Raw genomic sequence first — 72,089 nt, forward strand, 5'->3', positions numbered from 1 at the left:
AAGTAGATTACCCTAAAGCTTTCTCTAGAGTGTTTTGGGTAACTGATAAGATTGAACGTGTAGAACTCTTCAAACCATAATAAAGAAGGCTCATTTTAGGGCAAGGTTACTAACCATCATAGAAAACCCATGAGGCATTTGTTCTTTGTTTTGTTTCTGGTTTTATGCTTTTGACTTCTCTACTGTATTTTTTTTAATTGAAGTATAATTGGCTTACAGTGTTATTTTAGTTTCAGGTGTACAAAATTGTGATATGTAAAGTTATTATAAAATATTGGCTATATTCTCTGTGCTGTATATTATGCCCTTGTGTCTAGGACAGAGATCTTCACTACCATGCTCACTGCAGCATTTTTCACAACAAGCAAAGAATGGAGACAACCTAAGTGTCTGTTGACAGATGGCTAGATAAAGAAATGTATACACAGTTGACCCTTGAACAACATGCATTTGAACTGTGCAGGTTCACTTATACAATGTTTTGTTTTGTTTTTCCAATTAATACCACAGTACAACAGCATCCATGGTTTGTGGAATCCACTGATGTGGAACCACAGATATGAAGGACTGGCAGTGATGTTACACTCTGATTTTCTACTGCATGGAGTTGGTGCCTCTATGCCAGAATTGTCCAACTGTCAATTGTATACACAATAAAATATTTTTAGCCTTAAAAAAGGAAGGAAATCCTGCCCTTTGCAACAACATGGATGAACCTGGGGCTTGCCTGGTGAGTTATATGTTAAAGACCCAGGTTCGATCCCTGGGTTGGGAAGATCCCCTGGACGAGGGCATGGCAACTCACTCCAGTATTCTTGCCTGAAGAATCTGCATGGACAGAAGAGTCTGGTGGGCTGTGGTCCATAGAGTCGCAGAGTCGGACACGACTGAAGGGCTAAGCACCGCACTGTGCTGCTCTGGATGAACCTGTAGAGCACTATGCTAACTCACATATGCCAGACAAAAGTGAATATTGCATGGTATCACTTACATGTGGAATCTAAAAAATAGTTGAACTATAAACAGTAGAATTATGGCTGCCAGGACCAGAAGGGAGATAGGGAGAGACTGGAAAAGGGCTTCAAGTTTCAGTTACAAGATAAATAAGGTCTGAGGCCTAACATATAGCACGGTGACTATAGTTGAGAATTTATTTTTGTTTAGTCCCTAAGTCATGTCTGACTCTTGTGACACCCAGGCTCCTCTGTACATGGGATTCTCTATGCAAGAATACTGGAGTGGATTGTCATTTCCTTCTCCAGGTGATTTTCCTGACCCACAGATAGAATCTGTGTCTCCTACATTGATTGGCAGGCAGATTCTTTACCACTGGGCCACCAGAGTAGCCTGTAACTGAGAATACTGTAGTTTAATTAAAACTTGCTGAAAGTAGAACTTAAGCGTTCTCACTAAAAGAAAAAAAATGTTAATTAACTCAATTCTAGGACTTCTTTCAGAACATATATAATATATCAAACGATAATGCTGTACACTTTAAGTATCTTACAATTCTATTGGTTATTTATACCTCAATAAAGCTGAAAAGAAAAACAGTTGGTTTAGAATCCTAAATGCTTTTTGGTAATCTGATTATTTAATCCTGAAAATACAATGTTTACAACAAAAAGACAACTTTTCCCTTGAAAATCATCTCCTTGTATTTAAGCTCAAAATGACATCTAAGTTGCATGTATACATACTTACTACATCAACAATTTTTAGTCATTTTTAATCATCAGTAACTGATCAATTTATATCAAATCAATGCTGCAATTAATGCAACAATCAGATAGATATTTTTATTCGTGATAAAATTGCTTTTAATGCAATGGAGTGCTTTTGTGTTTATTGTGTGTTGGCTAATTTTTTTGTATGGTTCATTTGTATAGCCTTAGACTTATTATTTAACCTTAGACTTACAATTTAAATTCACAACAGAAAAAAAGAGCTGAGGAAAATATTTCACCCAGGTGACTTGGTGACTAAAACTCAGTTCACGGAATGTTGGTTTGTGAATGGATACCTCAGATGCAAAACAGACATTGAGAGTAGGTTGAAGCACAAAAAGGAATCAATAAAAATGAGAGATTTTATTTCTAATTCCATACTTTCAACGATAGCAACTGTAGGGGATGATATTTGGTCAGCCATTATTTAACAGAAGAACTTCAATAAAATTGAGTATGACTTCCCAATTTTTTAAATTTATATTGTATCATGACTTTTTAATTGGCAAGCTTCACATTTATTTAAAGTCTGAATCAAGATGTTGACTAAATCTTAATTGCTCACTGGTTATTAGATCTTTAAGTTAACTTATATGCTGTCACCATTTAAATAATGATGTAGTAAACATCTTTATGGGTATAATTTTTTACTATCTTAGATTATTTTCTTTGGACGCTTGAATGGAGTTGTATGGGTGAAATGTAGGCATATATTTAAGACTCTTGATACATAATGCCAAATTATTTCCCCAAAAGTTTCTGGCAATCATAACTGAAATCTGTAAACTTGACAGCATTATAATGTTGATTTCCCTTTTTTGTTGTTTATCTTTTTCATTATTGTTAATTGAAACATAGTTGATGTACAGAAAAATTTTCTTTTTGTAGTTGTAGTTTGATGACTTTGACAAATGTATACTATGTATCCACCACAGCAATAAATTATATAATAGATATTTCTGTCACTCTATGAAGTTATGTTGTAAATCTCTGTAGGAAGGTAGGTTTCATCTATCTTCAGCCCCTACAAACCACTAATTTGATTTGTTGCTATAGTTTTGCTTTTTCCAGTATATCATATAAATGGAAATATAGGGTGTGTGACCTTTCTTGACTGACTTCTTTTACTGAGTTTAATCCTAAGAACATCATGTTTTGATGCGTCATTAGTCTGTTCCTTTTTTGCTTAGTACTGTTCTATTCTACGAGAGGATGAACCACAATTTGTGCATCCATTCACCAGTTAATAGGATTTAAATTGTTTGCAGTTTGGGGTAATTATTAACGTTCACATACAAGTCTTGTGTGGAGATATTTTCAACACACGTAAAAAATACCTTGGAATGGGACAGTTGGTTCAGATACTAAGTATATACGTAACTGTGTACCTCAGTGCCAAATTGTTTATTAAATGGGCTATACCGTTTTCCATTTCCTTTGCATCCTTACCAGTTATATATATATATAGTGGTGAGGTTGTTAGGGTGAAGATTTTAGCCAGTCTGGTAGTATGATGTAGCGATATCTTGTTGTGATTTTAATTTTCCCAATGATTAATAATACCAAACATCTTTTCATATGTTTAATATATAAAATTTCTTTGTGTGTGTATGAAGCTTCTCTTTAAAACTTTCATCCACTTATATTGAATTGTGTGCCATATGAATATTGTTCTTTAAGAATTCTTTTGAGAATAGAAAGTTTTCGTTTTGAAGTATAAATTCTCAACTTTTGTTTCATGGTTTGTACTTTTGTGTGCTAGATAAGAATATTTGCCTACCCCAGATCACAAAGATTTTCTCCTATATTTTTTCCTATGTTTATATTTCTGAGTTTCACATATAGGTTCCATGATCCATTTATGTTAATCTTTTCTTTGTTAACACATGCATGAAATGAAGAAATGAAATCTTTTTTCTCCCACTAGCACACAATTTGTTGAAAAGTGTAGACTTTCTAAAATTCACTTGGAACACTACATTTGTCAAAAATAAATTGACTATAGAAATACGGGTCTATTTTTAGACTCTTTATTTTGTTCCATCAGTCAATATCACTAAAACCACATTCTCTTGATTACTGAATATTTATAGTAAGCCTTTATATAAGGCTTACTATAACCTGATTTGTGTGTCTTTCAATTTGTTCTTCTTCCTTAAATTTTGTTGGACTATGTACGCCATTGCCTTTCCACATAAATTATAGAATCATTTTCCCAATTTCCAAAACTAAGTTTTCTTAGATTGTGATTAGTATTTTTTGAACCTATATATCAATTTAGGAGAAACTGACAACAATGTTGAGATTTCCAATCCAAAAACATATCTCTCAATTTATTGGATCATTTTGTTTCTCTTGTCAGTTTTTTTATGCTCAGCATAAAATTATTGCACATATTAGGTTAGTTGGCTCTAGATGTTTCATGTTTCCTTTTGTGTGCTATTATAAATAATGAAGTTTTTAAAAATGTGTATTATCAATATCCAAATTTTAAGTATTAGTATATAAAAATATAATTGATTCTTATAAGTTGACTGCGCATCCAGTGACATTTCTAAACTCATTTACAGATTCTATGAGGTATTTTGTAGATCCTTTGAAATTGTGTTCATAGATGACTGCAATTTTCTGAAGGTAATTATAGTCGTGTTTATTCCTTGCAAGTCTGTAATGCGCTGATTGTGACCTCCTCTACAATGTTGCATAGAAGTGGTGAGATTGGATGTCTTATTATTCATTACATTAGGGAAAAGGTACTATTATTGTTCATTTAAATATGCTGTCACTTATGAGTTTTGTTAAGTGTACTCTACCAAGTTAAGGAAGCTCCCTTCTATTGTTAGATTGCTGAGAGATTTTTTTATTTTAATTAGATGTGACTTTTTTAAGTAGATGTCACTGATTCTTATATCATTCTTTTTTGTTATTGTTTCTAAACTAGACTTGCTAGGAATTTCTTAAAGAATTTTGCATCTATTTTAAGATGAAAAGAATGGATAATGTTGTTTGTTTGTTTGTTTGTTTTTAATACTGTTTTTTTTATTGGTCTGTTTTTCCTTTTCTTGGGTTTTGGTACCAACAGGTCTCATAAAATGAGTTGGAAAATGTTCTCTCACTTCTGTATTCTAAAGGAATTTATTCTAAAAGAATAATTATTTAAATGTTTCATAAAACTTATACATGCTGCCACCTGGGCCTGAAATTTACTTTGGGGGAAGATTTTAAGTTCCAAATTAATATTACTGTATAGATACCAGGCTGTTTTAATTGTCTCCTTCTTCATGAGTGACATTCAATTGTTTATTTCCAGATAATTATCCACTTTATCTAAGTTTTAAAATGAATCAGCATAATGTTGTTCATAATATTCTATCATTATCCTTTTAAGATCTGTAGTTATGTTCTCTTTTATTCTTGATATTTGTAATTTTACATACTTTCTTTTTTCTTCAACACTCTGGGTAAAACTTTATCAATTTGATTGAACTTCTGAAAGAACCAGTTTTTAGATTCATCGATTTTATTTATTTTTAATGGAAATGTAGTTGCTGTTCAACACTAGACAAGTTACATGTATACAGCACAGTGATTCACGAACTATAGGTTATACTTCACTTATGCGTGCTGTGTATGCATGCTCATTCACTTCAGTTGTCAGATTGCAACCCCATGGACTGTAGCTCACCAGGCTCCCGTCTATGGGATTCTCCAGGAAGAATACTGGAGTGGATTGCTATGCCCTCCTTCAGGGGATGTTCCCCAACCGGGTATCGAACATGCGTCTCCTGCATTTCAGGTGGATTCTTTACCGCTGAGCCACCGGCTAAGCCCCATTTTGCTTATCCTTATTATAAAATATTGGCTATATTTCTTCTTGTTGTATAACACTTCCATGTAGCTTATTTATACATAGCAGTTTGTACCTCCTTCTTGGTAACCACCAGTTTGTTCTCCATATCTGTGAGTCTGTTTCTTTTTTCTTATATTCACTAGTTGTATCTTTGGACCAAGGAGCCTGGTAGGCTGCAGTCCATGGGGTCGCTAAGAGTCGGACACGACTGAGCGATTTTACTTTCACTTTTCACTTTCATGCATTGGAGAAGGAAATGGCAACCCACTCCAGTGTTCTTGTCTGGAGAATCCCAGGGACGGGGAAGCCTGGTGGGCTGCTGTCTATGGGGTCACACACAGTTGGACACGACTGAAGCGACTTAGCAGCAGCAGCAGCAGTTGTATCTTTAGCTTCCATGTGTAAGTGATGCCATACAGCATTTATCTTCCTTTGTCTGACTCATTTCACTCAGTACAATATCTTCTGGATCCTTCCATGTTGCTACAAATGGCAACATTTTATTCTTTTTTGTGGCTGAGTGCTATGCTATGCTAAGTCACTTCAGTCGTGTCCGACTCTGTGCGACCCCAGGGACGGCAGCCCACCAGGCTCCCCGGTCCCTGGGATTCTCCAGGCAAGAACACTGGAGTGGGTTGCCATTTCCTTCTCCAATGCACGAAAGTGAAAAGTGAAAGTGAAGTCGCTCAGTCGTGTCCGACTCTTAGCGACCCTATGGATTGCAGCCTAACAGGCTCCTCCGTCCATGGGATTTTCCAAGCAAGAGTACTGGAGTGGGGTGCCATTAAGTATTCCATTATGTAGGTATGCACCACATCTTCTTTACCTATTCTTCTGTTGATGGACACTTTGGGTGGCTTTCTTACCTTAGAAATTGTAAATAATGCTGCTGTGGATATTGGGATGCATGTATCTTTTTGAGTTAGTGTTTTTGGTTTTTTGTATATATACACAGCAGTGGAATTGCTGGGTCAAAGGGCAGTTCTATTTTTAGTTTTTTGAGAGACTTCTATGCCATTTTCCACAGTGGCTGTACAAATTTACATTCCCACCAACAATGTACAAGGATTCCCATTTCTCCACATTCTCACCAATGTTGTTATTTGTGTTCTTTTTGATGACAGCTATTTTGACATGTGTGAGCTGGTATCTCATTGTGGTTTTGGTTTTCATTTCCCTGATGATTAAGGATGTCGAGCGTCTTTTCATGTGCCTGTTGCCCTCCTGCATTTCCTGTCTCAAAAAGTCTATTGAGTTCCACTGCCTATTTTTTAATCAGGTTGTGTTTTTGATATTGATTTGTATGAGCAGTTTATGTATATTAAATATTATCAGTCATATCATTTGCAAATCTTTTCTCTTGTTCAGTAGCTTGCCTTTTCATTTTGTTGATAGTTTTATTTGCTCTGTTAAAGCTCTTAAGTTTATTTAGGTCTCATTTGTTTATTTTGTTTTTATTTCCTGTGCTATGGAAGATAGATCCCCAAAAATATTGCTGCAATTTATGTCAATGATTATTCTGCCTATGCTTCCCTCTAGGAATTTTATAGTACCTGGTCTTACATTTAGGTCTTTAGTTCATTTGATTTCATTTAGCTATATGATGTTAGAGAATGTTCTAATTTCATTCTTTTAAATGTAGTTGTCCAGTTTTCCCATCATGATTTTTTGAAGAGACTGTCCTATTCTCATGGTATATTCTTATCCCCTTTGTCGTAGACTAATTGACCATAAGTGTGTGGATTTATTTCTGGGCTTCCTGTCCTATTCTATTGATCTGTGATCTGTTTTTGTACCAGCACTATACTGTTTTGTAATACAGTCTGAAGTCAGGGAGCATGATTCCTTCAGCTCTGTTCTTTCTTGAGATTGTTTTGGCTATTCAGGGTCTTAAGTGTTTTCATACAAACTTAACTTTTTGTTCTAATTCATGAAAAATGCCATTGTTATTTTGGTAGGGATTGCATTAAATTTACTTATATTCTTTGCTATTTTCTTCTATTTGCATTGGTTTTAATTTTTCTCCTCTTTTTGTATTTTTTAAAGTAATGGCTTAATTTACTAATTTGAGATATTTTTACTGTAATTTTTGTTATAAGTGTTTCCAGGTACTCTTCAGCTTTGTCCCCAAAATTCAGTATATTGTATTTTCATTTTATTCCATTGCAAAGTATTTTATCATTCCCCACTTTGAATCACTAGTTATTTTGAATTATATTCTTTACATCTAAATATTTCAGGGTTTTCCACATTTTTTATACTATCAATATCTATTTTGACTCCATTGTACCCGGATAACTAATTTTGTTTGATTTATGTGCTTGTTTGTTTTATGAGTCATAGGATGATCTATATTGGTGAATATTCTCTGCATATATTAAAATACTGTATGTTCTGTTTCTTTGGGGTCCAATGTTCTGTAAATGAAATTAGAAAAAAGTGTTTGATAGTGCTTTTCTTTTACATCCTCTATACCCTTAATTGTTTTCTATCTTCTTGTTTTATTGTTAGAAAGAAATTTTATAGTCTCTAATTATGATGGTTGGTTTGTCTCCTTCTCCTTTTAGATCTGTCAGTTTCTGTTTCATGTGTGTGTATGTGTTTGCACTCTAAATCGCCTCAGTTCAGTTCAGTTCAGTCACTCAGTCATGTCCAACTCTTTGCAACCCCATGAACCGCAGCATGCCAGGCCTCCCTGTCCATCACCAACTCCTCAGTTGTCTCCAACTCTTTGCAATCCTGTGGACTGTAGACCACCATGTTCCTCTGTCCGTAGGATTCTCCAGGCAAGAATACTGGAATGGGTTGCCATGCCCTCCTCCAGGGGATCTTCCTGACCCAGGGATCAAACCCGCAACTCATGTCTCCTGCATTGGCAGGCACTTTACCACTAGTGCCACCTGGGAAGCTGTTCTATTTTATATATTTTGATAATCTGCAAGTGAATATATGGTTAGGATTGTGATATCTTCTTGATGAATTGGTTCCTTTATCAGTAGAAGACAGTAATTTCATAGATTCTGTCAGAAGACACAAGAATCAGAGATAAAACTTTTTATTATTCACAGCACAGGAAATAGTACGAACTCTTCCTTTCTCCTAACTCTTATGCGTGCAAGACAAAGTGTAAACCCAGGAAGATGCTGTAAGATGCTGTACCCACAATGGGTTTGTGTCCAGTTGAGAAACCCTGACCTTGAGAAATCCCAATCCTATAAAGAAGGCTGCTAGGAGACCTGTGCAACATTTTCCCTGGAGGACATTATCTTTATTATCCTAGACAGCAAACAAATCTTCCTTATGCCCTGGAGATGAAGGCAGACACAATTCTTAAAAGGATTATCCATAATAAATGAAACCACAAGATGTGAAGATATATTAGAGACACATGGAGAATTGTTCTCCAGCTATATCTCTTCTTATGCTTGAAGATCTTTCTATATTCTATTTTATAGTCACTTGCTTTCCTTTCAATCAGGTTTTGCTTGGGGTATATTTTTCCATATTATACTTTTAACCTATCAATATTTTTATATTTAAGATGGGCTTTATGTGGGAGGCATTTGATCTTAATTTTTTTATCCAATCTGACACTCTCTACCTTTTAGTTGAGGGGTTTAGGCCATATTTTAAACATAAATGCTAAATAAATTTAAACCTACTGACTTATTTTATATTTATACTATCTCTTCTGTTGCTTTTTCCTCTATTTGATTATTTTCTGTGGTTTAGGATATATTCTACCTTTAAATTATATTCTCTCACTGTGAATTATATTATTCCATTTCACTTTGTTTTACAACTGTATAGTTTCACATCTTTCCACTTCCTCACTTCCATCCATTTTGCTATTTTTGTGCTATATTTTGCTTCTATATATGTTAAACAACCCATAATATTTTGCTACTATTTTTTTCAGAGATATTTAGCTCTTTAATCTAATAAAATAAGAAAAAAAACTTATGCAATTTAGTTTATATGATTTCTAGGATTAATTATATAAGTTCAAATGTTCATATGTATTCTAATTTTCTTCTGCCTGATGTACATGCTTTAACATTTTTTGTAGTATAGGTATGTTGGCAATGAGTTCTGTAAGCTTTTGTTTGTTTGACAAAGTCTTTGTCTATATGATTGCTTTTCTTCTGCTTACCTTAAGTTTAATTTACTCTTCTCTTTACACACACACACATACACACACAAAACCCAAAACCTGTGTACAATACACTAGTGAAACACTTTTTAAACACTTCATACATAATGTGGTAGGAGCAGTGGGAGGCATAAAGTAGAAGTGTATAGCAGCATTCTGAAATTGAAATCAGCAGCAGAGTGATCCTAGGTAATTACAATGTGGTTTAAAAACCAAGCATCAGTAGTTTTAATTTCCATATAGACTCTGTTAAGAAATGCTGTACCAACATTCTTTTGGCATAGAGGATATCATGTGGGAAAACATGGACAATGATGGCTCTGTTCAGAAATTGATTAAAAAGGCAGATTTTGAATAGAAAGACATTTTAGGAATACTTTAATGAGTATCATTTTCTGATTTATTTTATGTAGATAAAAGATAAATAGGGTCACAATTATGTCTAAATGTCTAAAAACACTCTTTTATTACTTGAAGTTTAAAAGTCTAAGTGATAAGAAGGCATTGTGTCACTTGACTGGCTGAATTTTTTCTTTCTTTCATGTACAGAAAATAAGATGGCAATAATAAGCAATGGTATCACTAAAATATGATCATTGATAAATGTTTTGTTTATTTGAAATAATTTTAACAATTAGCTTTTAAACTCACTTCTAATTTTCTTTTGTGATTTCTTTTTCTTCTAAACTGTTTATTACAATTTAAAAATGTGTTAATTCCCTCATCATATAGATATTTATTTGAGTTTTTAAATATGTTTTTTAACCTATAATCATCTAGATATTTTGCCTATGTAACAAAACAAAATTCCTTCATTAACTCCAACAAACATTAAACAAATCAGTGATCAGCAAAGCAGGAAAAAAGAAAGAAAGAAAAAGACAGGCTGACATTTCCTCTTTAGAGCAGATTTCATTATTTTGACATTGCTATAGAAATTATATTTATCATTTATTCAAAACTTTGATATCAAGGTATAAAAATTATAAGAATAGATTATTATGGCTTTAACAGAAAAAGTAACTTCATAGATAAACTTCTGATGTGAGTATAATTGTGTTGTGCTCCCAAACTGTGATAAAGACTTTCATGGTCAAGATTAAAACTTTGGACATTATTTATTTTCATTTAGAAATTTGTTCCCTCTTTACCATTTTTTTTTTTAAGAAAAATATTTTTTTCTCTAACTTGTCACAGTTATTCTTTTGATTTTTTTTATTGCCACTCTTGTCCAGAACTTTGGAGGCAGAAAGGCAATATTGGAATGGCCTTGTCTCTGGAGCCAGAATTGGGAGTTTGTTTCTAATTTCTGTTGCTTACCAGCTGAGTGACCTTTGGTAATCACCTAACTTCTCTGTTTCTATTTCTTTAGGTGTAAGGTTGGCACCCCACTCCAGTACTCTTGCCTGGAAAATCCCATGGACGGAGGAGCCTGGAGGGCTGCAGTCCATGGGGTCGCTAAGAGTCGGACACAACTGAGCGACTTCACTTTCACTTTTCACTTTCATGCATTGGAGAAGGAAATGGCAACCCACTCCAGTGTTCTTGCCTGGAGAATCCCAGGGATGGGGGAGCTTGGTGAGCTGCCGTCTATGGGGTCGCACAGAGTCGGACATGACTGAAGCAACTTAGCAGCAGCAGCAGCAAGGGATTAAAATAATCATTATATCTATAGCTAACATTTATAGAATATTTCTTATTCAAGTAATTTATTAGGAACTTTATACATACCATTCCATATAATCTTCACAAGAAACCTCTGGAGAAGATATTATTATTATCTCCATTTTATACTAACAAGGCCACAATAGAGTAAAATGAAATAGTACTAAGTATGGAAAGTAGGCACTCAATACAGTATGACGATGATGATAATGTCAAAGATGATGACAAGTGGTAACTGTGACAACAATGACAAAGGTAACACTTCTATGTATTAGCATTATGCCATCATCTTAAATAAATATGCTTTTAACTATTGGAAATAGTATCACAGTTTATTTTATAAATATTTATTGACACCCTTTTATGGCCAGACCCTGAAAAATATAAAGGTATATAGTGCTATTTTCAAGGAGTCTCTAGATTAGCAGAAAAGGGGAAAATATGATCAAAAGAGGAAAATATTAAAGGAAGGAATGACGAGGGGCAAAGGAAAGAAAGACAAAAATAGGAGAAAGTGAAGGGATGATAAAATAAGAAAAGAAAGGAAGGCAGGGTAATCTTATAGGAAATGTAGTTTGCTTTATTTGGATTGCACAATAGGAGGTGTAGTCCAATCTCTAATACATGCCATGCACCAGCGCCCAAATTCAGAAATTAGCTGCTGGGAAGACACATGTAAACACAACAGAGCATTTTTCTTCAGGATGTGTGGTGATGCATACCGCCTGTCAAACTGGAATTTGGTTTTATGCAAAGACGGTGGTGGACCACTGGTCCTAATTCAGTGTGCCATCCATTAAAAAACACAAAAAAACACTGTAGCCCATGTCTGTACAATTGATATTACAAAATGATGTTAAATTATAAAAGCCTGTGTGGCTTTTTCATTCTTTCAGTGAAAAAGATGGATGTCGTTTTCATTCATGCTGTGATCAGCTTTTCTTTTTTTCAAGCACGCATATCTAAGGATTATGGAAAGGGTGGAGAAGGATATGGAGAGACAGACAAGTGGGAGGGGGAAAAGGGCAGAAACATTATAGTAGTTTCCAGCTGCTTCAAAACTCTTGGAAAGAGGTTTGGTATAAATTATATCAAGAAAATAGGTGCGTTCAATAGCTTTAGATACATTTTTTTCTGCCCATCCAGTTAATATGTCAAAATGTTCTGCTTTAAGCAAGAAGACAGAAAAGCTTTGCCACACCACAAAGGGGCATCTTAATCCCATCACTCCCTCGTCATCCTCCAAGAAAGGAGCATTATGTAAGCATCTGATTTGCATCAGGGGGGCAGCCTTAATTTCAGAGAAAGCTGTTTGCAATTCAATAAGCTTCATGCAGTATGCGGCCTTTTATATGATTCCTCACGGTGTGGTTGATCATGATCGTAATACTTTTTTTTCCCTTAATGTACAACACCGAGGCAGTGCTGCAAAATCACTCTTGGGCTCTGAAAGTCAGAGGATATATGAAGATTGAGAGAAATGAGCCTTCGTATTTTATAACCTCTGACCTGGATTAAGACAGTTTGCAAAAGGCACTAGGTTAGGTAGAAGAGAGGCTGAATTGATGGCCTAGAAATAAAGACTGGACAGCGTGAAAAGTGAGGGAGGGAGAAAAATAGAAAGATAGAAAGTGAGAGGAAGAGAGACAGAAAAAGAGACAGAGAAAGAGAGAGAATACAAAGAAAAAATGGAAGTTGCTGGGGAGACTGGATCACAGGGTAGGAAAGACATTTCGCAACCCTTGAAGAGGTCAAAAGTTCATATGAAATTCATCAAATGCTCTGCTCATTTCCCTAATTCATTCCTCTTAGCTTTTTGAGTGTTCTGGTTATGCCACAGCATCTTACAAAACTTAAGATTTTCTTTCCATTTCCCACTTTGAATAGTTAAATAACAACCGTCCTCTTTATTGTCTTTGAAATCTTAATTCTATTTTCAACAGAGCTGAGTTGTTAAACAGTTAATAATTCAGCGATATTTCCTGCTTTGCCTGAATTCTTCTTTGACAGAAAACATTTGAGATAACTGGTGTCTTAATGTGATAGACATGGCTATGGGTCACTAACTTGGACTTTCCAAATGAGATGGCCATGGTGTTGGAAGCAATCTTAATACATAGATATCCTGTGAATGTGATAAAAATGAGTTGAGATATTGCTCATATTGAGGGAGAATAAAGAAGCAGAAGTAGCAAAAATAATGACTGTCAATAACAAGGACCTCAGGAACAGGGTCCATGGATTTTGTAGCAACCACCAGAGAGTCTGGTACATAACATTGCACAGAAAAGATGCTCCATGTTATTGTTATTCATCCAAGACCGTGAACTGATTGCCCTGGTGCCTGTAATGAAAACAAGAACAGAACAAGTTTTCTAACCTCAAATTGCTTCAAGTCAAACAGGGGTGACACAAGGAAATCAGTAGAAGAAACATGAGTATCTCGAACACATTATCCTCACATAACTTCTATGTTCCCGATTTGTTCAAAATGGCATGCAATATTTTGAAGATACAAAGATTATTATATGAAGTGAAGTTTCTCAACTTGACATTGACATTTTGAGCCAGATAATTTTCTCTGTGATGTAGGCTGTTCTCTTATGTATTGTGGGATGATTCGTAGCATCCTTGACCTCTTATGTGCTAAATGCCAGTAGCAACCCACCTCCATTTGTAACAACTGAAAATATCCCTTGACATGTCAAATGTCCCCTGGGGAGACAAAATGTACTTAGTTTAGAAACACTGCCAGAGAACATTCAGGTTTTTTTCTTCTCAAATACTCTTTGGATTTTTTTCCATTTTATGTTGTATATGTAGTAAATGTGGCAAATTTATGGATTTACCCTGAAAACCATTCTATCCTTTCTCCATGGTAATGGAGTGTACACGGCCACTCCATTAGAGACTACATATACCAGATTCCCGGAGAAGGCAATGGCACCCCACTCCAGTACTCTTGCCTGGAAAATCCCATGGACAGAGGAGCCTGGTAGGCTGCAGTCCATGGGGTTGCTAAGAGTCAGACATGACTGAGTGACTTCACTTTCACTTTTCACTTTCATGCATTGGAGAAGGAAATGGCAACCCACTCCAGTGTTCTTGCCTGGAGAATCCCAGGGATGGGGGAGCCTGGTGGGCTGCCGTCTATGGGGTCGCACAGAGTTGGACACAACTGAAGCGACTTAGCAGCAGCAGCAGCATACCAGATTCCATTGCAGATTGATGTGCACTTGTGACAAAGCTTAGTAATGAACTTACTGGAGTAATGAATGGTACTTCAAAAGCACTGCATTAAAATAAAGAGCAGATTCTTTTGTATTTTTCCTTTGCATTTTACTGTGCGCTAGATCACAGAGATGACCTAGCTCCAGCAGTGCCAAGGAAGGCAACATCCTGCAGGACAGGAAAACAAGAGGATGGAATAACTTGGTCAGTGACAATTTCCCTGAATTTCTTTGTCTTTGTGGAACAAAACAATGTCAATGCACATTAATATTTTATACACATGCTCACACACATATGATCAATGTGCAACATTTTGGTCAGGCAAGACATTTATGAAGAGGGAATATATAAGTAGGTGCATGTACCTATGAGAATACAGGTATAAAAAGCTATAGGACCTTAATTAATGGTGTAATTAAGTTTGCCAATGTGGCTTCTGGGCCTTAAATGATGAATAAGAGTTTGTCAAAAGGATTAATGAACCAATGAAAGACTGTTCTCTAGTTTCACAACTTGAAAGGCTCCCTCCAGAAAGAGCTAGTGGTAGCTCTACAGAAAGCAGCAGTGATCAGCCACGTCATTGATAGATATTCTCTTTTAGTCAGATCACTTAGCTGCACTCCCACATCCCACCAGGAGGGCCACCAGACTTCTAGAATTGACAAGTACTTTAGCACAGACAACTGACTCACCTGTACACTCTATGTTTCAATTAAAAGAACTCTAGGTTTTGTGTTTTTTTTTTCTTTTCTGCATACAGAGTCTGTGAAAAAATACTTGAACAAAATTTGATGGTACTTTTAATGATTCATCTAACTGTTCTTCCTCTATTTTCTAATGACTGCAATTATATACCACATGGATTGCCCTCTCCTCTGAATTGAATGCTGCCTTCTAAAACTGCCAATCAGGAAACAAAGTTACATTTGGTTACATACTTCTGAAAAAGGGCATGATGATTCAGTTTTCTTAGGTTAAACTTGCACTGTCTCATGAAATCAATATGCATGATGTCAGCTTATTTGCATTACTGAAAAAATTAACTATTTGAAAAAACAATTGAATTGTCCTAACATTACTTTTTTTTTTTTTTTTGGAAATTTTTATTCCCTCTGTGAGAAAAAGCCATATCACATTTAAAAAAAATTTTATTGGAATATAATTGATTTAAAATGTTGTATTAGTTTCAGGTATACAGCAAAGTGGATCTGTTATACATACACATATATCCACTCTTTTTTAAATTCTTTTCTCATATAGGTCATTGCAGAATATTGAATAGAGTTCCTATGCTATACAATAGGTCCTTAATTAGTTATCTATTTTACATGTAGTAGTGATTTTATGTCAATCCCAATTGTCTGTCACAATTGTTCAGTTGCCCAGTCGTCTCCAACTTTACGACCCCATGGACTGCAGCACTCTAGGTCTCGGTGTCCCTCACCATCTCCTGAAGTTTGCCCAAGTTCACATTCATTGCATCGGTGATGCCATCCTCTGACGCCCTCTTCCCCTACTGCTGTCAATCTTACCCAGCATCAGGGACTTTTTCAATGAGCTGGTTCACATGAGATGACTAAAATACTGGAGCCTCAGCTGTCGCGATTACATCTCACTATAAATGAATTCCAACATTCTTTATGCTAAAGTAGTGAAATTTCTCACAAAGCCTTACCATGCTTACCTTTTACCAGATTTTTCAAATATAATTATGTTTTCCCAGTGAACTGTACTCTAAACTCCTCTCATACTTGACCTTATATAATATTCTGATGAACCTGGATATCAACTTTTCTTATTTATTTATTTCTTTATTTTACACTATTGGGTCTGTTTTTTTTTTTAAATTGTGAGAAGTTTGATTGCCCCCCTCTTTAAAAACATTATTAAAAACATTATTCTCTGTCCTTTTCTCTTGTTTGATAGTTGCAAAGATACCTCTTCATTTAATCTTCTTTTCTAGCAGCAATTCAATACTGTTCATTTTTTCTTTTCAAGAGGCTATGTACTTCTGTTGAATTCACATTTAACTCTTTCATGGATATTGTAATGAAGCATTTGCACTCCAGAGAGTTTAACTGTAAAAATATATCTAAATTTTTAAAAAATTAATTTAAAAATCTGCCAAAATATCCCATAAACCCTAATAATGCAATTTTGATGCTAACTATCCAAATCTAGCACAGAATTCTCAGATTAAAGAAACAGTCCCCACAGAACTCCTCTTACGTCAGATATCAGCCAAGTTTAGGGGGCCACCCAGGCCCTCTTCCCTGGTGGCTCAGACGGTAAAGCGTTTGCCTACAATGCAGAAGACCTGGGTTCAATCCCTGGGTCGGGAAGATCTCCTGGAGAAGGAAATGGCAACCCACTCCAGTATTCCTGCCTGGAAAATCCCATGGACAGAGGAACCTTGTTAGGCTACAGTCCATGGGGCCGCAAAGAGTCGGACACGACTGAGCGACTTCACTCACTCAGGCCCTTTTATACTTCTGATCAACTGGCTACCAATTTGGAGCTTTCCACTAACACCTCAGATTCAGTAATTCATTGAAATAATTCACAGAACTTAGGAAAATGCTGTGTATTTTTACATATGATTACACTTTTATCATAGCAAATGGATACAAATCTGCACCAGCCAAACAGAGAGACACATAGGGTGAAGCCTGAGAAGGTCTCACACGTGAAGCTTCTGTACTTAAAGTGGAAGACAAAGTGGTGATAAAGGTATAGATGGTTTATCTTCGTGATCGCACGGCTGACTGGGAGCTCCAGTTTGCTGCTACTGCCCAGCAACGTGAAAGAATATTGCACCACACACGGCTAGCCTGAGAAAAGATCAAAATTCAAAGTACAGTTTCTGTGGGATGTGTATTGCTTTCAAACTACCGTAAAATTGAAAAATCTAGGTCAAACCATCATAAGTCAGGGAGTTGAACATTTGAATATTAGACCTTGAAGGGATTTCAGATATTCTCTACTCCTATGTTACTTTTCTTTAGAAACAAACAGGTTAAGAGAATTAAGTGCTTTTCCCAAGGTAGAAAAGAAAATTAACTCTCAAATGGGAATGAAGAGTCAAATTTCCCAGCTTTTCCCATCATGCACCTTGAGTATTCCTTTGGAGCCTGCCCCAGCTCATCATTTGGGGCCCACTCCCTGGAGGTTCTCCAGCCTGCCCTCTTCCTTTCTCCATCGCTTGGGAGACTTCATGATATTAAACTCTTCTTTCCCAGCTGTTCCCCCTCTACCTCTCCCTCCTCATCACTGAAACTCCAGTGGGGCAAAAACTGAACTGCAAATTCTCTTCCTTACACATTCAGATCTCTGTGAACTGGCAGGGGCAGAAATGTGCTAATAATTCATTTTTGGCTCTTTGAGATATCATGATAGCTTAATTCTGTTTCTTAAAATTAACCTTCTTCGTTGGTATGAATGAAGGGGATTTCAGAAAGGAGACACTTGGTTATTCTGTGTACATAGGTAGATTTTTCTGCCACAGAGGGCAGAATCTGAACAAATACAAAGAAACTCTCCTTTGCAGATCAAATGTGCTCTTAATGTGATAGAAGAATCAGAATAACAGAAGTGCCTGCTGACTGATCCTCTTATGGTGTATCTCCTATTCTCCTCCCAGGATAACCTTGCTAAAACGCAAACCTTCCCTGAAACACAGGGCGGACAGTGCGTCAGTGCTCTCCACAGCCTTCAGTCCCCTTAGTCAGGTAATGGCTTCCTTCGTCTGGCTTCAGCCTGTCCTTCAGTCTAATTTCCAGCCTTTCAGCCAATATCCTATTGTACCTCCCCCACCATATGATGCCACTCCATGCTGCTGCATTCCTTCCACATGCTGTTCCCTCTGGCCAAAATGCACTCCTGCTAATCCTGCTGGACCTCTTTAATGCATATGGGTAAATCCTTGAAAAACCAGCCTAAAAATGACCTTTCTTTGAATATTTAATACTCAGATTTGATTAAAGTGCCCCTGTTCTAGTCTCTTTTAACAATCTTTAGAAAGCCCTGAGTTAGCACTTTTCATGCAGTAATCTTTATAATGAGTAATCTGTCTTTCTCTCAAATGGATTATGAATTCCCAAAAGGCAAGGGCTATGTGTGCTTGATTTTGTATCATCAGAATGTGGCACATAGCATGGGCTAAATTAAGGTTTGATGAATGAACGAATACATGAATGAACAATATATATCATTGTAATCCCTATCCACTTTCATCTTTCCTAGAGCACACTGGAAAAGGTTTTTAAAATGTGAAATAATATCCACATCAGGTTTTGGAAGAATCAGTATCTTCAGTAAAATTGGGTGTATGTGTGTGTGTGTGTGTGTGTGTGAACTCTCTCTCCCTTCCCTTCATCTTTGCTTTAAATTCCTCAGTGTTCACAGGATGCTATTTCAAAATTACATTTCACATCATGAATTTTTTTCCAAGAGAATATGTTATGATCTTTGTTTCCAATATAAATAGTAGCATTTCAGGGCTGTGGTGAAAGGTAAATGTTAGAAATCTTTATTCTTTGCAGTGCTAAATATTTCAAAAGAACTGAAAGAACGGTATCCCCAGCTGCATCCACAATTGCCACAGCCACTATTATATTTTGACAAAACACACATGGAATTTGGCAGTGTCTTTTACAAATATCACAAGATTATTTTTCCCAACTTAAAGGCCAGTGTTCTCTCCTGGCTTCTGCTGTCAGGGCATTGCCTTCTACCCATAACCCATTTCATAATTTACTCAATCTCATACAATTCACAGAATGTGTAAACAAAAGTCAAAGTTCATAACACAAAATCAAAGATAAGCATCTATCGATGAAACTTTGGGACAGCTTACAGGCCTCTTGTGTCCTAAAATTCACCATTATTACTTAGTCCTCACTTCCACAATTACAGAGCTCTTTGCTTGGAATTTTATTTAAAAAATATAAATAATGGATGAGTTAGTTGAAATGAGTAAGGTATTATGTAATATCTAGCTCTTCCAAAAGTGACATTTCAAAGGCAAGAGCTTATACTCAGAATTTTTCATGGCATAAAATATTTCTACATGTGCATGGATTGATTTTTAGAGTATAGATCATAAAACTTGACATTTAATAGTACAGCAGAATGCAATTATTTGTATCCACTATTCCTGTTTTGCTTACCAGATGTTGGCATCAACAAAGATTAATGCTTTTTAAATTGTGTATCTTTAGATTGATATTTATACTGTTTCTTTGAAAGTTTGGGCTTCCACTTTTGTATACACATATGTATGTTCTCTGGTTTTGCTTCTCTAGCAGACCTCTGGGGCTCCTATAATGCTGCTGACAAAATTTACTTAGGCTCTTGTAAAATTAGCACAATGGGAAAAATAAAGTAAGATGCAAATAAGTTGCATGAAACATTCCATGGAATTAATGAGAGCTGAGAAAGAGTGCTAGTTTCCCTCAGGTAGCTCTATGGATCTAAGACCTGTTCTATTTTCCTTGATTAATTAAGTAGAATTAAACCTTTCTGGGGGGTTGAGGGGAGGGAAGCAAGCTAAAAGTAGGCTCAGTACTACAATTTTTAGATAGTTAGAATATTAAGCTAAAACAACAATAAAAATATTTTCTCTGTTAAAATTAAGATCTCAAATTTTAAAATAGTGTACCTAATAGTCTTTTGGCTTAGATATATGTACAAGCATAATAGCTGAGCGGTAAATGTATCATGCTTATGTACAGTATCCTTGTTGTGGGAAAAGTTACCAAATCAAAATAGTATATATTTTTAGATTTATATTCTGTTTTGCTGTATGGCCTAAAAAAGATGATACAGTTTGCAAGGTCAATTCAAAGCTCACTATGAAAGTTTGCAAATTTTAATTAGAACCCTGACCCCTTACACTTGGGACTCAACTCTATAAATGGCTGGGGATTCATCATTTTCTATTAAATTCATTTTTTCTTGATAACTAAATCATTACTATTTACATAGTCTTTTTGAACAATTAAGTAATATAAGACCAAGTATGACAGCAATTTATTATTAACATTACTATTATTTTGCTGGAGGTAATGCATTCTTATTTTTTTCCTCATTAGGTCTTTTTGTTTTCTTTCATTCTTTAAACTCTACTCTGACAACTCAGTTGAATTAAAGGAAGGGAAGAGAATGTGTTCAAAGGATACTTGAACAAAGTCTTTTCCGGTGTATGTTTATTCCTAAAAGGCATTTAGAACAGGCGTTGGCTAATTTGCAGAATTTGCAGTAACTTAATTCAAATATCTTATTGATCCTAAGGGTGGACTCAAATGAGGTTATAAATGGCAATAAGCACTAAAACAAGCTCTGTAGTTTACTGTTAGTAGAGTGTTTTGGTAAAAAAAGTCTCCTCTTCTTGTGAATGTTCTGATGTAAAAGGTTACAGACCACAGTGAGACTGTAGAGGTCAATGAGGTTAGGAACACTGAGTTCTGCCAGTGATTTCCTGTGTGGTCTCTAGGAAAGATATTTAAGCTCTCAGGGCCTCCACCATTCCATGTATGGAAGAGAAATAATAACACTTAAATATTTCTTAGTGCATTACTATAATTAATTCTTCTGAAATGCTTTGAAATAAGCATCAAAGGGATTCACTTTTGTGCTTCAGCTTTGATTTTATTGTCTGTGAGGGAGAACACAGTTTGCATGGAAGGAAAAAAATTCTTGACAATAAACATGGCAAAATTTTATTCATTATATTAAGTTCATTCTACATGATTTCATTAAGATGATTACAGAAACTGGAAAGTTCTTTTCTGTTCCATGTGAACATCCACAGAAATGGGATCCTCCCTTCTGGAAGTGACAACTACCCCAAACTAAGCTTTTGGGCATTACAGACACAAGATTATATAATGATGTGTCTTTTGGAACTTTTCAGGCTAAAGGACTTTTCTGCTATCACAGAGAGTTAACAACATTATTCAATTGACTAAAATGGGTTTGTCAGTTAAGGTATTTTCAATACAGAACAACAGCAACAAAAAAACAACAACAAACCCATACTGGCTACAACAATGGAGGGCATGCATTGGCTTTTTCAATGGCAAAGATCAGACACGATCAGATCAGATCAGATCAGTCGCTCAGTCGTCGACTCTTTGCGACCCCATGAATCGCAGCACGCCAGGCCTCCCTGTCCCTCACCAACTCCCGGAGTTCACTCAGACTCACGTCCATCGAGTCAGTGATGCCATCCAGCCATCTCATCCTCTGTCGTCCCCTTCTCCTCCTGCCCCCAATCCCTCCCAGCATCACAGTCTTTTCCAATGGGTCAACTCTTCGCATGAGGTGGCCAAAGTACTGGAGTTTCAGCTTTAGCATCATTCCTTCCAAAGAAATCCCAGGGCTGATCTCCTTCAGAATGGACTGGTTGGATCTCCTTGCAGTCCAAGGGACTCTCAAGAGTCTTCTCCAACACCACAGTTCAAAAGCATCAATTCTTCGGCGCTCAGCCTTCTTCACAGTCCAACTCTCACATCCATACATGACCACAGGAAAAACCATAGCCTTGACTAGACGAACCTTTGTTGGCAAAGTAATGTCTCTGCTTTTGAATATGCTATCTAGGTTGGTCAGACATGATAGATAGTAGCAATCACTTTTCACCAGGTTATGCTATAGAAAGAATTCCAAAATCCCAGTAGTTTGTTGTAAATGTTTCTCTGAAGGAAGCTAGTGCTCTACAAAATTCTACTTTACCTTCATAAGCAGGCTGAAGGAGCAGCCCCTACCTAGGATATCTCATGGAATAATACAAAGAAATGGTGGAACTATCTATTGGCTTCTAAAGCTTCTTCTCAAAAATCACATGCTCTTTTCAACTCATAGAGAAGGTTGCATGGTAATGACTGATGTCAAGGCAGTGGTAAGTATAGTTCTTAGAGGGATAGGCAATGAATACTCTGAAATACTAATGCTACCTGCCACTTGGAATACAAGTCAGATACAGTTTAATCAAGGGCCAACTCCATTTCCCTGAGTCACTACCCTCCCTCATTTACTACCTCATGGTAGTAAACTGATGATCACTCTATGTCTCATGTCCAGAAATTATCCATCAAAACAAGAGAATGTCTTTTTTTCTAACCATCATAAAAAAAAGATTGGGGTTTCATTTTCATTGGGCCCACTTAAGTCATATGCTCAACCCAGAAGACATCACTGTGGCCAGGAAAGGCCAAATATTGATTGTCTGAGACCTAGGGTCGTGATGAGCCCTTGACTAACCTTAACCCTTAGAATAACAGACTGCTCCCTGAATCAGAGTTTAATGTTGATCCTAGTCAAACCACACTGTGGCAGTGGCAGAAGAAATGCAAGGAGCCAACCCTAGATCTACAGGTCCCAATCCATCTCTTTACTGGTTAACTTTCATGTCACTCCTTCATGACGTTCCATGGCCCTTTCTGCCCTTGAATTCTGTGATACAACCCCATATATGGTACTATTGTAACAACTTAAGTTTAATTTAGTTTGAAAAGGATTTCTGTTGCTTGCATCTCAAAATGGTTTACATGGTTAAAAAAAAAAAATTCACAAGAAGTTGTTACATAAAAGAGGATTCAATAAAACTTTTTATAAAATTAACTTTGGTTCTGACTCCAAATCTTTCACTTCCTAACTATGAGACTTTAAATAAGTTATTAAATTTGCTAGGCATATTTTCATATCTTTAAAAAGAGAATAATAGATATATAAGTCCTTGGGCAAAAATTCAGTGAATTCAGGTACATGTGTAAATGTCTTGCCTAGTGTAGAGTAATGACTAATTAATGTGAGTTGTTTTGTAAAGTGTTATAAGAATTTAGAGATGGTAGAGAGCGTAGCTTGAAGGATTAGAAAACCTCTGTGGGGCTTGTGGCATTTAAGCTTGATTTTAACATCTGTATAGTATTTCCACATGAGAAATCTTGGGAAGATAACTGATAAGCATCCAAGGCCCACTGACTTGTGTCCAGCAAAGCTGCAGAGGCAGGATATCCAAAGTGTGTTCAGAAAATGGGAAATAGGCAAGTAAAGTTCTCACTCCAAACTCACTCCTAATTTCACCTGTTTCCATCGCCAAACCTGAAACAGTCCTTTTGCCCATTTCAGCCAGGTTTTTACACCTGTGATCAGGTTCAGCTCCAGCATTCTCCTCCAGCGGTATTTCCTGTCTTTGTGTTCACACTATTCATAAATGGTTGCTTATTCAAGCAGGGCATTTTCAATAGTTTTATACATACTTTGATGCTGTTATTCATCTTACTTTTACATGAACATTTCATAATTTCTAACATACTCCAGGCATAAATAAATATATACCTTTATTTAAAATGTGCATAATTATACTTTCTGCTGACCTCAAGGGGGAAAAAAAACTTTCCAAATGGAAGTAATTTTATCCCAAAATGAGCAATTAATAATGTATATTATGTACATTACACAGAATAGTCCTCATTTAGAGAATGACACAAAATTCATTTTTTTCCTAATTAAATTGTGCTTTGTTCAAAAGTGTGTGCATTATTTATTGCTGGGCCTGATTTCAAGAAGGAAAAAATTATATACTCTCAGTACCACAGAACTAGTTTTGGTTTTCTTTACTAGGTTCTGTCCTTATGCTTAACATGGGCTGAAAACATTAGGGAGCTACCTAATTCCACAGGCCCCTTCATCATCAAAATATCAAAATTCAGTGCTTCTGAACTCCCCAATATAGAATATGTCATTTCAATTGCCTGTTTTCAGAGTCTCCTTTTTTCTGAACTTTATAATAATTTTTTTTATTTTTCTGTTTGAAATATTGAAATACTTTTCTCATGGCTTGCTAGTGATCTGAAAGGCTTTGAATAGTGACTAAAATATGTTGAGCTTCTAATAAGAAAAACTGGGTCAAAATTTTTGAAAATAGGCATGGTAATGACACATAAAAATAAGGGGAAATAGAGGCAAAACAAACGAAAGAGGTAAATTTCTTTGATTAAAAATATTGCATCTGACATTCTTAAGTTGGATTTTGTTGTCACCGTTCTTTGTTTGTGTGTTTGTGTGCTTACTGGCACTTTTTAACCATCATTAAGCATCATTTTGTTACAATTGCTACACCGGTCAGTGGAGAAAAAGAGAATTTCTGGTCCAATTCGAATAACATTGAGAGGAGGACTTTGAAAGGCAGTCCCCAGAGAGAGGGGTATATTTAAGTCTCATCTTTACATAGATGAATACTTCAGACATCCTTGTGTCCTGATACAAAAACATTCCTGGAGTTATTTTATGCCAAGGAATATCCATTTTTTGTCCTCAGAGTATGACAATTTTGAATAAAAATCAAAGGTTTTTAATCAGACTACTTAGTTCCACTATATCAATTTGATATAAAATAATGTCCTGAGACCATTTAAATCCAAATAAACAAGAAGCTCAGGCCACCTGCCCAGTCTTGGAAAATTCTGTTTTGCATTTCAGTGACCTCAAGGTTAAGTGGTTTTAATCTCAGTTTGGATCCCATCACTCGGAATCACCAAAAACAAAATATCAAAATGAATGGATGTGAAGAAAACTTTTAGTACTGGGCACGCTGAATGATCTTTGACTACATAAAGAAATGGAAGACCGCAGATGTATGGCATTTTATTTGTTTAGCTTAAGACTGGCATGGGAGAGGGTGATAACAATGTTTGGTTCCAAATACAAATTTCAGTCCCCTCCCAAGAAATAGCTGAAAAAATAAGTAATCATATGGGATTTTCCAGGCAAGAGTACTGGAGTGGAGTGCCATTGCCTTCTCCAAGTAATCATATACAATAAGCTATTTTGTATTTGTATTTAACAAACTAAAAGTAATTAAAATACCTACAGGAATCCCACAATGATATGGGCTTAGGAGAAAAATACTTTTTTTTAGTAAAGCCTTGTAAAATCACTGCTGCTGCTAAGTCACTTCAGTCGTGTCCGACTCTGTGCGACCCCACAGACGGCAGCCAACCAGGCTCCCCCGTCCCTGGGATTCTCCAGGCAAGAACACTGGAGTGGGTTGCCATTTCCTTCTCCAGTAAAATCACTAGAGGAATTCAAAGATTTATGTATAAAAAATATTTTCTTGTCTTAGAATCCTTTGTTCCTCCACAGAATATTACCGTTCTTGTTGCTGCTCCACACTATAAATGGCTGAGAATACACAGAATCCTCCCTGCCGGCCAGTTTTTCACCTCACCTGGAGCTCTTCTGAACTCTTTGGAAGACAAAATGGGGTAGCAGGCAAACAATTGCTTTGTGAATAGTCATGGGCTAGGATTATGTCAGTTGTTTTGCTGGTAGGTTACTGCCAGGTATTTCCTGAAAGCCATCTTGAAGCAAGTTCTGTTTATGCCATGATTTTGCCTCCAGACAGCTCTTGTGATGATTTTAAGAATTTCAGTTTTACAGTCAAGTAAATATCCCCTTAAGCACATAATTATTTTAGTAGTCAGTTTGTATCTGTTTGCCTATTTTTTTCCTTATTGGTCAGTTTGCAAATGGTCAGTTTTGCAAACAATGCCCTAGATGTAGATACACCATAGTTTTGAATATAGGTAAAAGTAAATTCTTCGGTTGGATGTCCAGAAAACTTATTGTGGATGTCTAACACTTGATTGTCAGCAGCATTGAAAACCCATTTCGTGGGAGAAACTCCCATTATAGCAACCTCTCCACTCCTGTTTTATGAGGGGTTGCTTAGAAGAATCATTTCTTGGACCTCCTATGGTGCATGTTTTTCCCTTTCAACAGGTTACCTTTTTCCCTGGAACTCATCCAAGCTCTTTTCTACCCACTCACAGTAATACTATGCATCCCCCTCCACCCCACTGTCTGGCATTTCACTACTCAGAGAAAGCTTAATGCCATCTGCAAACTGGGAAATTCAATTTAGAGAAGTTGAGAAAATGTGGAATATAATTGATTTTAGCATATTTTCAGTAGAATCCAGCTCTTAACCATTTTATATCTATTTGAATAAATGCTGTGGAAAACCAAATTAACACAGCTTTTATGTTTGCTTATTTGTTTTTTTCACATTACAGCATCAAGCTTTATGCATTTTGAATTGCTTAGTATTTCAAAATAATTTCAGTGCATTTGATTCTTTTATTCCATATGTTAAAGACTTATTATGGGCTAGGAACAATGTAAAATGTTCTATTTTAACCCTACAACAACCACGGAGGTGACTATTATTAACTATATTTTACTATTGAAGAGGTAGCTTAGAAATACTCTTGTCTCTTCCCCCGGTACACAAAGCTAATAAAAGAGATACAACAGCAATATGAATCAGTTGCCTGAGTATTTATCAACTACAAATTAGCATGACTGTAAGTACATTTTAAAATCAGTTCATCTAAAGTAGTCTTTTCAAATGTTTTAGCAGTGAAATATTTAAAAAAAAATAAATCTAATGCAAAAGAGACTGCATTTTATCATGTAATATTTATTCTTTTTTTGACAATAATAATGCATGTATATTGTAAACATTCAAATAGCATGGAAACACACAACATAGAAACAGTGAAGATTGTCTTTGACAACCATAAAACTTTTTGATAGTAATTTAGGTGATTGCTGAAGTCTGATTAGCCTTGACATTCAATTTACTTTTGAAATTTACTCAGTTGTTTAGGAATAGAACATCTTGACTCTTACAGACCAGGAGGGTATGACCTTGTATTTGTGTGTGTATGTGTGTGTGTGTGTGTGTATGCATGTGTGTGTATCCAGGCATACGTAGATATCAGTTACAAAAAAAAAAAAAAAACAGCACCACTATAACCATCTTAATCAAGGACACATGTCTACAAGTTCAAATATAGTCCCAGAGATGATAAGCAAGGTTTTATGTTAAGCATGCACAAAAATGAACTCACGTGGCAGCAAAAGTCAGTATGCTGGTGGTCTGCAATGTCTTGAAATTCAGTATATAACACATTTAATGTGTGTCTCAACAATTTATTACAGTCAAAATGTTAAATTGGAATCAAATGTCAATAAACCTTTCAAGACACCTTTAAGAACAAAGATTCAATAGAAAACAGTGTGAAAATCACCTCTCAAAACAGCACATCCACAACTAACCCCCTTTATTTAAGAACTGTAATCCTTTTGAAACTCTGCCTAAGCTGTAGATCTTCACATCAGATAGCTGGCAAGCATCAGGGAGTTAAATACACAAAAACACACTCTCACACTCACACTTCTCTAAATAATCTGTAGCCAATACATACCCTAAAGAATGTCTATGGGACACACATCAAAAATATTTTGATCCTGGATTTGTAGAGAAATAATGGAAATTCCTAAGCCAATGGCTCATACCAAAGGTAAAAATATCATTTGAAACAGACAATTTGTATGGGGAAAAAAAAAGAATATGGTTAGAACTGGAAGTAAATAACACATAACGCTTGTGGTGAGATTATAGTTGGTGTTCAACATTTTAATCCTTGGTTATGGTACCTAAGGATGTCAATCATTTAATTTTTCCTTGAATATATTTTCTTAGTGGAAGAGAATGTTCAATTAGCGATATTATCTTCAACCTTCATCCATATGCAAATTAGTCACTTTAAGGCAAGTCCAGTCATGAAAATCATAAACTTGGATTCGGTGGCAAGAAGATTTTCCTATAAATTTGATTGTTTGTTTTATTCCTCGTGTGGCTTGAATTCAAAACTATGACTAAGCCCTTGAACTAAGCCTCTAAGTCGTTTTGTCATTTGATTAAGTAAGTTCTGGCTAAGAAGCTACATTTGTGCAGATGATAGAAGAGGCATGCTAAAATATAAAAGAGAGACCAATTTCTTCATATTTTTTAATATTGGCCTTACAGCTGTTGAGGGATTTAATTATCTTCTCTTGAATCCTGTTGTGTTTTTTTTTCCTTGTTACACTTAGCTTTTATTATAAATTTCTATGACTGCACAAGATGAACTGAAAAACTAAAAAACACCAGGCACATAAGGAACTAATTTAACACGGGTCCCAGTTAAGACTGAAGGAAGGTCTTGGTTCTGTGCCACATACAAAATTGAGGGGCAGCAACACAAAATTGCTTTTGTACTATTTAATACACCATCTAAAATAGTCCCTTCCAATGGTGGTTTTCAATGTGGGTCCTCTGGCTCCATAAAAGTCCTCCATAGCGATCTGCATAACAATACCCAATACAAGTAACAAAGGGAAAAAAATGGGTGAAAAGAGGACTCTCACTATAGAAAAAGTAACATTAAAAAAAATTAAACATTTTAAAACACTATAATGAGGTTTTCTGTTTTCTGTGTATTTTTTTTTAGCATTATTAAGTTAGCTGTGTAGGAGGTCTGTAGATTCTTTACTGTTTAAAATTGTCTATAAAACAAAAGATGTGGGGTAAATGCTAAGAGTTTTATTTACACAGCTCATTTTACATCTCAAAATGTTTGATAACATTGGAAGAGGGAAATATAGATCCATAAACACTTAGATAAAATTTTCAATTTCAGATTGTTTCAGAATTGAGAATTGTTCATATTTTGATGAGGTAATAATAACAAGACATGTGACATAAATCATGTCAATCACTATGAGTCTTATCTGGGTTGCTGCTGCTGCTGCTAAGTCACGGCAGTCGTGTCTGACTCTGTGCGACCCCATAGACGGCAGCCCAACAGGCTCCCCCGTCCCTGGGATTCTCCAGGCAAGAACACTGGAGTGGGTTACCATTTCCTTCTCCAAAGCATGAAAGTGAAAAGTGAAAGTGAAGTCGCTCAGTCGTGTCCGACTCTTAGCGACCCCATGGACTATAGCCTACCAGGCTCCTCCTCCATGGGATTTTCCAGGCAAGAGTACTGGAGTGGGGTGCCATTGCCTTCTCCATTATCTGGGTTAATGCCCAGTAATTAAACATGTTAGCATCTACACAGCAAAATGTATGAACTTTCCTGTTAAATAGAATAAGATCATAAATAACTTAATTTCCATCATTTCAAGGCAAGTCTTGGCAGCAAATCTGGTTTTCAGTGTTATCTGCCTTTCAGAATTGTAGTTAAGGGATTATTCCTTGGAAGGAAAGTTATGACCAACCTAGATAGCATATTCAAAAGCAGAGACATTACTTTGCCAACAAAGGTTAGTCTAGTCAAGGCTATGGTTTTTCCTGTGGTCATGTATGGATGTGAGAGTTGGACTGTGAAGAAGGCTGAGCGCCGAAGAATTGATGCTTTTGAACTGTGGTGTTGGAGAAGACTCTTGAGAGTCCCTTGGCCTGCAAGGAGATCCAACCAGTCCATTCTGAAGGAGATTAGCCCTGGGATTTCTTTGGAAGGAATAATGCTGAAGCTGAAACTTCAGTACTTTGGCCACCTCATGAGAAGAGTTGACTCATTGGAAAAGACTGTGATGCTGGGAGGGATTGGAGGCAGGAGGAGAAGGGGACGACAGAGGATGAGATGGCTGGATGGCATAACCAACTCGATGGACATGAGTCTGAGTGAACCCTGGGAGTTGGTGATGGACAGGGAGGCCTGGCATGCTGCGATTCATGGGGTTGCAAAGAGTTGGACACAACTGAGTGACTGAACTGAACTGAACTGAGACAGCATATTAAAAAGCAAAGACATTAATTTGCCAAAAAAATTCCATCTAGTCAAAGCTATCGCTTTTCCAGTAGTCATGTATGGATATGAGAGTTGGACCATAGAGAAAGCTGAGTACCAAAGAATAGATGCTTTTGAACTGTGATGTTGGAGAAGACTCTTGAGAGTCCCATGGACATCAAGGAGACCCAATCTGTCAATTAAAAAAAAAATCAGTCCTGAATATTCATTGGAAGGACTGATGCTAAAGCTGAAACTCCAATACTTTGGCCATCTGATGAGAAGAACTGAATCTTCGGAAAAGACCCTGATGCTGGGAAAGATTGAAGGCTGGAGGAGAAGGGATGACAGAGAATGAGATGATTGGATGGCATCACTGACTCAATGGACCTGAGCTTGAGTAAGCTCCAGGAGTTGGTGCTGGACAGGGAGGTACACTGCAGTCCATGGGATAGGAAAGAGTCGGATATGACTGAGTGACTGAACTGAACTGAACTGATTGCCTAATAGCTCTAAGACGGCACGGCAGTTCACTCTCCCACCAGCATTTATCGACAATTTCTTGGCAGGTCTTAGTCATCCTTGAATTAGTGTCCAGCATGACATCTAACTCATAGTGAGTATTAATTTTTAAATTGAATTATTTAAGCAAAATATCACCTTCAAGAAGTAGAGAAAAATAACAATCTCTGGAGAATGTTCAGTGAGCAGTCATTTGGAAATAAATTGAAAAACTAAAAATATGAGGTTTCCTCACGTGCTGTAATTTGGTTTTGGTTTGAGTAGAAGGCTAAACTTAAGGAAGATCTGCATTTCTCAAGGCATTGGGACCCCCAAATATATAAATATTTAAATGACCAAGCTCTCTGCAATGAGTTATAGGTTAATCGTAGAGTTAGTCCAATTTAGGAGTTTAAAGAGCTAAAAAGAAAGCATTTTTCCTACCTTTACAGTGACCATGCTGGGAGCTTAGTGACAGTTCAGGGTACAGGATTCTTCTAGCAGAGAGCTTTGCAAAGTTTCACTATAAATATAAACCTCATCGGCTGAAATCTGGTTATTATTATTTTTCCTAAAGAATACAACAGTGTTTTTCCTATCCCATATCATCATTAAACAACAGCAACCCTTTTTAATTAGCTTTTAAAGGTATTTATCCAAACAGTATCAGATCTGAAACATGCCAAAAGTTGTCATAATATATAATACAGTTCCACCCAGAAAAAGTAATTCTTGGGACGCATCTTGGAGAGGAAGCCTTTCTTGGTCCAACACAAAACAGTTTAGACATCTAGAATATTCCCCAGTTACTTGTGAAAACCATTATGTTGCCTGCTCTTTGACTGACTCGAAAGATGCCCCTTTTGTTGGTTCTCGGCTGCCAGCACTCCTCAAACTCAATAGCTGCCAAAATTATTCCTTTAGAAAGTGATCTTCTAGAAATGCATTTATCAGCAGTTCTGGATCTAGAAAATGCTTCATGAATTTCCTCCAAACATCAAACCTCTTATATTTTAGAAATTATAAATATTGGGGACAGAAAATGTCAATTCAGAGATGTGCATTTTTGTTTGTCTCCTACTGTTTACCACTCCTTCCAGGCTACCTTTCACTCTACTATAGTAATGTGTCTAAGCTCTTCATCTGTTTAATCATGTTGGTCTTTTCCTTAGAAACCACCTTTAGTTCCCTTTTACCTTTAATGTGGAGAAGGAAATGGCAATCCACTCCAGTGCTCTTGCCTGGAAAATCACACAGACAGAGGAGAGTGGTAGGCTACAGTCCATGGGGTCGCAAAGAGTTGGACATGACTGAGCGACTTCGCTTTCACTTTTCACCTTTAATGTAAAGAAAGTTCCTTTGTTTGTTTTTACTATTATTCTGAAGCTACCTTTCTGGCTTCATGTGTCTTTCTTCCCCACCTGCTGCAATATACCACTGGTAAACCTTAGTTTATGAAGCTGGGCAAAGACTAATAAAGTTTTGCCAAGAAAATGCACTGCTCGTAGCAAACACCCTCTTCCAACAACACAAGAGAAGACTCTACACATGGACATCACCAGACAGTCAACACTGAAATCAGATTGATTATATTCTTTGCAGCCAAAGATGGAGAAGCTCTATACAGTCAACAAAAACAAGACCAGGAGCTGACTGTGGCTCAGATCATGAACTCCTTATTGCCAAATTCAGACTTAGATTGAAGAAAGTAGGGAAAACCACTAGGCTATTCAGGTATGACCTAAATCAAATCCCTTATGATTATACAGTGGAAGTGAGAAATAGACTTAAGGGACTAGATCTGATAGATAGAGTGCCTGATGAACTATGGACGGAGGTTCGTGACATTGTACAGGAGACAGGGATCAAGACCATCCCCATGGAAAAGAAATGCAAAAAAGCAAAATAGCTGTCTGAGGAGGCCTTACAAATAGCTGTGAAAAGAAGACAAGCGAAAAGCAAAGGAGAAAAGGAAAGATATAAGCATCTGAATGCAGAGTTCCAAAGAATAGCAAGAAGAGATAAGAAAGTCTTCCTCAGCGATCAATGCAAAGAAATAGAGGAAAACAACAGAATGAGAAAGACTAGAGATCTCTTCAAGAAAATGGGAGATACCAAGGGAACATTTCATGCAAAGATGAGCTTGATAAAGGACAGAAATGGTATGGACCTACCAGAAGCAGAAGATATTAAGAAGAGATGGCAAGAACACACAGAAGAACTATACAAAAAAGAGCTTCATGACCCAGATAATCACGATGGTGTGATCACTCACCTAGAGCCAGACATCCTGGAAAGTGAAGTCAAGTGGGCCTTAGAAAGCATCACTATGAACAAAGCTAGTGGAGGTGATGGAATTCCAGTTGAGCTATTCCAAATCCTGAAAGATGATGCTGTGAAAGTGCTGCACTCAATATGCCAGCAAATTTGGAAAACTCAGCAGTGGTCACAGGACTGGAAAAGGTCAGTTTTCATTCCAATCCCAAAGAAAGGCAATGCCAAAGAATGCTCAAACTACCGGACAATTGCACTCATCTCACACGCTAGTAAAGTAATGCTCAAAATTCTCCAAGCCAGGCTTCAGCAGTACATGAACCATGAACTTCCAGATGTTCAAGCTGGTTTTAGAAAAGGCAGAGGAACCAGAGATCAAATTGCCAACATCTGCTGGACCATCAAAAATGCAAGAGAGTTCCAGCAAAAACATCTATTTCTGTTTTATTAACTATGCCAAAGCCTTTGACTGTGTGGATCACAATAAACTGGAAAATTCTGAAAGAGATGGGAATACCAGACCACCTGACCTGCCTCTTGAGAAACCTATATGCAGATCAGGAAGCAACAGTTAGAACTGGACATGGAACAACAGACCGGTTCCAAATAGGAAAAGGAGTATGTCAAGGCTGTATATTGTCACCCTGCTTATTTAATTTCTATGCAGAGTATATCATGAGAAACACTGGCTGGAAGAAGCACAAACTGGAATCAAGATTGCCTGGAGAAATATCAATAACTTCAGATATGCACATGACACCACCCTTATGGCAGAAAGTGAAGAGGAACTCAAAAGCCTCTTGATGAAAGTGAAAGTGGAGAGTAAAAAGTTGGCTTAAAGCTCAACATTCAGAAAACGAAGATCATGGCATCTGGTCCCATCACTTCATGGGAAATAGATGGGGAAACAGTGGAAACAGTGTCAGACTTTATTTTTGGGGGCTCCATAATCACTGCAGATGGTGACTGCAGCCATGAAATTACAAGACGCTTACTCCTTGGAAGGAAAGTTATGACCAAACTAGATAGCATATTGAAAAGCAGAGACATTACTTTGCCATCAAAGGTCCGTCTGGTCAAGGCTATGGTTTTTCCAGTGGTCATGTATGGATGTGAGAGTTGGACTGTGAAGAAAGCTGAGCGCTGAAGAATTGATGCTTTTGAACTGTGGTGTTGGAGAAGACTCTTGAGAGTCCCTTGGCCTGCAAGGAGATCCAACCAGTCCATTCTGAAGGAGATCAGTCCTGGGATTTCTTTGGAGGGAAGGATGCTGAAGCTGAGACTCCAGTACTTTGGCCACCTCATGCGAAGAGTTGACTCATTGGAAAAGACTCTGATGCTGGGAGGGATTGGGGGCAGGTAGAGAAGGGGACGACAGAGGATGAGATGGCTGGATGGCATCACTGACTCGATGGACGTGAGTCTGAGTGAACTCTGGGAGTTGGTGATGGACAGGGAGGCCTGGCGTGCTGCGATTCATGAGTGACTGAACTGAACTGAAACTTTAGTTTCAACTTTTGTTTAACTTTAGTAAAATCTGTGCTGTTTTAAAAACACCAAAACCATGATCTTGTATTGTTCCATTGAACAGTTCTTGTCTTTTTGTTTTCTATCCATGACATTCCTCAAGTGAATTTGTATTTATCCTCCAGGAAGTAGTTTAAATGTCATTTGAGGGAAACTTCCTAAGGATCCGTTCTGTGCTCTTATAATACTCTTTACATCTTTCTATTATAGAACTTCTTTGTCAATATCATTTCAAAAATTCTGTGATATTTCTGTCTGTTCTTAATCTCTCTGTGTCTTTTCCAGAACATCTCATATTGCTGTGCACATTTTCGGTGTTCTGTAAATGTACCTTGATTAAATAAAAATGGGTGAATATTTCATGGATTCGTTAACAAATTTCTCTTGAGGAGGGGTCAGTTCACGACATACTTAACCTGAAAACTCCACTCCAATAATACAGAACCTCATGGAATTTTTAACTGAAAGACTAAATACTTTTTGTTTTCCACCCAACTTATGCTGCTGCTGCTAAGTCGCTTCAATCGTATCCGACTTTGTGCCATTGCCTTCTCCAGACCCAACTTATGCTATGATGATGCAAAACATCATGCAACCCCTATGAAAATAACACCATCTCTTTATGAGAATATTTGCAGATCTTTGTCAGCAGTAAAGATCCTAAAAATCCTGATACACGATAAAGAACGGTGATGAAGTGTGATCAAAGCTGCAGTGAATGTCAACGATTAAGGATTATGAGAATACCAAGCACAGGTGCTAAGATGAGTTTCTTCAATATTGCACACAATTTTTAGAACCCATGATGTCTTACAAACCAGTGACAAAGAAGCCACCCAGGCCTTGTTTCCACAGGAGGGCTAAGCCTAATTTTTTTTATGGTACATTGATCCTGGAGCCAAGGCTCTCTCTCTCTAGGCTATTTTCTGTTCTCAAGAGAGTAGAATGCAAGATTTCCCTAAACTGCCATCCCTCCCTGCCCAGTTTCACTGCTTTCCACCAGTATCACCAAGCAAAGCCCAAGGGAATCCAGCACCTAAAAACAAACCATTTATTTGGTTGCATTTCCTTACAAGGTGATAAGAAGTATTCATCTAACTTAGGCTTTACAACAGCTGAGCAAAATAGGGTGTCACAAATGAAACACGTGGTGTCTAATCCAAGTAACTGGAGGAACTGATTTGTCTCTCTTCCCATGATGACATTACCAGAAGATGCCCTTTCTCTAAATTTCCATGTTAACATTCTTTCTTAAAACTAAGGACATTATACTCTTGTACTGAAATTGATATCACCCAGCATGAAATCCTCTATTAAATCTTCCCCTTTGTGCTTGGAGAAATGGAGTACATAGCACATCCCTATCTCTCTACATCATTAACCCTTTATTTTTTTTTTTTTCTGAAACCCTGAAAGACATGGAGTTTTTACAATTTTTGGATTTCTGTTCTTATTTTGAATAACCCTACTTCCTGATAGGATTTATAGAAAAAATATAGGAAATTTTAGAACACGAAGATTATTGATGAATAGGAATTAGGATCTGGATGTTGTGCTCAGTTATTAGGAATTGGGGTTGAAATATTCTAAAATGTTGCAATTTTTACATAAGTGTAGATTGTGCTGAATATTCAGGAAGATTTCTCAATATAAAGACTCAAATATCTTACTATCTCTGGAATATTGAGATATTGACTTAATTCCTTATTATGACATGAAATCAACACTGTCTTGCTGCCTGTACCTTTATAGTAAGTCCAGAAATCCAGTAATGTTATTCCTCCAACTTTTTCATTTTTCAAAATTTTCTTGACCATTCTAGGTTCTCTGCATTTCCATATGAATTTTAAAATCAGCCTGCCAATTTCTATAAAATTGCCTACTGGAATTTTGATGAGGATTGCTTTGAATCTATAGACCAGTCTGAGAATAACTGACACCTCAACAATAATGAATCTCCCAAGCCCAATCTTAGTAATATTGGGTTTTGGAAGGGAAAGAAGAGAAACTCATGTGCTTTTATCTGATCTCTTTACTGGAAGCTTTGTTTCTGATCTTTAATTTTTATTTTCCCACAATCAGTCTGATCTCCAATGCATATTGGGCATCTCCTGACCTGGAAAGTTCATCTTTCAGTGTCCTATATTTTGCCTTTTCATACTGTTCATGGGATTCTTAAGGCAAGAATATTGAAGTGTTTTGCCATTCCCTTCTCCTTTAGTGAGAAATCTCCACCGTGACCCGTCCGTCTTGGGTGGCCCTACGCGGCATGGCTCATAGTTTCATTGAGTTACACAAGGCTGTGGTCCACGTGATCAGATTGGTCAGTTTTCCGTGATTGTGGTTTTCAATCTGTGTGCCCTCTGCTAGAGAAGGATAAGAGGCTTATGGAAGCTTCCTGATGGGAAAGACTGACTGAGGGGGACCTGGGTCTTGTTCTAATGGTCAGGACCATGCTCAGTAGATCTTTAATCCAATATTCTGTTGATGGGAGGGGCTGTGTGCCCTCCTTGTTGTTTGACCTGAGGCCAAACTATGGTGGAGGTAATGAAGATAATGGCGACCTCCTTGAAAAGGTCCCATGCGGACACTGCTGCGCTCAGTGCCCCCAACCCTGCAGCAGGCCACTGCTGACCCACGCCTCTGCCAGAGACTCCTGAACACTCACAGGTAAGTCGGTGTCAGTCTCTTGTGGGGTCACTGCTCCTTTCTTCTGGGTCCTGTTGCACACAGGTTTTCTTTGTGCCCTCCAAGAGTCTGTTTCCCCAGTCCTGTGTAAGTTCTGGAGGCTCTATGGTGGGGTTAATGGCAACTTCCTCTAAGAGGGCTTATGCCATTCCCAGATCTATGGCACCCAGAGCCCCTGCCCATGCAGCACTCCACTACTGACCCATACCACTGCAGGAGACACTCAAACACCATTCTGGCTCAGTCTCTGTGGGGTTCTGGGTCCTGGTGTGCATGAGGATTGTTTGAGTCCTCCGAGCATCTCTGGCACTTTGTTGGCTACACCAAAACCTTTGACTATGTGGATCACAACAAAGTGTGGAAAATACTTAAAGACATAGGAATACCAAACCACCTGACCTGCCTCCTGAGAAATCTTTACTCAGGTCAAGAAACAACAGTTAGAACTGGACATGGAACAATAGATTAGTTCCAAATCGGGAAAGGAGTATGTCAAAACTGTATATTGTCACCCTGCTTATTTAGTTTATATGCAGAGCACATCATGAGAAATGCTGGACTGGATGAAGCACAAGCTGGAATCAAGTTTGCAGGGAGAAATATCAATAACCTCAGATATACAGATGATACTACCCTTATGGCAGAAAGCGAAGAACTAAAAGCCTTTTGATGAAAGTGAAAGAGGAGAGTGAAAAAGTTGGCTTAAAACTTGGCATCCAGAAAACTAAGATCATGGCATCTGGTCCCATCACTTCATGGCAAATTGATGGGGAAACAGTGGAAAGAGTGACAGACTTTGTTCTTTGGGCTACAAAATCACTGCAGATGATGACTGCAGCCATAAAATTAAAAGGCACTTGCTCTTTGGAAGAAAAGTTATGACCAACCTAGACAGTATATTAAAAAGCAGAGGCATTAATTTACCAACAGAAGTTCATCCAGTCAAAGCTATGGCTTTTCCAGTAGTCATGTATGGATGTGAGAGTTGGACTATAAAGGAAGCTGAGTGCTGAAAAATTGATGCCTTTGAATTGTGGTGTTGGAGAAGACTCTTGAGAGTTCCTTGGATTGCAAGGAGATCCAACCAGTCCATCCTAAAGGAAAGTCCTGAATATTCATTGGAAGGACGATGCTGAAACTGAAACTCCAATAGTTTGGCCACCTGATGGGAAGAACTGACTCATATGAAAAGCCCCTGATGCTGGGAAAGATTGAAGGCAGGAGGAGAAGGGGATGACAGAGGATGAGATGGTTGGATGGCATCACTGACTTAATGGACATGAGTTTGAGTATGCTCTGGGAGTTGCTGATGGACAAGGAAGCCTGGTGTGCTGCAGTCCATGGGGTCACAAAGAGTCAGACACAACTGAGTGACTGAACTGAACAATCAGCCTTCCTTTTCTAACTTTTAACATAGCAAGCTTCAACTGTTGTTAAATAAGCAATGCTCAATTCTCTTAACACACTTATCTTTTCTAACTAGTTATTTATTTTCTTTCACAACTAAATCAATGGAGTTGAATTGCTCTTAATACATTTCATCACTAACATTTCTGAGATCTAGTTTGGCCTGCAACTTAACACCACTAGTCACTAGTGTTCCCATCCTGATCAAAACCTAATGTTCTTTTCCTTGGTTCTTTTCTTCTTGATCTTTTGATTTTTTTTTTTTTTTATTTCTCCATTGCTTCTCCCTCTGTAATCTCTGTTTCCTCATTGAATCCTGGGGACTATATATTTCTGGTTCTAATTCCCAAATCTTTGACTATATTTTACACCACCATGAGATCTAGCACAATATCTTCTAAAACATATTCCAGAAAGCCACAGCACCTCAGGAAAGAAAAAGAAAAAAAAGAAAAAAAGAGAAATATTATTAGATACAATTAGCTATTCATATACGATGGTTCCGCATCTGTGGATTCAGACAATCACATATAGAAAATATTTTTTTTAATTCCAGAAAGCTTCAAAAAGCAAAAATTGAACTTGTCTCTTGCAGGCAACTATTTATATAGCATTTATCTTGCATTAGGTATTATAAGTAATCTAGAAATTATTTAAAGTATATGGGAGGATATGTGTAAGTTATACACAAATACTATGTCACATTATACAAGGGATTTGAGCATCTACAAATTTTGGTTATCAGTGGAGTGGAAGCAATCCCCCAGGGATACCAAGGAAAAGTTGTAAATTTAGGCAACACACGCTCAGAGTTATGCATCATCTATCACAGGGAAGAAATTACAAAATATGGCATTTACCAGACCGGCAAGTCTCATGGTATAAGCCCTGAGCAAGGAATAAGGCATTAAAAATTGCCATGCCTAGCATGGGGTCTCCAGTAATTTAGATACCTTCCCGTTACTTAGTTTCCTCATCTGTTTTGTGTATAGTTTTCCACTCTCATCTTTTAAATTTAGCACAGATTTTGCTACTCAATAAAATATCAATTCATGACTTTTTATCTTTATTTAATATTCATCATTATAACAGTTGTACAAGTGCGGGCTCCTTCGCTCAGTGGTGTCCGACTCTCTGCAGCCCCATAACTGTAGTCCACCAGGTTACTCTGTGCTTGGAATTTCCCAGGCAAGAATATTGACGTGTGTAGCCATTTCCTACTCCAGGGGATCTTCCCTACCCAGGGATTGAACCTGCAACTCTGGCTTCTCCTGCACTGGCAGGTGGATTCATTACCACAAGCACCACCAAAATTTCAACACAATATTCCTTAACTTGAGAAATAGCTTTCTCCTAGAAGCAAGAGGAATTACTTTTAGTGTAACATGTATTTTAACAATAATTTTGAAAGAGAGAACAGGGGTGAGAATAGTGTTAAAAAAACAAAATCATCTTGGAGGGGAGCATAGATCTGAATTATAGGAATATTCCAATCTTCCATTCTGTGGTCAGAGGGGAAAACTTGATCTCAAAGTACCAATTATGGGTTCTAGCTAGTATGTTCAAGATGACTGGAAGTACTCTGCATGAGGATACATAACACTGTGGTCAGACTAGGAGGAAGGTAGGCACTTTAAAAAGTTTCAACAGTTAGAGTAAACCAAGCTCCCTCATACCCAAAGGAAGAATGTCTTCAAACTCTAGTGAAAGCATAAATTTCCAGTCAATGTGACAGAAAGCCATAATCAATAACAAATGGCAATGAGTCTAGAAGCTATTTTATTAATTCTTTTTTAAGTTAATATGGTTATTTATCATCTTTCTGGAGCTCTGCCAAAGTGATGTTCCCTGATTTCCAGGGGAAAAGTTGGCAAGATGTACCAAGGTCTGTCCACATTTATGAAACCAAGAACTTAAGACTATACTGTTTGCAATTCAAGAACCAAGAAAGGAAAAAAGGTAAACAAGCATCCATTACTTTAAAATTACTTTTTCATGTAAAGAAAAGCACATACACACACACACACACACACACACACACACACAAGAGCATTCATGCCTGATAAATTAAGAGGTATAAGGATATATATATTTCTAGTTCATTTTACATGTGATTTATTTTAACAAAGTTTCTATACCGATTTTTAACTTGGATTTTCCAACTCATATGTTGTATAATATTAACTTGCAAAATAAATGTGCTTTCAATTTTGTTTTAATATGAAAATCATGTGTATTTGATCAATACTAAATGAATATTAAAAACATATTTCTCTAGAATCAAAAATATGAAGTATCATAAGGAAGGAAGCATAGCTTTTTTGCTATTAATCATTTAAAGATATCTGATAGTTGTACTGCCTGCTGGGTCTTTTGGAGCAGTGAAATCTTTCTACTATTTTTTTCATATTTAAAAATAATGAGCATATTGGAATTCAACCTGTTCAGCTGTCATGGTATAGAATCTTAGAACAGGAAAGATTGTCTAGGGCATTGTTTCAGTTCATTAAATGAAACATATGTCTTTTCAAAATCCTTATTTATGGTGGTTTTGATATGAGAGATGGTCTAAAAGCCTTGGGAGAATGACTTTCATTAGAAAGGTGACTATACATCCAGGTCCTCCAAAGTATACTTTAAGTCATTTGTGGCAAAAAAATTAGAATCTTAGATCATGTGATGAATTAATTTCATAATAGCTTAGATAACCTAGAGTACCCAGCTATTCCAATAAACAAACATTAATCTTGGTGTGAAGATTTTTTGGTAAATGTGATTAACTCTACAATTAATTGATTTTAAGTAAAGGACGTTATCTTCGATAATTTAGGTGGGCCTGATCCAATCAGTTGAAAATCTCAGAAAAAAACAAACTGAGATTTCATTGAAAAAGAAGAAATTCCACCTGTGACTGCAGGATCAGCTTCTGCTCTAGAGTTTCCAGCCTGAAATAACGGGTTTTGGATTTGCCTTGCTAGCCAATCCCATAAGCTAGATCCTTGCAATAAATCATTTAGATTATATATGAATATATATATATATATATAAGCGTACATTCACACACTTACGCAGTATATATGTATGTTTTCAGTTAGAGTATTTTGTGTCTAATTATAAATAATGTATATTTCTTTTTTGTTGAGGACTAAGTGCACAATATAATTGTGTGTGTTGTGTGTGTGTGTTCCACTGGTTAACCCCGACTGATTCAGAGCACATACTATGCACTGTTCAGCTGTTCCGCAGAGACATGTTTTCTGGTCACCTTAGACATCATACATCATTTCCCATCATCATCTAGCACAGTACCTTGTCTATTTTCTTCCTAAAATTTATAACAATCTACAAAATTTTAATTGTTTAATTGTTTATTGCCTGTCTGCACTCATGTAAAATTTTCTGAGGTTAGGCACCCTCTCTCTTCCAATGTTGTATCCTTTAGACTAAACACAGTGTTTGACTCATAGTAGGTGCTCATTTTGTTAGACTGAACGACTAAAACGAACTGAACTAGTTCTATTTCCAAATCCATGCTGTTTCTATACACAAGTTTTCATCATGAATGGGTGCTGGATTTTGTCAAATGCTTTTTCTGTGTCTATTAATATGACCATGAGATTTTTCTTTTTTTAGCCGTTCGATGTGATAGACTATATGAAGTGATTCTCTTCTTTTAAGTCCAGTGCTTTTTGAGCTCATATGCTTTAACTTGTAAATTCCTACACTAACAATCACTCTTTTGCTCTATTTTTTGCCCTATGATTTAATACAGATACTGTTTTCAGGGTTAATAGGTTATAGCCATAGGAAAAAAGAAGATAACTGGGAAGACCTTAAGGTCAATTACATGAGTTTAAAAAATATAAATTTGAGGAACAAACAAAGAAAAACTTGTCAAAGTTTTGTTCTCAAAACTTGTTGGTCTCAATAAGCCTAGGGTTGGAAGTGGGGTTTCTTGTACACAGTGTATGGTTGGGTGTTTTTGTTTTTTAGGGTTTTTTTTAATTTATTCATTTTTTTACTGAAGGATAAATGCTTTATAGATTTTTTTTTTTTTCTGTCAAACCTCAACATGAATCAGTCATAGGTTTTGATCCAAAAATGTCTGTCATTTAATTGGGACTTTTAGACCATTGACATTCAACATGATTGTTGACATAGATTACTCTTCACCATATTTGTTGCCCTCATTTTTTTGTTCTTATTTCTACTTTCTCTACTTTTGTGGTTTTATGTATTTCCTTTTTTTTTTTTTTTTTAGGGCAGGGAAGAGTGGATGGGGTGTGCACTAGACATTTGCCAACCAGTCAATCTTGAAATCAACACTGAATATTCATTGGAAGGACTGATGCTGAAGCTGAAGCTCCAATACTTTGACCACCTGAGGCAAAGAGATAACTCACTGGAAAAGACCCTGATTCTGGAAAAGATTGAAGGTGAAAGGAGAGGTGGGCAGCAGAGGATGACATGGTTAGATAGCATCACCAACTCAATGGACATGAATTTGAGCAAACTCCAGGAGACACTGAAGGATAGGGAAGCCAGGCATGCTGCAGTCCATGGGGTCACAAAGAGTTGAACGTGACTTGGTAACTGAACACACAGATATTTCCAGCTAATCTAACTTCACTTTAAAATAACACTATACCACTTTATGGGTAGTGTGAAAGTGAAGTCACTCAGTCGTGTCCGACTCTTTGCGACCCCATGGACTGTAGCCTACCAGGCTCCTCTGTCCATGGGATTTTCTAGGCAATAGTACTGGAATGGATTGCCATTTCCTTTTCCAGCAGATCTTCCTGACCCAGGGATGGAACCCAGGTCTCCCGCATTCTAGACAGACGCTTTACTGTCTGAGCCAATGTGAATACCTTATAATTACAAAATTATTTTATTTCTTCCTCCTGTACCTTTTACCATTGCTGTTATTCATTTCACTTATATATATAAGCATATATGTGTGTGTGCATGCTCAGTCACTTAGTCATGTCTGACACTTTGCCTTCCCATGATCTGTAGCCCCACAGGCTCCTCTTGTCCATGTGATCTTCCAGGCAAGAATATTGGAGTGGGTTGCCATTTCCTGCTCCAGATCTTCCAACCCAGGGATCGAACCCTTGTCTCTTACATCTCCTACACTGGCAGGTGAATTCTTTACCACTGTGCCACCTTTGAAGCTCATAGCATGCATAAGCATGTCTTTATATATAAAATGTATACACAAGCATTCATAATCAAATGTACTGTTGGTATTTTTACTTTTAACAAACTAGTGCTGTGTGCACTCGTAGTCACTTAACGCATGTCTTAATCTTTGCGATCCTATGGACAGTAGCCCACTTGGTTTCTTTCTCCATAGGACTCTCCATGCAATACTAGAGTGGGTTGCTGTGCCCGCCTCCAGGGGATATTCCCAATCTAGGAGTCAAACCCATGTCTCCTGTGTTTCCTGCATTGCAGGTGGATTCTTTAATCACTTAGCCACCCGGGAAACCTCAACAAACTAGTTCAGTTCGTTTTAGTCGTTCAGTCGTGTCTGACTCTTTGAAACCCCACAGACTGCCATACACCTGGTCTTCCTGTGCATCACCAACTCTGGGAGTTTACTCAAACTCATGTCAATCAAGTCTGTGATGCCATCCAACCATCTCATCCTCTGTCGTCTCTTTCTCTTCCCATCTTCAGTCTTTCCCAGCATCAGGGTCTATTCCAGTGAGTCAGTTCTTCCCATCAGGTGGCCAAAGTATTGGAATTTCAGCTTCTGCATCAGTACTTCCAATGAATATTCAGGACTGATTTCCTTTAGGATGGACTGGTTGGATCTCCTTGCAGTCCAAGGAACTCTCAAGAGCCTTCACAACACCACATAGTTCAAACAGATCAGTTCTTTGGTGCTTAGCTTTCTTCATAGTCCAACTCTCACATCCATACATGACTATTGGAAAAATCATAATTTGACTAGATGGATCTTTGTTGGCAAAATATCTGTGCTTTTTAATATACTGTCTAGGTTGGTCATAACCTTTCTTCCAAGGAGCAAGTGTCTTTTAATTTCATGGCTGCAGTCACCATCTGCAGTGATTTTGGAGCCCCAAAAATAAAGTCTGTCACTCTTTCCATTATTTTCTCACCTATTTGCCATGAAGTGATGGGACTGAATGCCATGATCATAATTTTCTGAATGTTGAGTTTTAAGCCAACTTTGTCACTCTCCTCTTTCACTTTCATCAACAGCCTCTTTAGTTCCTTTTCACTTTCTGCCATAAGGGTGCTGTCATCTGCGTATCTGAGGTTATTGATATTTCTCCCGGCAATCTTGATTCCAGCTTGTGCTTCATCTAGTCCATCATTTCTCATGATGTGCTCTGCATAGAAATTAAATAAGCAGGGTGACAATATACAGTCTTGACATACTCCTTTCCCGATTTGGAACCAATCTGTTGTTCCATGTCCAGTTCTAACTGTTGCTTCTTGACCTGAGTAAAGATTTCTCAGGAGGCAGGTTAGGTGATTTGGTATTCCCATCTCTTTAAGAATTTTCCAAAGTCTGTTGTGATCCACACAGTTAAAAGCTTTGGCCTAGTCAATAAAGCAGAAGTAGATATTTTTCTGGAGCTCTCTTGGTTTTTTGATGATCCAATGGATGTTGGCAATACGATCTCTGGTTCCTCTGCCTTTTCTGAATCCAGCTTGAACATCTGGAAGTTCACGGTTCACGTACTGTGGAAGCCTGGCTTGGAGAATTTTGAGCATTACTTTGTTAGAGCATGAGATGAGTGCAATTGTTAAGTAGTTTGAGCATTCTTTGGCATTGCCTTTCTTTGGGATTGGAATGAAAACTGACCTTTTCCAGTCCTGTGGCCACTGCTGAGTTTTCCAAATTTGCTGGCATATTGAGTGCAGCACTTTCACAGCATCATCTTTTAGGATTTGAAATAGCTCAACTGGAATTTCATCACCTCCACTAGCTTTGTTCAAAGTGATGCTCCCTAAGGCCCACTTGACTTCTCATTCCAGGGTGTCTGGCTCTACGTGAGTGATCGCACCATCATGATTATCTGGGCCATGAAGATTTTTTTGTATAGTTCTTCTGTGTATCCTCCACCTCTTCTTATTATCTTCTGCTTCTGTTAGGTCCATACTATTTCTGTCCTTTATCTAACCCATCTTTGCATGAAATATTCCCTTTGTATCTCTAATTTTCTTGAAGAGATCTCTAGCCTTTCCCATTCTATTGTTTCCTTCTGTTTCTTTGCATTGATCGCTGAGGAAGGCTTTCTTATCTCTCCTTGCTATTCTTTGGAACTCCACATTCAAATGGGTATATCTTTCATTTTCTCCTTTGTTTTTCACTTCTCTTCTTTTCACAGCTATTTGTAAGGACTCCTCAGACAGCCATTTTGCCTTTTTGCATTTCTTTTTCTTGGGGATGGTCTTGATCCCTGTCTCCTGTACAGTGTCACGAACCTATGTCCATAGTTCTTCAGGCACTCTCCTGCTGCTGCTAAGTCACTTCAGTCGTGTCCAACTCTGTGTGACCCCAGAGATGGCAGCCCACCAGGCTCCTCTGTCCCTGGGATTCTCCAGGCAAGAACACTGGAGTGGGTTGCCATTTCCTTCTCCAAGGCATGAAAGTGAAAAGTGAAAGTGAAGTCGCTCAGTCGTGTCCAACTCCTAGCGACCCTGTGGACTGTAGCCTACCAGGCTCCTCCGTCCATGGGATTTTCCAGGCAAGAGTACTGGAGTAGGGTGCCATCGCCTTCTCCGGTGGTTTTCCCTACTTTCTTCAATTTAAGTCTGAAGTTGGCAATAAGAAGTTCATGATCTGAGCCACAGTCAGCTCCCAGTCTTGTTTTTGCTGACTATATAGAGCTTTCCCATATTTGGCTGCAAAAAATATAATCAATCTGATTTTGGTGTTGACCATCTGGTGATGTCCATGTGTAGAGTCTTCTCTTGTGTTGTTGGAAGAGGGTGTTTGCTATGACCAGTGCGTTGTCTTGATAAAATTCTCCTGGCTTTTGCCCTGCTTCATTCTGTACTCCAAGGCCAAATTTGCCTGTTATTCCATGTATTTCTTGACTTCCTACTTTTGATTCCAGTCCTCTATAATGAAAAGGACATCTTTTTTGGGGTGTTAGTTCTAGATGGCCTTGTAGGTCTTCATAGAACAATTCAACTTCAACTTCTTCCGCATTACTGGTTGGGGCGTAGACTCGGATTACTGTGATATTGAATGGTTTGCCTTGGAAAGTAACAGAGATCATTCTGTCATTTTTGAGATTGCGTGCAACAAACTAGTACCTGGTATCAATTAAGAAAAAGAAAAATTTCACCTCACTTTTCACTTATTCTTTCTTTGATGCTCTTTCTTACTTCTGTAGACTTGAGTTCTGACCTATATTATTTTCCACCTTGCCAAAAAAACCTCTTTCATCATATCTTACAGTTCAGATCAACTGACAAAAACATTCTCTCAGTTTTTGTTTGCTTGAAAAAGTATTTCTCCTTCACTTAGAAGGATAATTTTGCAAGGTACAGAATTCTACATTGATATCTTTTTCTCCTGAACACTTAAAATAGTTCACTTGATTCTCTTCTTGCTTGAATCATTTCTCAAAATAAGTCAGATGTAATTCTTATCTTTGTTTCTCTATAGATAAGGTGTCCCCTCCATGACCCCAGCTTCTTTCAGAATTTTTTCTTTATTTTTTATGTAATTTGAAAATGAATGCCTACATACAGTTCTTTTTCTCCTGTGTTTATAATGCCTGGTGTTCTCTGAACTCTCTGGATCAGCTCTTTGGTAATAGCTATTAATTTGAAGAAAATTTCAGTGATTTTTTTTTTTAATATTTCTTCTGTTCCTTTCTATCTTTCTTCACCTTCTGGTGTTAGCATTATACATGTTACACCTTGTGTAGTTGTCCCTGTTCTTAAATATTGTGTTCTTTTTTTTTTTAATTCTGTGTGTTTTCTTTGTTTTCCAGTTTTTGAGATTTCTATGGATGTGTCCCCAGAGATTCTCTCCTCAGGTGAGTTCAACCTACAAATAAGCCCATCAAAGGAATTCTCCACTTGTCTTGCAGTGTTTATCTCTAGCATTTCTTTTTGCTTCCTTCTTAGGATTTCCATCTCTGGTTACATTCCTCATCCATTTGTGCATGTTGCTTATACATTAAATACCTTAGCAGAATTGTTTTAAATTCCCAGTCTGATAATTCCAGCATCCCTGCTATGTCTGACATTATGCTTGCTCTGTGTCTTCAGACTGGTTAGTGGACATGATGCACTGCTGTAAATGCATCATGCAATGCATGCTGAACTGCTCTAAATAGGTCTTTAGTAATATATTAGTGATATGTGGAATGGGAGAAAAATTCTGTAGTCCTATGATGAAATTTCAGTCTTATAGTCAGTCTTTGCTACAGATCTATGAACTTCACAACAGTTTCTTAGGTCTTTTTCCTCTCTTTGCTAGGTGAGCAGGGTAGTAAGAGTAAGCACCTGTCTTTCCATTTTCCACTTATTCACTGGAAAGGTTCTTACTACTAATTTCCTATGTAGCAGGTACTATGCTGGTGGCTGGGAATACTGCAGTAAGTAGGCCAGATATAGCCCCTACCTTCACAGAATCTACTTTTAAGTTGCAATTTCAAATGTTGTAGTAGCCTGTATGCATGTTCAGAGAATCCTAACAAGATCCCCAGTTATTGAATAGGGTCTCCCATCTCTCCTGACTGTTATATGGCTGTGGTAAAGAACCTGCCTGACAATGCAGTACATGCAAGAGACATAGGTCCAATCCCTGGGTCAGGAAGATCCCCTGGAAGAGAGCATGGCAACCCACCCAGTATTCTTGATTGGAGATTCCCATGGACAGAGGAGCCTGGTGGGCTGCAGTTCATAAGGTTGCAAAGAGTTGGACACAACTGAAGTGACTTAGCATTAAAAATTATCCCCTAGCTATCAGAATTCTTTCTCACTGCATCTGGCCTTAACAATAGTACATAACTGCCCATTAACTACAAATTCCATAGCATGACATAGTAAGTAAGTACATGAAAGTCACTTAGTCATGTTCAACTCTTTGCAACCCCATGGACTATACAGTCCATGGAATTCTCCAGGCCATAATACTGGAGTGGGTAGCCTTTCCCTTCTCCAGGGGATCTTCCCAACCTAGGGATTGAACCCATGTCTCCTGCATTGAGGGAGGATTCTTTACCAGCTGAGCCACCGGGGAAGCCCAAGAATACTGAAGTGGGTAGCCTATCCCTTCTCCAGCAGATCTTCCTGACCCAAGAATCGAACTGGGGTTTCCTGTATTGAAGGCAGATTCTTTACCAGCTGAGCTACCAGGGAAGCCATAGCATGACATACACAGTCTTTTTCTCTGTGATTTAGCCATGACATTCCAGCTTTATCTCTGACCACTCCCCACCCATCTGTGCAGGTGTATCTTGTTTTATAGCACTTGGCACAGATACCATATTGTTTTCTTTTGTTTTACAAATTGGGCATTTGTGGCAATCCTACCAAGTCTGTTTACACAATTTTCCCAATGACATTTGCTCATTTTGTGTCTCTGTGCCACATTTTGATAATTCTTGCAATATTTCAAACTTTTTCATCATTATATTTCTTATGGTGACCTGTGATTAGTGATCTTTGATATTACCATTGCAAAAAGATAACAATTTGCTGAAGACGCAGATGATATTAGCATTTCTAACAGTAAGGTATTTTTAATTAAGGTATGTACATTGTTTTTCTAGACACAGTGCTATCACACACTTGCTAGACTACAGTATAGTGTTAACATAACTTTTATATACACTGGGAAACCCAAACAATTTGTGTGACTCACTTTGTTATGATACACACTTTACCATGGTGGTCAGGAACCAAATCCACAATATCTCTGTTATGCCTATATTCCAACCACACAGAGATTCTCCAGGTTCTCCCAAAGTATCTACTTTCTGTATGTTCTGTTTCCTGTACATGGAATGCTTTACTTCCTTTTTTTCATAAGGTAAACTTTTATTGACCTGCCATTGCCCATTTAAATGTCCCTTCATGTAAGACGTCTTTACCTTTTTTCTCTCCAGTAAACTGGTCAACTCTCCTCTGGAGTCATAATAATTTATATTTACATGTGTTACAAAGAATATCACATTGTCTTGTAATAATTTGCCTAACCACATTTCACCTTTTGCTTCTCTGATATACTATGTCTTCCTGTTTTGGAAGCATAGCAAAGGTCCTGCAACATGGGAAGGAATAAATTGATGGTTATTTGAATTGATTTCATTGGAACTAAGACTGTGGTTGAGAAAATTTGGTTTTGGTTATTTGTGATGAGCATTAATTCCTATCCAGAAATGTCGTTTAATTAAGGGTACCAGGTTCTCGTTTTTTGATGACTAAATATCTAGGCATATAGATTTAATCAGAGTAAGTCACCTTATGAGAATCAAGTGTAGGCCTTTCTCAACATTTTGTTAGTTCTGATTTAGAGCAAGGACTGGACATTTGAAAATAAAATATGATGAGTCACAAGTGCTTAACATTTTAGCTTTTCAAATACTATAATGCGATTTACCTCAAATCCAGGATTTGGGCAGAGGTTACTCTAGAGATACATGAAAATCCCCATCCTCTTCTAAAATAACTGAATGTAGGCCACTCCTGAGGCTGTTTATTTTTACATGATATACAATGAAAACACTATAATTAAGAATGGGTAAACCCAGCTGTGCTTTGGTTTGATCAAATTTCTCGATGTTGTTTTTGAGTATCTGGAGTCCGTGAAGACTAAAGCCTACTTTTTCCAAGAATTTTTCCTCAATTTTTAAATCAGTGTTTATTTTAAAAGAAGTACAATCCATATGGTTTTGATTCCTTTACACTTAACTCATCCAAATGTAGTTTTGCAAGAACTATTTGAAGTGAAAAGCCTTTTGAAATTTTTATGAGCCTTTTTGTCCTTTTTCTCCCCTCAGAAAAGGAAGCAATACTTTGCCAAGTGTAAACAAAGCTAATCACCATACACTTTTATATTCTAAAATAATGGAACCAGATTGGGTGCTGAATTTCACAAAATAGTTCGTTTATCCCTAGTGAAGTTGTCTAATCTCCCACAGAGACTGCTCTCTCTAAAGCCCAGCCCCGGTGACGCCAGTGTTGTGCTATTCAGCCTTTCGGATCTCACATAAAACGGCAGCCAACTGCTTTCTCAGCCAGGGTTTACTTATGATATCTTTATTTTGTCACAGAAGCCATCAAAGTACAATATGAAATGTCATGACAACCCAGAAAAGTTAGTGATAAAGTATGTGAACGGAGAACTGATGCTGTATCCCTGAATAAGTGCTTTCTGGGATTGTCAGACCGGAGGAGGAAATCAAGGAAATCAAATAGCACAGGGCTTCATTTGTTTGCAAAGTCGCTTCAGTTGTGTCTGACTCTTTGTGATCCCATGGACTGTAGCCTGCCAGGCTCGTCTGTCCCTGGGATTCTCCAGGCAAAATAACGGAGTGAGTTGCCATGCCCTCCTCCAGGGGATCTTCCCTACCCAAGGATGGAACCTGCGTCTCTAACATGTCCTGCATTGGTTCTTTACCACTAGCGCCACCTGGGAAGCCCCATGCTTTCAAAGTCCCGCCAGAAGAGTGGTAGACAAGCTATGGTCCACAGAATAAAAAGAGCCTGCCATTTTCTTAAATAAAGTTTTATTAGAACACACCCACACCCATTCCTCCATATAAAACTAAGGCTTGCTTTTGTGCTACTGTGGCAACTTTGAGTAATTGTGACAGAGACCAGAGGGAGGGCAGTTTACTACCTGGATTTTTACAGAAAAATATTGCTGACTCCTGATCTAGATGGTATGTAGCTAATAACCATTAGTTTCTCAGCTCTGGCCATAAAACAAAAGCTTGCTGAGTGTCACCTTCTCTCTCTAGATCAAGGATTAGGAGAATATTTTTTTAAAAAGAAGATATTATTAGCAAACAAACATATATTATGAATATGTGTTATTTTTCCTATGATAGTCAAAAATGAACACTTGGTGAAAAATTCCCAGCTTCTAGCTTCACTGTGACCAAATATTTGGGGTATTTGAAAAATGTATACAATTCTCCCAACACTAAAGTATTCATGGTAGAGATCTCTTGGCTGACTTGCTTATTTTTTTTTCTTTTATATTATTAATATAACAGAAAACTAATAGTCATATTCATAAACCTTACTTTGTGCTAGTACCTGTGCTGTACTTTTTTCTGCATTTTTATATTTAATCCTCAAAAAGTACTTACCTAAGTTGTTTAAACTCTAGAGATCTGTTTCTTAATTTGTAAAATGCAGATAATAATACTATTATTACCTTTCTCATACAGATATTTTGAAGATTAAAGAATTTAATACATATATGGTATTTAGCAGAAGGCCTAAGCTATCTGTCAGCCCCAATAAGGAGCTCCCAAAAGCCAGCTGAGCCAGCAGAACTCAATTTATTAAACCTACTGTAGTAAAGCTATGACAAACCCAGACAGAATATTAAAGAGCAGAGACATCACTTGGCTGACAAAGGTCTGTGTAGTCAAAGCTATGATTTTTCCAGTAGTCATGTATGGATGTGAGAGCTGGACCATGAAGAAGCCTGAGTGCTGAAGAACTGATTCTTTAAAATTGTGGTGCGAAAGACTTTTGAGAGTCCCTTGGACTGCAAGGAGATCAAATTAATCAATCCTAAAAGAAATCAACCATGAATATTCTTTGGAAGGACTGATGTTAAAGCTGAAGCTCCAATATTTTGGTCACCTGATGTGAAGAACCGACTCTTTGGAAAAGACCCTGATGCTGGAAAAGATTGAAGGCAAAAGGAGAAGGGGGCGGCAGGGGATAAGATATTTGGAAAGCATCACCAACTCAATGGACATGAATTTGAGCAACCTCTGGGAGGCAGTAAAGGACAGGAAAGCCTGGCTTGCAGTCTATGGGGGTCACAAAGAGTCATATATGACTTGCTGACTGAACAACTGCAGTTAAAAGGGAGTACCATAGTCTTAGGAGAGTCTCAGAGGAAGTCAAGAGGAAGAAAAAATATACATATAGCATATAAATATATATATATAATACCATATATATATATGTATTTTATGTATATATATATATATCAGTTCGGTTAAGTTCAGTCACTCAGTCGTGTCCGACTCTTTGCGACCCCATGAATCACAGCATGCCAGGCCTCCCTGTCCCTCACCAACTCCCAGAGTTCACTCAGACTCACATCCATTGAGGCAGTGATGCCATCCAGCCATCTCATCCTCTGTTGCCCACTTCTCCTCCTGCCCCCAATCCCTCCCAACATCAGAGGCTTTTCCAGTGAGTCAACTCTTCGCATGAGGTGGCCAAAGTACTGGAGCTTCAGCTTTAGCATCATTCCTTCCAAAGAAATCCCAGGGCTGATCTCCTTCAGAATGGACTTGCAGGCCAAGGGACTCTCAAGAGTCTTCTCCAGCACCACAGTTCAAAAACATCAATTCTTCGGCGCTCAGCCTTCTTCACAGTCCAACTCTCACATCCATACATGACCACAGGAAAAACCATAGCCTTGACTAGACGGACCTTTGATGGCAAAGTAATGTCTCTGCTTTTGAATATGCTATCTAGGTTGGTCAGAACTTTCCTTCCAAGGAGTAAGTGTCTTTTAATGTCATGGCTGCAGTCACCATCTGCAGTGATTTTGGAGCCCCGAAAAATAAAGTCTGACACTGTTTCCACTGTTTCCCCATCTTTTTCCCATGAAGTGATGGGACCAGATGCCATGATCTTCATTTTCTGAATGTTGAGCTTTAAGCCAACATTTTCACTCTCCACTTTCACTTTCATCAAGAGGCTTTTCAGTTCCTCTTCACTTTCTGCCATAAGGGTGGTGTAATCTGCATATCTGAGGTTATTGATATTTCTCCCGGCAATCTTGATTCCAGCTTGTGCTTCTTCCAGCCCAGCTTTTCTCATGATGTACTCTGCATAGAAGTTAAATAAGCAGGGTGACGACATACAGCCTTGACGTACTCCTTTTCCTATTTGGAACCAGTCTGTTGTTCCATGTCCAGTTCTAACTGTTGCTTCCTGACCTGCATACAGATTTCTCAAAAGTCAGGTCAGGTGGTCTGGTATTCCCATCTTTTGAAGAGTTTTCCACAGTTTGTTGTGATCCACACAGTCAAAGGCTTTGGCATAGTCAACAAAGCAGAAATAGATGTTTTTCTGGAACTCTCTTGCTTTTTCCATGATCCATCGGATGTTGGCAATTTGATCTCTGGTTTCTCTGCCTTTTCTAAAACCAGCTTGAACATCTGGAAGTTCATGGTTCACGTATTGCTGAAGCCTGGCTTGGAGAATTTTGAGCATTACTTTACTAGTGTGTGAGATGAGTGCAATTGTTAAGTAGTTTGAGCATTCTTTGGCATTGCCTTTCTTTGGGATTGGAATGAAAACTGACCTTTTCCAGTCCTGTGACCACTGCTGAGTTTTCCAAATTTGCTGGCATATTGAGTGCAGCACTTTCACAGCATCATCTTTCAGGATTTGAAAGAGCTCAACCGGAATTCCATCACCTGCACTAGCTTTGTTCGTAGTGACGCTTTCTAAGGCCCACTTGACTTCACATTGCAGGATGTCTGGCTCTAGGTGAGTGATCACATCATCATGATTATCTGAGTCTTGAAGCTCTTTTTTGTATAGTTCTTCTGTGTATTCTTGCCACCTCTTCTTAATATCTTCTGCTTCTGTTAGGTCCATACCATTTCTGTCCTTTATTGAGCCCATCTTTACATGAAATGTTCCCTTGGTATCTCTCATTTTCTTGAAGAGATCTCTAGTCTTTCCCATTCTGTTATTTTCCTCTATTTCTTTGCATTGATCGCTGAGGAAGGCTTTCTTACCTCTTCTTGCTATTCTTTGGAACTCTGCATTCAGATGTTTATATCTTTCCTTTTCTCCTTTGCTTTTCACTTCTCTTCTTTTCACAGCTATTTGTAAGGCTTCCCCAGACAGCCATTTTGCTTTTTTGCATTTCTTTTCCATGGGGATGGTCTTGATCCCTGTCTCCTGTACAATGTCATGAACCTCATTCCATAGTTCATCAGGCACTCTATCTATCAGATCTAGTCCCTTAAATCTATTTCTCACTTCCACTGTATAGTCATAAGGGGTTTGATTTAGGTCATACCTGAATGGTCTAGTGGTTTTCCCCACTTTCTTCAGTTTAAGTCTGATTTGGCAATAAGGAGTTCATGATCTGAGCCACAGTCAGCTCCTGGTCTTGTTTTTGCTGACTGTATAGAGCTTCTCCATCTTTGGCTGCAAAGAATATAATCAATCTGACTTTGGTGTTGACCACCTGGTGATGTCCATGTGTAGAGTCTTCTCTTGTGTTGTTGGAAGAGGGTGTTTGTTATGACCAGTGCATTTTCTCGGCAAAACTCTATTAGTCTTAGCCCTGCTTCATTCTGTATTCCAAGGCCAAATTTGCCTGTTACTCCAGGTGTTTCTTGACTTCCTACTTTTGCATTCCAGTCCCCTATAATGAAAAGGACATCTTTTTTGGGGTGTTAGTTCTAAAAGGTCTTGTAGGTCTTCATAGAACAGTTCAACTTCAGCGTCTTCAGCGTTACTGGTTGGGGCATAGACTTGGATTACTGTGATATTGAATTGTTTGCCTTGGAAACGAATAGAGATCATTCTGTCATTTTTGAGATTGCGTCCAAGTACTGCATTTCAGACTCTTTTGTTGACCATGATGGCTACTCCATTTCTTCTGAGGGATTCCTGCCCGCAGTAGTAGATATAATGGTCATCTGAGTTAAATTCACCCATTCCAGTCCATTTCAGTTCGCTGATTCCTAGAATGTCGACATTCACTCTTGCCATCTCTTGTTTGACCACTTCCAATTTGCCTTGATTCATGGACCTAACATTCCAGGTTCCTATGCAATATTGCTCTTTATAGTTCAGACCTTGCTTCTATCACCAGTCACATCCACAGCTGGGTATTTTTTTTGCTTTGGCTCCATCCCTTCATTCTTTCTGGAGTTATGTCTCCACTGATCTCCAGTAGCATATTGGGCACCTACTGGCCTGGGGAGTTCCTCTTTCAGTATCCTATCATTTGCCTTTCATATAGTTCATGGGCAACTCATTTAGCAAGACTAACTGCTTCTGGATCAATACTCATACCAAGCCCCTTGCCTCGCTGTGCCCACCAGTCCATAACTCTCACAACAGATATGGCCTAATCCCTATCAGTCACCTGCTCCTAAAGACTCCTCCCAAAATCACCAGTCCAAATTCTTGTGTGTATCATATTAGAATTTGCCCACATTTCATTCATATCCAAACACGTTCATGTTTGTTCATATCCAAACACATTCTAAGTGTAGAATTAGCAAGATATGTATACTTTAAGCATCTCCATGCCTAAAGCAGCCTCATTCTCTTATAGAATATTTTTTCTTTTCTTAATTTTAGTGTGTGTGTTTCTGTATTTTGTATGTTTTGTATTAGTTCAACTGAAGTCAGTTAATTTTGATCTAGTTGATGGTGGTACATGAATGGTGTTGGTAGCAGTGGAGGAAAGGGAAGGGGTGCTAGGTGAATTTCATCAACTCCCCCTCAAAACTCAGAAAAAATATGTCAGTTAGACAGAGGGACATATCAGATCTATTGCAGTAAGAAGGAACACTGCTGCTGCTGCTGAAGCAAAGTCACTTCAGTTGTGTCCGACTCTGTGCACCCCCATAGGGGCAGCCCATCTGGCTCCCCTGTCCCTACCTAGACAGTTTTAGTTAGGTCTCTGAAGGGCAAAGTCAGAGAGGGATAGCTATTAGGTTTGAGATCCAGTTTGCTTAAAGTGGCTCTTTCAAGATGGAAAACTGATTGAGATTGGACACAGTTGGTGGCATAAAACTAGTGGATGCAGTTTTATACAAGAGCTTTGAAGCAGCTCTAGTAAGTAAAATATTGTTTGATAAGTGAGTAGTTGGCCAGGTGAGCAATCTATTGTCCTGATAGGAGAGCTGTTTACCTACTTGAGTAAACTATTTGCCCAAATTGGTTTGCACAAATTTCCCAAAGAGTGAAGTTATTTATTGGTTGTATTCTTATCTTCCTAGGTGAGAACTTTTCTGGAACAAACACTTAAGTCATGTTGACATAGGTGGGCTCAGTTCTCATTCCTAATAATTAAGCTATAAGGATGTAGGTGGGTTCAATTCTCAAATCAGACACTGATGGATTATACTTGTGCTTATTCTCATTCCCAAGACTATTTCCTTTCTTTTTTTTTTTTTTTTTAAACCCTCTTTGCTATGTTAATTCTCTAATCAAGCGAGTTGTCTGCAGACTGAAAAAATTAAAAAAAAAAAAAACATTAAACAATGTTACTCGAGCCAACAAATTGACTTATCATTGATTAACTTTATCTGCAGTATTTGTACAGGAGAGTTAATTTGTGACAAATTTATTAACACCTCTATCTCATAAAGTGCAAGTGTTTATTCACCTATTCACCAGAATTTTACTGTCTTGTAACATTGTATCAACTGGGCTACATTACTTTCCAAAGTTAAATGTCCCCAGTCTTCTTCAATTTGGATATATCTGTGCCTTTTATTTACTAATTATTTTTTTCAATTTTCTACCTCTTCATGCTAAATTAGTGGGAGATAATTCTGCTTCTCTTATGCTGCTGCTGATCTACTTCTTAGGGTTTCACTTTTACTTATTAAATAAAGAAAATGAGAAGAAAACACTTAATTATATCATTGTATCTGAGCAAGCAGATAAAGCTCTGTGATAAATGGCTGTAAGGCTCCACTGAGCTACATGTCAAAGAAAAAAGAACAGAAGCATTCTAGGCAGAAGCTTAATAAATATTGATGGGAGGGAGGAAGGAAAGGAAAGCAGGAGATAAGTAAATTTTAAAAACTATTAAAAAAGAAAATCATTCTTTAAGCACATGTGTTGAAACATGATCAAAAACACTTTAAATAAAAGTGGGATATCCCACTTTGGGGATATTTAGGATGTCCCAAATTTTAAAGATAGATATCCAGGTTCATAAACTGTGTATCACAGGTCAGATTTGCTAAGATACCATAGTCATTTTAAAATAAGAAACAACTCAGAAATGGTCAATAATCAACATTGAATAGAAGTCTAATATAACCAGTATGCAAAGGGACAGAGTATATATCAGGTCTACGAGAAGTCTAAGCAAAATGCAGAAACATTTCTCTCCAAATTATTATTTTTGTTAATTTCATCTCCTTTGATTAACCAATGAAGTTCTACAGGTGAAAGTTACAATTAAATGTGCATTTCCTGTCCATTACAGAGTGTAGGAAAAGAACTATAAAATGAAATGCAAATGAATTATTCTTTCTTGGGGAGGGGGGACATTAACAAGGAAGCTGTATGCTAACGTGTATCATAGACATCTGATAAGCCATTACCAATTATGTTTTGCTAAGTTTGCTAAGTCACTTCAGTCGTGTCCGACTCTGTGCGACCCCATAGATGGCAGCCCACCAGGCTCCCCAATCCCTGGGATTTTCCAGGCAAGAACACTGGAGTGGGTTGCCATTTCCTTCTCTGATGCATCAAAGTGGAAAGTGAAAGTGAAGTTGCTCAGTCATTCCCGACTCTTCGCAACCCCATGGACTGCAGCCTACCAGGCTCCTCCGTCCATGGGGTTTTCCAGACAAGAGTACTGGAGTGAGGTGCCATCACCTTCTCCGACCAGTTATGTTAAGCCACTACTAATTCATGTTGATGATAGATTAGCCTGTTTTTCCAACTTTACATGTATTCACCGCACTTTATATCAAGCAGAGAGAAAACAAAGCCAGCGACAGCAGCTGAGGCAGGTACTACCACATGGCAGCCAGTGACAGTTACTTGCACCCTTGTAACAAGTTCTTCCTTGAAGGCAAGCCTGACTGGACCTCTTCCATAGCTATCACAGTCTCACCTTGTGCCACTTCTCCCCATATTTGGGGGAGTAGCTCCTTAACGGTCTTTGTGGGCCTCTCTTCCTGAGAGAAGGAGGAGGCAATGGCACCCCACTCCAGTATTCTTGCCTGGAAAATCCCATGGATGAAGGAGCCTGGTAGGCTGCAGTCCATGGGGTCACTGAGGGTTGGACATGACTGAGCGACTTCACTTTCACTTTTCACTTTCACGCATTGGAGAAGGAAATGGCAACCCACTCCAGTGTTCTTGCCTGGAGAATCCCAGGGATGGGGGAGCCTGGTGGGCTGCCGTCTATGGGGTCGCACAGAGTCGGACACAACTGAAGTGACTTTACAGCTTCCTGAGAGAAAAATTAAAACGAGGCTAATGGAAGGACTGCAACTCCCATCACCACAGTTGTTCTTGGGGCAGCAGTGGATACTTATCCAGTCTCTCCTTCACCATCCATTTCAGATTCTAGCAGTTCTAGGTATCTTACCTGATGGCTTGAGCTAAACCTTCATTCCTACTGAATCGGAGCCCTGGGCAACCATTCTTAGCAGGATTTGTTGCTCCTATCCAACCATAACTAGAGTGGAACAAGGGAGTGTTAGAAAGCGCCCAGGTTCCACACATGCTCCTCTTCCTACCACTGAGGGTCAATTTCTAATGTATGATGGCAGCTGTTTTTCTTGACACAAGGAATCCTAAGTGTCCTGGTAACACAGCAGTGTGTAGTTCATTACTACTCTTGCTGTTTCCCTAATAAATGTGCATCCTTAAGGCAGGCTTTCTCAACTTCAGCACTTTCAACATTTGGGGCTGGATAAAACTCTGTAGTAGAAGGATTGTCCTTCACCTTGTAGGATGTTTAGCAGCATCACTGGCTTCTGCACAGAGGATGCCAGTATTCCCCTTCCCAACTGTGATGGTAAGTGGAACTGCCCTTGTTTCCATCCCTTGGATTTCGTATCCCATACAGTCTTCCTCTTTGGGACACAAAGCAGTATGCAGACCTCTGATTTCAGGTCTATACCACATTATGAAGGGTGGCACGCCTCTCTTTCAGATTGCTTATGCTGAGCCAGTACTTCAACTGGTCTTCAGAAGCATTTTCCAGCTCTCTGCTCCTAGTTACTTTTAGATCTTGTGATATAGGATGCAGTCCATTGCTGCACCTTCTTTGCGGTAAAGTGGGCTTGTTGGTTGGGTGTTTATTGTTTGGGATTTAGTGTTTCTGGGTCAGGCATTCCTGACAGTCGAACTGACAGTTGGACAGTTGAACGACTGAAGCACAAAAGGTAATCAATATGTGTAATAGGCAACTATCCCTATCAAAATCAGCCATTAAAAAGGTGTGATGTAGTCAACTTGCAACTAGCAGATAGGTTAGAGGATTGAAGAGCCAGATCCTGTGCTCAGAGTTGGTCTCTGCTGGCCACAGAAAGGCAGCAGTCGGTAGAATGGGCTTCGTAGGTTGAAGCCCATGCCTTTGGTACCAGGTATAGGCTGCATCTCTCCCACCATGTTCGTTGCATTCTTTTGTCCATCATGCCAGTTCCAGGGAAGCCAGTGATGAAGGCCGTCTAATGCCAATGGCTGAATCACCATGGGTACATGGTATTCAGTGCCTTTCCCATGCTGGATGTTTTCTAGTAGCCATTGCCATACGATACAAAATTCTTCACATTGAGTTTCCACTCCAGTATGTCCAGCCACTTGCCTCTGTGCCAGACGTTCTTGATTTCAATCTTCTAACCCCCTTCCTACCAGGACTTTGACCAGATGGCTAGGTAACTGGTCGCTGCACAAATCTCTCTCTCTATTTATCTCCCTCTTCCTAAATATAGTGTTGTCACCATAACCCTAATGGGTCTATCAGACACTGTGCTATGTTCTTTGCTGTAGGAGATGCAAAATTCAGCAATATGTCTTTCAATTTTGAGGTAATATCCCAGCACACCCACGACCAATAATCCCCTAAATCAATACTTAAGTAGCAGATTCAAGATTCTTCTTAGGTTTTATCTCCTATTCTATGATGTTCACATTGTCTTGCCAAGATTTCTGGTATGGTAGCCACATCTCTCTTCCTGTCCCAATGTCCCTATGGTTTAGAGCTCTTCACCCTATACTATGTCATGGTAGGGAGTGTGGTTAATACAGCCCTGATGCAAAACTGTGAATGAATACTGTTGCATGTGAAAGCAAACTGTTCGTGATCCTTGTTTCCAATGCGAATATAAAATAACACATTTGACAAATCAGTGACTTTAGGCCATAAACCTGAGGCCTTATTCATTTGCTCTAGCAACGATCCCACATTACACACACCAGCTGTGATCAGTACTAGTAATTGGTTGAGTTTGGGTATCTCTAGCATCCATCTTATTTCTGCTGGGACCAGACACCAGCAGAAAAGGAAATATGATAGTGATCATAAGCTTTCTGTGTCTTATCATGACGTGTTTCTTTAACAAAAGTGCCAATTTTTGTTCGATAAAGCTTAGACAATTATAATGCCTTTTACAAGATTTCCATAAAATGATAACAAATGAAAAACAGTTTGGGTATTGAAGACATATCATCATGTTCTGTCCGAGAAATAAAAGATTACATGATATTTATGTATTTATCTCTGCTTTTCCCTGTGAAAATATCATATAAGCTTGGGGGAAATCTGTCTTGAAAGCCATGTACTTTATGACTTCAGTATATTTTTAGTTCTTCAGATTCACTGGCAAGTGGTAATCTCCAGCTAATGCTTCCTTTAGGTCATTAGTTAACTAGAATAGATCTTGGAAGTTGCTCAGTCGTGAATCCTTGGCAATTGTTAGGAATTTAAACTGGTCACCATGGTTAAAGAAATACTCTGGCACATTGACTAGAGTTCCCATAATAGCAAGTTACTGTCCTTAATAACAGGGACACAAAGATTGATAAAACAAGGTCAGTCTCCAGGATTTCCCCTTTGACCCAAAAAAGCATTTCAGCAAATACGTTTCATCCAAAGTTATAACTTTTTACCAATGGCACTAATCTTCACTACCTTATCCTTATTCCACAATGTGATTTGGTTTTTAATTTCCTATCTGGACCAGTGGAGTCAGTTTCAGAAGTTTCCAATTGGTTTCTACCACAATAATAGCTTTACCCTATCAGTCAAGAACCCAGTATGGCGGTTACTCTAATCCCCACTGTCTCAGTTCCACTTCTATACTCAGAATCTGAGGAAATGATGATGATGTTGATCCACAGGCCCAGTGGTCCACTGTGAGCTGAGCTTTAGTCAGGACTTATCATCTGGCTTCCACAAGATCCTCCGCTAACAGAAGGGCCGTGAGAATGGTTAGAATCTCTAGCTATCAGCATCAGCTCACACCCTGTGTCCAGTACTTCCTGATTATCTTTCCCACTTGTGTAGGTGGTCATGAGTCCTTTTAGGAGAGGACTAAGGGACCATTACATTATTTAGTTGTTTTAATGTTGCAGAGTCCTTCATACTAGAGACCTAATTATGTTTTCAGTCAGTAGATTCTAGATCTGAAAATCAGTTTAGCAACTAAACAGGGAATTGTGACTTTTTATCTGGAAGACTATTGTCAACTTCCTAGTTCTCCATTCCTGACTGTTTCTGGTTGTAGATATTAATCAGCCATCTTTTGGCTGCCTGTGTATTCTGCTTTTAGGGACACCATGCTCAGTTAACTATACCCATTACCCCCTAGAGGTCACACCCCCTTCACTGCCCTTCTGACCTTGCTGGTATTAATGATGATTGTGGCCCCCAGGCTTCTGGTGGTTAAGAGCTGTTGTTTGACCTCTATTTCTTTGCAGTCCCATTGTTCCCAATGACATTACATGCTCAGAGCTGGTCTGCAGAGAAGAACCTATACAGACCTTATAAGTCTCGCTGGAGCTAAAATCACCAGTACATTGCTGACAATCACGGCACATGGTATTCTCTGGGACCTCCCATAAAATATAATCTTCTGGCTAGCCTTCTGACCTCACAGCAGGCCCACTTTCCTCAGTCTCTTTATCCCTTCCTCTACTGTCTGTGAAGGCATCAAGAAATCCACTTTGCTCAGTGCTGGCCATCATTTTCCATGTTTCTTACCTCAGGATTCATTGGCAAGGTTTCACACTGTTTGTCCTAAAGAGAGAGTCTCTACATCAATGGATTCTTGCCCTCCTTGGTCAAACACCCTCAAAATGCAAAGTTAAGTTCAAGCCCAGATGGTTTCACTATGATTTCTACCAAACACTTAGGGGAAAAAAAATGATAAATCTTAATTCTACATAAAATCTTCAGGACAGTTGAAGAGGAAGGAATACTTAATAACACATTACTGTGACAAAGTAATTCTAAAATCCATAGAGAAATGAAAAAAAAATTAAATCATTTAAAAGAACCTTATAAAATAGTAATAAGATAGAAAAATGTATACTGTATGACTTTAAGACTTATAGATCTGTAGTTATTGAAACAGTGTGAGATTTACAAAAAGGTAGACGGAGAAGGCAATGGCACCCCACTCCAGTACTCTTGCCTGGAAAATCCCATGGATGGAGGAGCCTGGTGGGCTGCAGTCCATGGGGTCGAGAAGAGTCTGACATGACTGAGCGACTTCACTTTCACTTTTCACTTTCATGCATTGGAGAAGGAAATGGCAACCCACTCCAATGTTCTTGCCTGGAAAATCCCAGGGATGGCAGAGCCTAGTGAGCTGCCTTCTATGAGGTCACACAGAGTCAGACACGACTGAAGCGACTTAGCAGCAGCAGCAGTGGCAGACACATAGATCAATATAATAATAGAAAAGAATCTAGAAATGGATCTACACACAAATTCTCAATTAATTTTTAACCAAAGTTCAAAAGCAATTCAGTGAAGAAAGGATAATCTTTTCAACAAATGGTGCTGGGACAATGAATATCCATGGGCATAGTAAGTATCGTATATACCTTGCAACTTACACAAAAATTAACACAAAATAAACCATAGACCTAAGCATAAAATCTAAAACCATAAAAGTTCTATTAGGTAAAGGATACAATGTGTGATTAATTTAAACAAACCATATTTTGGACTTTATACCAAATTTGAAAAAAAAATAAGTAAACATGTTTTGCTCTGTGAAAGTCACAGAAGTGAGCTTTTTCCATGGAGAGGGTACCCAAGGAATTGATGTCCAGTCTCTTAAGAAAATGAAAAGACAAACTATGCCCTGGAAGAAAGTACTTGTGAATCACATACTTAATAAAGTACTCATATCTGTAATATATAAAGAACTTTCAAAATTCAATGATTAGAGAACAATTTGCTTTTTTTTAAAAAAAAGGTTTGAACAGACTCTTCTCTGAAGATAGATGGTAGACAAATAAGCAGAAGAAGAAAATTATAATGATGATAAAGATACAATAATGAACTTAGAAAACAAAGCCTGTAAGGAAATTCTTACTAAGTAAGGATTATTTAACTTGGCAATTTGAATGGGATCTTCTAAGCTGGAACAGAATTAAACTGTGGGCCTCTGTCAAATGAATATAGGGAGCCCTTTCTGCTACCATCTTTGGTTGTCTTTATTCATGGTTTTGTGTTGGTGGTAGCAAAATGAAAAGTCAGGAATTATTTGGTTTAGCTAAGCATTAAGACTGACTTAATATTTGCTCTGGGAAGTTATAAATTTTCTCTGCTGCTGTTGCAGGGTTTGTTTATAATGTTTCTAAGTTGTAAAACTTCAAAGGCCATTCCCATGGTAGAGATGGAGGCAATGGGATGGAGAGGAGTGTTTCTTGAATAACAGATTAGAGGGAGAGTCGAGAAATTATGTTGAGCTGTTAAACGCAAATGGAAATGGTCTGATTATACGTTGAGACCATTTACCTTGGAAGTATCAAGCAGCCCAGGGCTTAAAAGGAACTGACCAAGGATTAGATCCAAAGAGAAACCTGTGAATTGGTTTCCACGATATTCTGAAAGCCCCATCAGTAAAAGCAAAGAGGCCAACTGGCATCCAGCTGAGTTGAAATCTTAATACCTTGATTAGGCATAAAATTCAACCAGAAAAGGGCCAGGGTCCATTTATTCATTCAAAGCCTACTCTGTCCTTGGCATCAGCAGACAGGGGAGTACAGTCCTCTACAGAACAGACATGGTCTGTGAACTCTGAATTTATATTCTGTAGTCAGCATTTGGACTGACTGATAGAAAGCTAAGCCTTGTATCCTAAGACACTTTTTTACTCTAAATCAGGTCAGCTTGCTGGATCTTAAGTTCACATAAACCACTATTAACATTAGGCCATGTCATAAAAATTGAAACTGATCCTGCAAGTGATCCAGATTCACTGAGGGATCATCCTGATCTTCAGGGACAAAAACTTTGTACGCAGATAATAAGGCCTAATTCTTTCCCACAGTTCTTCTCTAGGCCCAAAACAAGACCCCTTGGTATCAAGTAAATTACCATTTTGTTGTTGTTGTTTAGTCGCTAGGTTGTGTCCATCTCTTTGGATCCCATGGACTATAGCCCGCCAGGCTCCTCTGTTCATGGGATTTCCCAGGCAAAAATACTGGAGTGGGTTGCCATTTCCTTCTCCAGAGGATCTTCCTGACCCAGGGATCAAACTGTGTCTCCTGTTTTGGCAGGGAATTCTTTACCACTGAGTCATCTGGGAAGCCAAGTAACTGTGTTACCAAGCAAGAATTGACTGTTTAGGGTGAGCAGACTAACTCATCCACAAACCCTATATGTATCTTTTGAATGGCCTCTACTCCAAAACATTTTAAACAAAGTGTGTGTGCCATGACTTTCAAGCTTGTAAAGTTTCTCATGTACATCTTCACATAGAAAAATCAAGAGATAAAAAGATATTCAAAGGGTTCCAGGACTTTGGGGAATTGTCTTCTCATTTCCTTTCACTCCATGCAATAAGGTAGAAACACCTTTATTCCATTTGGCTGACCTTAATGCTATTTAATTATTATTTTATTGTTACCAAATGGGCCCTAGCAATCTAACATATATTTATTTGAGCAAATTTATAGTAAGTGACGTATTTTTAATAACTTGCCTATAACATAATTTGATATATTTTGGTAGAATATTAAAAGCAAGAGTTCACTTTTTGCCAAATTATTTTGTGTTAATAAGTGTAATTTTCTGGAAATGTATGTTATACTGATAATGGTTAATAACAATTTACTAAGCATTTACTGTATGCAAAGCAATGTGTCAGTGCTGACATAAATTAATTTGATCTTTAAAACAACTCCATAACAAAGGTATTATTGATACTTTGAACAGACTAGGAAGTTGAAGTTCAGAAGAGTTAGATAAACTCTATAAAGCCCCACTGTCAATATGACCCCAAAAGTCCTTCATCTTAAACTCTGCTCTGTATCACCTCACCATATTTAAAATTCCTTTGTTCTCAAGAAGCCAACATTCCAAACAAATGTTATTACTTTTTCTTGCTATTTCCACTCATTGTTTGGCTTAATTTTGGGGTCATCTCTAGCTTCAGTTACATTCAAAATTGGCCAAAGAATAACACAAATAAATGGAAGAAATTCTGATGAAATTTCCACTGACCTTATTGATCATCTCAAGGCTTTAATAGAAGTTTATTCCATATTTCAAAGGGAAGGCAAGTTCACTGTGAATAGATTTTATGAAGCAGTGTTCTAGACAGCAGTCAAACTAGGAGGGCCAACATAATTGCACATGTTCCCAACTAAAGCACATTAGTCACATTCTATTTTAGAAAAGAGCCAGGTTTGGGGTAGGCGAGAAAAACAGGAGTAGTTAAACCACTAACTTGTTCTATGTGATATACCTAAAGCAAAGGTGCAAAGTGCAACCTATTAAAAAAAAAAAAAGAAAGAAGTGAATGAATGTGTTTTCAAAGGAACATGTCTTCTGGTTTTTGCATTTTTCATGACCAGCCATATATATGATAGCCACTTACTTAGTTCAAAATTGATTGTTCATTTGCATTCTGGACCATCAGCAATTTTAGTTGTGTTGTTATCTTCTTCTTAGAAAGGATGAATGAGTGATATCTACTGCATATTTTGGCAACATAGACCCAGCTTATATTTTTAGTATATAAATTTCAGAGTATTTAGCTCAATGTTTGGCATAAATAACTAAACAAATATATAAGTACAAAAATGAATGCATTTCATGATTTGGAGTCATTGCATGTTTGAATAAGAATATTATTTTGTTAGGAAGCAAGTTGGGGTCCCTAAAATAGCATCATCCACCCAGAAGTATTTTTGGGGTATTCATTTAAAACTTTTAAAAGCCTACACACTTGGAATCACTTTCTCAAAGTGTTTAACAACTTCTGATTAAGTGTGTCTCAGAATGTTATGATATGGTCATTGAATTTTGTATTTTGAGATGAGATATAGAGTTAAGGCTGTAGAAAAGATAAATTTCACCCAGAAAAAAATTATTTATCACTAAAGAGAAGCAGGAAGCCAGTTAGTAATATGGATAAGAAAACTTTTCCTAATTAGGCAAGAGACTAGCTTTCATGAAGATCAACATCCTCACGTCCTAGCAAATTAATCTCTCTGAGCAGGAAGTGGAAAAAGGATACTGTCTTTATCTTCCACAAAGGGCAATGTTATTTTTATGATATGAGAGATGGAGGGAAGCAAAGATAGCATAATTCTACCCTTTGATTAGCTAACTGTGGGCTTCTTGGAGTAAGATACCAAGTAAGAAATTTCTTTTATTTCCTATAATTCAATGTTCTGTAGAAGTTAGAGGTGTGTGTGTGTGTGTGCTAAGCCTTCTTTTCATATTGGTTAGGTTTTGCTCCTTAGAAAGATGAACAAAAAGCAGAGATTTTACATAAAAACAGTATCACAGCTATGAGAAGAAAAGGAATATAATGACAGGTTTTACTTCAAGGAAATATAAAGATGGAAGGCACATTTTTGTCACAACAGGGGATAAAACGAGGAGGATATTAAGAGACAATGAGTAGAGGAAAAGTGAAAAAAGTAGCAAATAGTGTGAAGGAGTTTATTGCAAAACAGGTATTCATGGTTTTCTTTAATCTTGTACTTTTTGAAGCTATTTTGTGTTGTGGTGAATGTTTTAGCTGTTTGAATAAATTGTTGAAATGACTTTGTGTTAGTCAGAAGTCTTCAAGGCAGCCATGGAGATATGATGCACAGACTTCCTTCCCCTCTCCCCCACCCCCAAAAAAAAATCTGACAGAAGAAGTACAGTCAATTCACAGCTTCCCGGTCCAGGTGCCTTCAGGCTATCCCGACCCCAAACAAGAGCCGAGGCCTCATGTTTCCAACACAATGCTCAGCCCCTGAAAATGGCAGTGGAAGAGAACCTCAACTTGGAGGCAGAACAGGACTCCCCCAAAAGCAGCCTTTCCAAAGAAGCTTCCCCTGAGGTCAGCTGAGATGTTCTGAGCTGCGCTGCTGTGTGAGGCTCACCCTACCCAATCCTCTGGTTTCCTTTCTCTCTGTGACCAGAGCCAGAAATTTATCATAGTTTAAAGGCTTTCGTTGGATGTTCTTACCCCCTTTGCCTTTTTATGCTTTGCGGATTTTTTTCCCAATGCATTTTTTGGGCATTTGGTTTTGTTATGCAATTTTAATGGCTTCTGCTTTCCAAAAGAACTAAACTGGCGTGGCTGACACTGGAAGCAGTTTATGGTTTCAGTGAATAAGGTGAAGTTTGGCAACTGGATCATTTGCCACCTACCAGAAAATGAGGATCCCTCCCCAAGAGGTATATGGATCACGAATAGTTTCTGGCTCAGAGCAGCAGTTCAGTTGATAAAGATTTCACAGTGGTGACTTTGGAGAATGTCTCATTGAATGTGAATTCCCTAGCTAGGACAATATTCAGGCATTTGAAAAGACGTGGTGCAAAGAACCAGTATAAAGACAGTGGAATGGCTGATTATTAGTAAGTTATATTGTAGATCTATAGAGAGTTAATGAGAAAATGAACATGGTGAAGAAATAGCTCAAATGTCAGTGTGAAAGCATGAAGGCTTCTTGGGTAGCTTATAAACAGTTTCTTATCTTTTGCAAAAGGAGAGTACACGCAGCTGGAGAGAAAATTCAGAATCTGATATTTAGGGTCACTGAGCTGCAAAGACGATTCAATGTGTTCTGTCGAGGAACGTTCTTATGATAAGGCCAGAGGTCTGCTTAGGAAAAGTTGGAGCATGGGTACATATGATGAGTGCCTCTAGGTGAATTCCCCCAAAGGGCTACAACCCAAGTACCTGCAGAGTTGGTCCAAACACTTCTGAGAAGAGCTAGAAAGTTTCCCTTGCAGGAGGATAGTTCAGAGGTTGTTCCTACAAAGGTATGTCCCTCAGGATTTGCCTGCCTTCTCTCCTGGCTTCTAGGCTGAAAAGTATGGTGAAATTCCAGTATTACCAAGCAGTGAGATGGAAATGTACTGGGACTACTAAACAAGAAAAGAGATAATTACCCTGTGAATCCTCAAGAATTAGCCTGTCAGGAAAGGATCCTTGGGATTCGATTTTCAGAGTATGTGGTCAACAGCTCAGGAAGTTCATGACTAAAAAAGAATTTATTGACGTGGAGCCATTCCCTTGAAAAATGGGATTTAATGTTCTGGTAAAAATCTCAGAAAGTCTTGATAATATTAGAATTCCTGAATTGCCAAGCAAAATGGCAGAGGCATGAAAAGGAGTAAAAGACTCTGGGAATGATCTGCTGAAAGCTGAAGCTGAAGCTGAAGATGAAGCTGAAGCTGAAGCTGAAGCACCAACTTGGAGACAATGCTCTGCAAAGAATGTGTGCAGGCTAAATGGACCACCAGGGCTGCAGAGAAAGTCCAGAGACAGAAAGGCTGAGGGCCACATGTCTAGTGAGTCAGAAGTGGGCTTTGAGAAACAGAAATATATATATGTATATATATATTAGTCTCTGCCCTCAGTTCCTGCCACAATTCTTTTAATTTCCTAAGTAATAAGAATGCACACAGGAACATCTTTTGTTTTAATATTTGGCCCTTGACCATAGTTTAATATTTGGCCCTTGACCATAATATAGAGCTCCTAAATCCCTTGAAATTTCCCAGGCGATATTTGCATCTTTTGTTCTAAAGTGAGAGTGCTAGTTGCTAAGTCGTGTTCAATTCTTTGCAACCCCATGGACTGTAGCCTGAAGGGCTCCTCTGTCCATGGCATTCTCCAGGAAAGAATACTGGAGTGGGCTGCCATTCTTCTCCAGGGCATCTTCCCAACCCAGGGATTGCCCACATTGCGGGCAGATTCTTTACCCTCTGAGCCACCAGCGAAGCCCATGTTTTAACAGATGACTCTTAGGAGGTTCCTGAATGGGAGCTGGTCACCAGAAAGGCCAAATCATAATTAGAAGCTTGAAATCTTTAGACTCATTCCTCATTCTCTACAGAAGAGAGAGGGCTTAGAAGTGGAGTTAATGATCAATCATGCCTATGTGATGAAGCCACCATAAAAATCCCCAAAATACTGTACAGGGTCTAGAGAGCTTCAGAGAGGTTCAGGGAGCTCACTGCCTCTCTTTCCACACCTCGCCTTATGTATCTTTTCCATCTGGGTGTTCATCTGCATGTTTTGCCAAGTACTTATATAATAAACGCAAACAGTAACTGTTTTCCTGAGTTCTGTGAGCAGCTCTAGCAAATTAACTGAATGTGAGGAGGGAGTGGTGGGAACCTGATTTAGTGCCTAAAGTTAGAAGCGCAGGTGACAACCAGAACTTGCAATCATCTGAAGGGGTGCGGGCAGTCTTGTGAGATGGAGCCCTTAAGCTGTCGACTCTATCTAAAGGTAGGTACTGTCAGAACTGAGTTAAATTGTAGAACACCCAACTGGCGGCTCAGAATTGCTTGGTGGGTGAAAACCCCCCCACCCATCTGTTGTCAAAAATGTTGTGAGTGTAGCAATAATGTGAGAATAAAGAATAAACCCAGGAGTTGTTTTTTTTTTTTTTTTTTTTTAACATAGGTTAGGGTGATATAATATGTGACCCCAGGTGTTTGCATCAAACTCAGTTCACACTTGGGTTCCTCCCGTCTGCCATGAAAATAGCAAGTCCCAGAGAGCAGCTGCTTTTTTAGTCTCGAATGATAAGATGTGCAGTAACAAGACCCAGTCGGGCCCTAGTACACATGTAACATAAACAGAAACTAAATGTTTATGTCATGTCACTGGTATTTTAGAATTGTTTGTTATTTCACCCAAAATTGACTGATATATTAACCAAGGTTTGAGTTGAGGGTATTGTATAGATTTTTTAAAAAAATCTTATTCTGTTTTTTCTTTTTAGTGACAAAAGGGAGAAAATAATAGAAGGCTCACCTTTGTTATTCAAAATGTTATAGAATTTTCATTATAAAAATCTTGAATAGCGAGCATTTCACATTTCTGTTTAACTAGACAGACTGCATTACTATGCCATGATATTTCCAACTTAAAAAGTATTTCATGAAGAGTAGTCTAGGAAGTTTATCTATCTGAAACCTGCAAACGCAAAAAAAATTTCTAATATGGGCCTTTGAACAATCAATAAAGCATTTCAAAGGTTATTATTTTTGCAGACTTGGGAATTTTTCTTATTGTAAACCTCTTCAAAATTCATTTTCATGAAAGATAGCCCTCATTTAAGTCAAAAATGGTAAACAATTTTCATTCATTTAATAATATTTTAAAATACTAAAAAATAAACTCTCAACGAATTATATTTTTAAACAGATAAGGACAGTAATTCAAGTGATAGCTAATAAATGTGTACTTTAAGGTAAACCAGAACATAGTAGATAGCATAGAATTTTACAGTTTCTTAATAAGATATAACTTAATAATCATCACAGAAACTATTTATGTATGCAACTTAAGTGAATAGCAATGTTGCTTATTCCCTCAATCACTAAATAAGAAAAACAACAAAAACATGCCATGAGTAATCTGAATATTTCTTTCCTGTAGGGACAAGAAACTTTTAACAGAGTTGTTTTTCCAGTTGCTTTCATCAGATTAAAGTTGGTTCCCACTCTGCCCTATCCTCTTTTAAACCCTTGTGACCTAGATTGAAGCCAAATTTAACATGTCTAAATACTTTTGCTTAATGTTCCCAATGCGCTTTGAGTTCAAAACTTGAAACTCAACTGCTTAAAGTTCAGCTCATAGCAATTTCCCATGGTCACTCCAGGAGCATTCTTTTTGGTGGTTCTTTCGTTCCTCCTTGTCTCTCTGTAGAGTCTTCTTCCCATCATACACACACTAGTCCTAGTTTGCCAGGGAATTTCCTGGTTTCAGACTAAAAATCTGGTGTCTTCAGAAATTGCTGTGGCATGGGCACACCAAAACAGGGGGTCAGCCTTATCCATCCAAATCCAATTC

Source organism: Bos mutus, chromosome 5, assembly GCF_027580195.1.
Source record: "Bos mutus isolate GX-2022 chromosome 5, NWIPB_WYAK_1.1, whole genome shotgun sequence".
In the NCBI taxonomy this organism is placed as follows: Eukaryota; Metazoa; Chordata; class Mammalia; order Artiodactyla; family Bovidae; genus Bos; species Bos mutus.